General features: G+C 44.1%; 3 protein-coding genes and 1 long non-coding RNA gene across 5 annotated transcripts; 2 read left to right on the top strand and 2 right to left on the bottom strand.

Annotated features, from left to right (window-relative positions):
• Positions 1 to 32,040: 32,040 nt before the first annotated feature.
• LOC109732477 (uncharacterized) lies at positions 32,041 to 33,997 on the top strand. The gene is made up of 3 exons (XM_020291647.1): positions 32,041 to 32,638; positions 32,762 to 32,888; positions 33,181 to 33,997. Exons 1-3 carry the CDS (start codon positions 32,041 to 32,043, stop codon positions 33,995 to 33,997), a joined length of 1,542 nt encoding a protein of 513 aa, XP_020147236.1.
• Positions 33,998 to 36,250: 2,253 nt separating this feature from the next.
• Positions 36,251 to 37,661, bottom strand: LOC109732476 (uncharacterized). Its single transcript, XM_020291646.3, has 3 exons — positions 37,584 to 37,661; positions 37,345 to 37,491; positions 36,251 to 36,868 (listed from the first exon to the last, which is right to left on the bottom strand). The coding sequence occupies exons 1-3, from the start codon at positions 37,659 to 37,661 to the stop codon at positions 36,251 to 36,253; spliced, it is 843 nt and encodes a 280-aa protein (XP_020147235.3).
• Positions 37,662 to 60,278: 22,617 nt separating this feature from the next.
• Positions 60,279 to 65,068, top strand: LOC109732460 (uncharacterized). Of its 2 annotated transcripts, XR_006667290.2 has the most exons (4): positions 60,279 to 62,152; positions 62,232 to 62,300; positions 62,634 to 64,405; positions 64,664 to 65,068. It is a non-coding gene; the product is annotated as an uncharacterized lncRNA (long non-coding RNA). The 2 variants fall into 2 exon arrangements; XR_012189021.1 differs by having other exon boundaries at positions 62,634 to 65,068.
• A 639-nt stretch (positions 65,069 to 65,707) lies between these two features.
• On the bottom strand, positions 65,708 to 67,533 carry LOC109732459 (7-deoxyloganetin glucosyltransferase-like). The gene is made up of 2 exons (XM_020291637.2): positions 66,952 to 67,533; positions 65,708 to 66,731 (listed from the first exon to the last, which is right to left on the bottom strand). The coding sequence occupies exons 1-2, from the start codon at positions 67,475 to 67,477 to the stop codon at positions 65,794 to 65,796; spliced, it is 1,464 nt and encodes a 487-aa protein (XP_020147226.1). The 5' UTR covers positions 67,478 to 67,533; the 3' UTR covers positions 65,708 to 65,793.
• Positions 67,534 to 72,089: the final 4,556 nt, after the last annotated feature.

Here is a 72,089-nt window from a genome sequence, read left to right as displayed (position 1 = left end):
GGACATGATGAGGAGTCTCGACATGGTCAAGACATAAAGATCGATATATTGGAAGGCTAGTTTTGGACACTGGAATGGTTCCGAATGAGTTCGGGCATTTTTCGGAGTACCGGGAGGTTACCGGAACCGCCCGGGGAGTCAATGGGCCTTATTGGGCCTTAGTGGAAGAGAGGAGGAGGCGGCCAGGTGGAGGGCGCGCCCCGCAAGCCCAATCCAAATTGTGGTGGGGGGGCGCCCCCCTTTCCTTCTCCCTCTCTCCCTCTTCCTTCTTCTCCTACTCCTACTAGGAAAGGGGAAACCTACTCCTACTGGGAGTAGGACTCCCCCCCTTGGGCGCGCCCTATGAGGGTCGGCCCTCTCCTCCTCCCCTCCTTTATATACGGGGGAGGGGGGAACCCCATAGATACACAAGTTGACAGTTGTCTTAGCCGTGCGCGGCGCCCCCCTCCACAGATTACCACATCGGTCATATCGTTGTAGTGCTTAGGTGAAGCCCTGCGTCGGTAACTTCATCATCACTATCATCACGCCGTCGTGCTGACAAAACTCTCCCTCGGCCTCAACTGGATCAAGAGTATCACTACTAGAAAACAGACTTTTCCCCACGGCTAGAAACCCACAGGAAATGTCAAATCCCGTCAGGAAAATATTTCCTAGCGGTTACCCGACAGGAAAATCCCGTCAGGAATAGAACGACAGGGAAATCTTTAAATGACTGACGGGCAGCCCACAGGAAATACATCCCTGACGGTTATTCATGTCGGCCACCCTAAGAAAAAACTGGATTCCGTCAGATTTATAGGTCAAGTTTTTGTGACAGCTAACCTACAGGAAAAATAGGCATGCCGGAAACTAAATTATGTTGAGCATGTAATTTTCTTTTTGGATCATTGCTGAGCACGTAACTAACAAATCCATATCCTTTTTGTTCGCCCATATCAATGGTCCACGTATGATCCCAATAAACCCAAATCCACATTCTATGTTCATACACGCATTCAGAATGAGTATATACATAGCACATATCCAGGCATGATTCAACAACTGGTAGTTGACATCTAAAAAAATTTATTTGCTCAACAGCGGTAATATGAAAATTGTACATATAAATGTCACCACCACTCAAAATCAAAATACTCATCCATCACACTGCACAAAGCAATGTAATGAACTAATGATAACAAAATGCTCACGTTTCTAAGTCACCTTTGTTGATGATCTGGAGCATCACCTACATCTTCATAAGTCTCAAAGTCACTAGGCTACCACCAGTCCACCATGTTCTCACCATCATTGCTGCCTCCGGTGCTGCCATTGCCGATGTGGTCATCCATAGCACCATCCTCCAAACTAACAGGGGATGAATCAATGTTATTTCCCCTACAAAGTCATGTACACCATTAATGAGAATAATATTGAAAGGGCCAGGGGATGATGAGCAACATCCTTCACCATGAGAGCTGTTGTCCTCTAAACTCTTTCAAGGTTCATCTTTTTGGCATATCTATACAACATCTTAAAGCCCTGTGAAATATACATTTTTTATGTTTTAAAGTGGCTCCAGAACATAATTTGGTCCATGTGATGATAATTTAAATACCATAGCACTATTGAGCAAAACACTTAGCTAATCCAGAAGGACGAAAAAAAGGAATTTCATTTAGTATTTTCTTTGCAAATCTTAGATATGGTATGGCAGCAAAGTAATCATTTGATGTTATACTACATTTTAGTGCTTTATGAAATAATGGACAGGAGTAAATAATACTCACCGGTAGCTTCAAGTTCGACCTTGTGTCCATTAGGAGGCATTCTTAACGAGGTCTTGGCCCTCTTTGCTTTGATGAAACATGTGCAATCTCAAGATTCCAATCATAGATAGATGATTTTTCAGAACTAAAGATTTTTGAAAAACTAAAGTTTACTTGCAGCCAGTCGAATAACAGTTTACCAATAACCAAAGAAATTGCATAATCCCCTAATTTTAGATACATAGTAAATTCGGCTTCATCTAAACCAGCATGATAAGGTGAAGATTGTATTTCAAGGACGTAAAATAAAGTAAGGGGACTATGTAGACGTTGGGGCAAACAATGACTCCAGATTTGATGCCCAAGTGCCAATGACTAGCCAAGAGGATCTGAACTAAATCATGCCCTAGAAAAGATCCAGCATGCCATTACTTTATTGAGTAACTGAGGAATATGACCACCAGACTGGATACATGATGGAAGAAACACAAAAATTAGATAGATATGCATGTGCAATAGCCACCTCATGCTACTGACCTACGAGAACTTTAACTAAGAAGTCTGTGTTCGTCATAATCTTCGGTATCCATGGGCTTGCACTGAACAGAAACACACATACACACACGGAAAACAGAGCACAGACACATGCCAGCTCACCCTTCCAGCAGGCCGAATGCGAGTAGAGAGCCGAGCTTGTTGCCACATCCAAGAGATGGCACGTTCCAAGAGAAAAGGTACCTGCAACGGAATATGGGTTCAGGGGAAGACAACATGATTGGATTAGTGGTGCTGATGCATATGAGGATAGGCTGGGTCAACATTGGGGATGGGATGCTGAATAGTTTCAAAACACTCTACATTACCTCATCATAAATAAGTAATCCGCCAAATAAATAATGACAACAACAAATAATAAGGTAACGGCCAACACATCTTACTATTTGTGAGACAATTAGCACATTTAGACCAGCTTGACAAAGTGTGAAAGATACCTGAGACGGGTTTTTCCTTGCTCTTCACTGCATCTATAATATATGACTTCCTTCCTTCTGCCACAAAGATTTCTAGAGATGAGAAGCAGCACCTATAGGAGACTGGCACAAGTATGCAAATAATTACTTACATTTCTAACTAAAGATATGAGTAACTTGCTTCTAAAACTGAACACTTACTGCCAAAATGATTTTTCAAAAAAGGTGATATCCAGAAGTTGTACCCGTGGGCTGCAGCTTCAACAGTGGCTCCATGATATGGCAGATTCAAGCTACGAGAAATCAAGCATGAGAAAGTAATAAATATTTGACATATCTAATTTCAAGACATTATACTGCAACTCCCTAATAAAGTCATGATCAAAAAGTACATAAATACCACTGAGAAAAGGGCTAGGCCTCATCTTCACATGAGGTACATATTCTAAAAGAACATATGTAGCAATGATACAAGAACCATTTTCAGTTATCAATGGCATGAACGAACGTGAGCGCTAATAACACACCACAACAGTAGGTCCTAAAATTTCAAAATACGTGAGATAACAAAGCTCTTTCTAGCAAACTGAAATTGAATAAATCAACACACTGAAACAGATGCAAAGTTCCCCTTATTTTCCCACTCATAAGTCTAATCTTTTCACCAATAAGCCAGCAAAAGAAGAAAAACAGGATCCTGATCGATGTCCCAAGATCTAGAATCTACACAACTTCTTTTCTGGATGACCATGGTTCAATGTTGAGTCTTACCACAGCAAAACGGATTAGCTGGCTTGGATAAAACGGAGAGGAAGAGGCTGCTGCTGCTGTCACGTCAGAGAAGGCGGGGACGGTTTGCTGGATGTGCGACGGGAGACTTACCCAGATCTGGAGTAGGGAGCACGGGGTGCAGGCAACGCGTACAGGCGGCCGTGTTTGGGTGGGGTGGCCTAGGGAGGTGGGATGCTACAGCGGACGGAGCTGCAGGCAAGCGACGGTGGAGATCGGGGGAGATAGGCGGGCGGCGGTGTAAGTGCATCTAGTGCCCCTTAGTGATTTTGGTGTATTGAAGACTTATAGGTTAAGGGACTAATGTGTTTATGAGTGTACACACGTCTATAAGTCTATGAGGAGTTTGATATTTACAGATAAAGTCGACCCCTAAAAATGAAGTTCTTCGACTGAAGACTTTGGATTTCTGAAGACTTTCTGAAGACTTTGAAAGTGAAGAAATTGGTGTGATCTTGAAGACTTGGTATTCATTTGAGGAACATGAAGCGTGAAGACTTTTGTTTTCGTAGTTTCATTTTCTCTTTCTTGAGTCATAGGAAACACCGTACTGTTAAAGGGGGTCGAGGAAATACTAAGGAAAAATTTCCATGTGATGCTCAACTCAAAATCCTACACCTACCAATCCCTTCGAGTGAAGCCATTGGAAATCTCATATAGTTCAGTCATATTCTTCAGTGACAGAGACGAAGCTCTTCTAGTCTCTCAGGAATTTGTTCTGACTGAGGAGTTAGGAATTCGCCAGTGCGGATTGCCTACACAGTGAGGAACATGATAGCCCTGAGGAATTTGATACTCAAATTTCCGACCGTTGTTGTGCTATGCGCCAGCTGTCCCAAAATATCTACCCACCTAACGGTCATATCATTGAAGGGCATTTATGGCTTATCATGTCGAGCTGCTCCCTAGGCTATAAATATCCGCCCCCTACAACCACTAGTTGGTTGGCTGCTCCGAGAGAAACTGACACTTGTCATTTGAGAGCATCCCATCCTCCGAGGACTTTGAGCGAAAATCATCAAGTGAGGAAAACCCCAAACCCAAACACCTACAAACCCAAAGTGATTGAGCATCACTGAAGAGATTGATCCTGCGTGGATCCGACGCTTGTTACCTTTGAAGACTGTGCTTCTTCCAGACGGTTAGGCGTCATGGTCTAGAGCATCCAAGAGGAAATTGTGGATCGCCGAGTGACCGAGTTTGTGAAGGTTTGGAAGTCACCTGAAGACTTACCACGAGTGATTGGGCGAGGTCTGTGTGACCTTAGCTCAATGAGAATACGGTGAGGACTAGGTGTCCTGGACTGTGTGTTCAGGACTGGGTGTCCGGGACTGTGTGTCCTCAGGTTTAAATACCTAGCCGCTCCAACCAGATGTACAACTGAGACAGCAGTTGGAACTGGTCTACCAAATCATTGCCTTCACCGAGCTTACTGGTTCTATTTCCTCAACTCTTTCATTTCCTCATTACTGTGTTGTATGCTTCTTCATATCTGTGTTTGAAGACTTTGACTGAAGACTTTCTCAATTTCCTCGGTTCAATTTCCTCAATCTGTTTGTCTTCATCCTGTGTTATCCTGTGTTTACGCTTTCTGTACTCTGTGCTTGTTTTCATTTCATCATGATGACTATGCTTGTGTTCTGCTATGCATACTTTTGAGTACTTATTCCGCTGCAAGTAGTTCTTCGCTAAGGAATTTCCTCACCCACAAATTCCTCAGTGAAGAATTTATAAAAATCGCCTATTCAGCCCCCCTCTAGTCGATATAACGCACTTTCAATTGGTATCAGGCAAGGTACTCCCTTGTTCTGTGTGATTTTGGTTTAACCGCCTGGAGTTTTAGTTATGTCGATCGCAAGTATGAAGAAAGTGACATGCCCCATCTTTGACGGTCATGATTATCCCAAGTGGAAGGCCATGATGAGGAAGCGCCTCATGGCACTGAACAGCGAGCTATGGTCCGTCACTGAGATTGGTCTTACCGATCTATGCAAGATGGCGGACACTGATGATATTCGCAAGTACACTCGACTTGACATCATGGCGAAGGATATCATCTGTTCCTGCCTATCCAGAGATGAATTCAGGCACATTATGCATCTTTGCAATGCGAAGCTTATCTGGGACCGAATCTCTGACGTCTATGAAGGTCATCGAACTTGTCATGATCCCTGGGTTAAGGATTTCAAGGAATCACTCAAAACGATGACTTTCGAACCTGAACCATCATCTTCTGCATGATGTCTCATGGCAAAAGGTGCCAAGGTAACCGAATGTTCCTCATCCGAGTCTAGTGATGATGAATCTGATGATGATTTTGGACCTAGCTATACCAAGCTTGTTTGTATTGCCACTAAACAAGAAAAGGCCTTGGAAAAGGTTCAAAACATGCTAGATAAAAGTGATGATATGTTGGGTGAAGAAATGGATCGCACTAAAACCTTGACTGAAAATCTTCAGAGACTTCAGTCTAGATTTGACAACCTTCAAGGTCATCATAACACTCTCTTATCTGATCATGAGAAGGTTTCTTATGAATTTCTTCAAAGAAAGAAAGATCTTGAGAAGCTAACAGTGAGTTATGAAGATCTTCAGAAGGAGCGCGATTCATTACTTGCTCAACAAATCAGTGCTGCTCAGGAAGAATTTGTTCCTCCATGTTTGAAATGCATTGAACGTGAGTCTGCTAATTCTTCACCTGAATGTTCAACTGCTTCTAATGCTACAAATTCCTCAACTGTCTCTGCTATCATTAATTCCTCATCTGAGGACATTGCTAGTATCACTAACGATGCAGGACTGAAGGAATTGTACATGACAGGCATGTACAAAAGCCTCAAAGGGCATCAGACTCTTTGTGATGTGCTTAAAAAGCAGATCCTCAACAGGAACCCTAGGAAAGAGGGTATTGCCTTTGAGAGGAAACTCAATGCTGATGGTACATATTGGAAGCCTGAGCAGTACCCCAAAACCTCATGGGTTGCTGCAAAGGGACCTCCAGTTGATCCATCTAATTTATCTGGCTTTACATGTGAATCTTCTCATTCTTCTGATGAGTCATTTGACTCCAACTATAAACTGTTCAAAAATCAGAATGGTGAAGTATTTGCTAGATATGTTGGCACTAACTGCAGGAACGGTTCCCCTATGAAGAAAATCTGGGTTCCCAAAAGGTGCCTTGAAAGTCTTCAGGTGAATGTCCTCATGACAACACCTGTGAAGATTAGGAACCCCAGATCAAATTCTTCATCTGGACCAAATTCTTCATATGGATCCAAGTCCTCATACAGACCAAATTCCTCACATGGATCAAATTCCTCAAAAGTATCAAAGTCCTCATATGAACATTATCGTGCTAACAACTCTGTTTCGCAGGGAAGAGCCAAGGGCTATGAATATGAGCATTATTCTTCTAATCATTATGTTCATAAGTCCTTGAAGAATTTCTCTGCTTATTCATATGCTTACCCTAACTTCTCTTATGTGAAATGAAATGGATTGGCTTCTATGCCACCTTTTTCCTATGGAGCTCGCAGAGTGATGAACTCTTTGCCACCCCTTCAGATGTGGGTGGTGAAGAAAAAGAACTAATCTCTTCTGCAGGGTCAGGTCTCCAGACGTGCTCAAACGTCTGAAGAATTTGCTGGAGACCTGAAGAATGCCTGAAAGGACGCAGGCTAATCATGAAGAAATGAACTTTCATTTCTCACGTCCCCATACTGTTTTAACTGTTGCATTGCTTGATGAAATTGGTCTGATGAATTGTGATGTCATATTCTTCACTGATGAAGTATATGAAGTTCGTAAGCTGCACTAATTCATCTGCAGGATGATCAACCCAAAGCCACTGAGTGGGTCCTCGATAGTGGATGTACAAATCACATGACTGGTGACAAGAATCTATTGATTGATGCTCCCTTATCACCATCGCATCTGAAGCATATCATCTTCGCTGACAAAGGCAAAAGTCAGGTATTGGGTCTACGTAAGGTTGCGATCACAAAGGATCGACACATAGACAAAGTCATGCTTGTCAAGTCCTTAGGATACGACCTCATGTCTGTCTTAATGCTTTGTGATCTTGATATGGTAGTTGTCTTTGGCAAGTATCGTTGTGTTGTGGTTATGGAAGCTGACAATTCCAAAGTCTTCGAAGGCTTTAGGAGAGGAGACTTGTATATTGTTGATTTCTCTTCAGGACCGCAACCAGCCGTGTGCCTACTTGCAAAAACTTCAGAAGGTTGGCTATGGCATCGACGACTTGGTCATGCAGGCATGAGGAATTTGCACACGCTTGCAAAGAAGAAGCATGTCATTGGCATTGAAAATGTCAAATTCCTCAAGGATCACTTGTGTGGAGCTTGTGAAGCTGGAAAGATGACCAAGGTTAAGTATCCAGCAAAGACTATCATGACCACTACTCGACCATTCGAATTGCTTCACATGGACCTCTTTGGTCCTAACCATTACTCAGCTGTCACAAATGATGCATCTCTCTATGGGCATGTTATTTTTGATGACTCGTTACACATGGGTACACATTGTTACTTACAAACATGAAGTGCAGGAAGTCTTCAAACGATTTTCCTCGAGGGCTTCAACCAACTTTGGTGTGAAGATCAAGCACATCAGAAGTGACAATGGAACCGAGTTCAAGAATTCTGGTCTTGATGACTATCTTGATGAACTTGGTATTACTCATGAGTTATCTGCTCCTTATACTCCTCAGCAGAATGGCGTCGTGGAGCGCAAGAACAGAACTCTTGTTGAGATGGCTCGCACTATGCTTGCTGAGTACAAGACGCCTCGTCACTTCTGGATTGAGGCAATTTATACTGCGTGCCACATCATCAACAGGGTATATCTTCACAAATTCTTCAAGAAGACTGCCTATGAACTCCTCACTGACAAGAAACCCAATGTGAGTTATTTCAAAGTCTTCGGTGCTAAATGTTGATTAGAGATCCTCATCACAATGCTAAATTTGCACCGAAAGCACATGAAGGTTTTATGCTTGGTTATGGAAAGGACTCGCACACCTACAGAGTCTTCAACACCGTTCTTCACAAGGTTGTTGAAACTGTAGATGTGCGGTTCGATGACACTAATGGCTCGCAAAGAGAGCACCTACCCTCTATGATAGATGAACCAGCACCTGAGGAAACTATCAAGTTTAAGGCTACTGAGGATGTCATTCCTACTGAAGAATCTGCTGAAGAATTCATTCCAGAACGTGAAGAACGTCGAGCTAATGCACCTGAAGAAATTGCTGAAGAAAATGGTGCTGAAGAAAATGCTGATCAAATTCCTCGACGACAACCTACTCATCCTTGCGTTGCAAAAGAAGTGCAAGAGCCCACTAAGGTAGATGAAGCATTTCTGGAGCCTGAGTGGATTCAGGCCATGCAAGAAGAATTACATCAGTTCGAGCTCAACAACGTTTGGGAACTGGTCAATCGTCCAGATCCTCGCAAACACAATATCATTGGCACAAAGTGGATCTACCGCAACAAGCAAGATAAAAATGGCCTTGTGGTGAGGAATAAGGCACGGTTAGTAGCTCAAGGCTACAGACAGGTTGAAGGAATTGATTTTGATCAAACTTTTGCACCTGTTGCTAGACTTGAAGCTATTCGCATATTACTTGCTTATGCTAACCATCATGATATCACTTTATATTAAATGGATGTAAAAAGTGCATTCCTCAATGGTAAGCTTGAGGAAGAAGTATATGTTGCTCAACCCCCAGGTTTTGAAGATCCTAAGCATCCTGACAAATTCTTCAGACTAAATAAGGCCCTCTATGGCCTCAAGCAGGCCCCTCGGGCGTGGTATGATACTTTGAAGGAATTCCTCATGAAGAAAGGCTTCAAACCCGGTTCACTCGACCCTACTCTTTTCACTAAATCATATGATGATGAATTGTTTGTATGCCAAATATATGTTGATGATATCATTTTTGGCTGTACTGACCAACGTTATAGTGATAAATTTGCCTATATGATGAGTGGAGAATATCAAATGTCTATGATGGGAGAGTTGAAATTCTTCTTAGGTCTTCAAATTCGTCAACATCGCAATGGCATATTCATATCTCAGGAGAAATACCTCAAGGATGTACTGAGGAAATTCGGCATGCAAGATTGCAAAGGCGTCAAAATTCCGATGCCCACAAATGGCCATCTGTGCACTGATGAAAATGGTATTGACTTCGATCAAAAGGTATACCACTCCATGATTGGTTCTTTATTGTACTTATGTGCATCTAGGCCAGATATTGTGCTTAGTGTTTGCATGTGTGCCCGATTTCAAGCTACACCGAAGGAATCACACCATAAGGCTGTGAAACATATTCTTCGATATCTAGCTCACACACCAACACTAAAATTATGGTACCCCAAGGGCTCGGCTTTTGATCTCGTTGGATATTCTGACTCTGACTATACTGGTGATCGGGTGGATCGCAAGTCAACATCTGGTACATGTCATTTCCTTGGACGATCTTTGGTCTGTTGGTCCTCGAAGAAGCAGAGCTACGTATCACTGTCTACTGCTGAAGCTGAGTACATTGCTGCTGGTTTTTGCTGTGCTCAATTGCTGCGTATCACTGTCTACGGCGTCAACGTGAAGAATGTGCCTCTCTTCTGTGACAATGAGAGTGCCATCAAGATTGCTCACAACCCAGTTTAGCACTCGAAGACAAAGCACATTCAGATTCGTCATCATTTTTTCGTGATCATGTGTTGACGGACAACATTTCTATTGAGCATGTGAAGACTGAAGAACAGCTAGCCGATATCTTCACAAAGCCCTTGGATGAGAAGAGATTTAGCAAGTTGCGGTCTGAGCTAAATATCATAGAATCTTCGAATGTTCTTTGAAAAGGACACTCATCCTAACAGTTATGCAAAATTGATGACTTAGATGTGCAACACATGAAGAAACGTTTTTCCTCAATCAATGAAGAATAACACTCTAAGTGTGAAGAAATTAGTGAAGAATTTGATTCTCAGAACCCTACGACAATTGTACGCGGTGTCTGAAATCATCATTCTTATACGGTGGGTCACGCCACCACCAAAAGTTGAAAATCTTCAATTTGAGTTTTTCCTCAGTTTTGAAATTCCTCAGTTGTTCAAATTCTTCAACTTTGCAAAATCTTCACTATTTCCGTTGTTTTTATTCATTGGCTATATATATATATATGAGTTTATGTCCTCTACAGCATTCACTTATGGCTAATTCTTCAAGTTGGTTTTTCTGCTAAGTGAATGTCATCCGACCCTTCCCCCTCTATCCTATACTCAACCCAATATATTCACAAATTCTTCATGTGCGTTCTATTTGAAACTTGTTCAAAATCTTCAATGTGTCCTTGTCAGCTGAAGAATTTGCGAACGGAACTTTTTACTTATCTTATCCAAATTTTCGGCTTTGCCGCTCAAACCGTTCCGCTTCCCACAATATACTTATCTATTCACCCACGATCTAACACGATCTCCACTTCTCAGTACGTGGGTGACACATGTCATGCGAATGAGAAGGGTCAGGGGCACGTTCGTCCAAAATCTTCGGGCGAACCGTTTTTCACCGTGGCTATAAATACCCCCTCTCCCCTTCCTCACTTCTTTTTACTCCGCTCGACCTCTCTCCAGCTCGAGCTTCTCAAACCCTAGCGCCGCCGCTACATGATCGTCGCCGGTCAGGAAGAGCTTCACTGCCTCGACCTCGTCGCCGCCGTACTCGCGCCGGCCGCGGAAATCTTCACTCCGCCGCTGCCGTAGCCGTCTTCCTCCGCCAAGTTAGGGCGTGGAAGATCTGCACAGACGAGCTTCACTTCTCCACATCCCAGTTCGTCGTGTTCTTCGTTCAGGGTAATTAGAAGTTACTTTTACTGCCCTCTTTGATTCAAATGTTTACTACAAAATCTTCAAAGGTGTTTTTCTTCAAATCCTCACACACTAAACACCTCACATATCATCTGTTCTTGATTCGTTTCTCTAAGCATCATTTTTCTTCAAGATTCCTCAATTGTGTGGATCTTCGATCTATACAACTCTGGAACCTAAGACAAAGAACGCTTAGTGAAATTCTTCAAGACTCATCTGGTCAAATTCCTCGCAACTATACTCTGTTCACAGGTACTCATGTCCGCTGCTGAATCACTAGGTTCTCATCAACTTAACTCATTTGCAGTGTTCCTCGAAGAAAAGTTCCATACTTCTTCAAAGAGTTCAATTGTTTAAATTCCTCAACTGAAGAAAATGGTTGATGGAAAGAAGCCACAGAAAGGAGGAAAGAGGCCTGAGGTCAATACTGCCTTTGAAATCCCTTAGGACATTTATGCTGGGTACTGCACACCCCCTGAGGAAGATAAAAATCAGCGCAAGGTGCGCATTCAGAGGATAGAAAGGAGATGGGCGAAAGAGTGGAGGGAGTACCAGTATGTGACTCCAAAATACATGAAGAAATTCGATGTTACTCCTCCATGCTCAAGACCACCATTGGCACCTGGCCAAGAGGCAGATCCCACTAGCATCAAGCGCGGTGAGGATTTTCCTGAAGAATGGGGCAAGTGTCAGGCCAAGTTGGCCAAACAGGCAAAAGATGCAGTGAGGAAATTCAACGAAGACTCCACTGCTGCTGCTGTTGAGGCCTCTGTAAGGCCGAAGAAATCCATGGCAAAGAAGCCTGCACACAAGCCAAGTGCTTCTTCTTCAATGCCCTCACGGCCAATTTCCTCAGCTAAGCCCTCACGGCCAATTCCTCAAGCTGCTCCTGCTCCTCCAAAGTCCTCAGCTGCTTTGACAAAATCCTCAGCACCTGTGCATCTTGCCACGTGCTAAAGGACTATAGGCATCTCCATTGCCTCAGGAGCTTCAGCTAGTTCCTCAGCTTCACCTAATTCTTCAATAGGACCCTCTCTATTGAAGACAAAGACCACTACTGGACGAGGCTCTCGCCCAAGTCCTCACAAGAAGCAGGTCGCCTTCCAAGTGCCGTCTGAAGAAGACGAAGCTGATGATGAAGAACTTGCTGAGATCATCAGAGATAGGCAAGTCAGGGCCGCTAGAGCCAAGGGCACAGATGTGCCACTTCTTTTGGATCCAAAGTTGATCCTCGACTACATTGACCTCTGGCACAAGGACCCAAACACTCCTATGCCTGATTTCAAGTTAACACCTGGCCAAAGTCACATGCTGACCCATTTCATCCAAGAAGAAAAATGAAAATATGAGAAGGCCAGGCAGCTCAAGAAAGCACAGTACAGGAAGGAGAAGTTCCTGAAGAACAACGTTGTCTCTATGACAACTGATGAACTTGTAAAGATCCAGTCTGAAATCAAAGTCCTCAGCGATGATTTCAACGCTTACTATACTGATTGGAAAGGAGTCAAGGTCGGGTTTGTTAAACTGACTGAGAAGTTCACCACCAATGTTGCAACCCCATCGCAACAAGAAATTCCTCAGGCTGAAGCATCTACTCAGCCAACTGAAGAACATGCCAGCACCGCTGATGACAATCAGGCTGCTGAAGAAAATGTGAGTTCCAGGGCTGATGCCTGCATTCCAGCCGCTGAAGAAATTGCCAGGGCATCCACTAGTGGTGCGCCTGAAGAAAATGAAGAGGTCAGGGCAACTGCATCAGTTGTGCCTGAAGAAACTGAACCAAATTCCTCTGCTCCTCCTGCGCCTACCCCAACTCCGATCCTTCCATCTGCATCAGATGTGAAGAAGCCCAAGGTTGCAGAGCGTGCAGCTGTGAAGAAAAGGAAAGCATCAACTCCTTCAGATTCTTCAGCACCGAAGAAGATGAAGAAATTGACAAGTTCATTTGCTAATCCAGTTGATGTTGTTCCAGTTTCCTCCATGCCATCAAAGGAAATCATCCCTTTTGATGAAGAATATGAAATCCCTAGCGGATCTGATGAAGAAAATCCTTCTGCTGCTTCGTCAGAGCAGATGGATGAAGAAATTGAAGCGGATCAAATCCCTTCAACACCAGTAGTTTCCTCGCCTATGCCTCAGTTCACAGCTGAAGAGGCTGGCGTTGAAGAAATTGAAGATGAAGACGTGGACATTGGCTGTACCACACCTGTGATGAACGATGACTTTTGGGAAAGTCAGCACCCCAATTCTCCACTCTTCACTCCGCTGCAGCAAATTCCTCAGTCCCCAGTCACTACAGTTCAAATGGGATCTGATGAAGCTCATGAAGACATTCCAGCCGCTAGTGCTGAAGAAAATGAGAATGAAGAATTGAAGAACCAGGCTGCCACTGAAGAGGAACCAGAAATTCCTCAGCCTAAAGAACCTGAGATTGCGATTCCTAAGGTCATCATGCAACTGACTGACACTCCTCTGCCCAAGCCAAAGGATCCATTATCAAGGAAGCAAAAATTCAAGGCTGATGATTTCTTCGGCGAGCATGTATTCTTCACTGATTACAATCCTTATGACTCTGCTCGCATAAGGAAGAGGCGTTTCTGGACTGCCAGCCAGGAAAATTTCTATTCCTCAGTGTTGTTCGACAAAGACAAAGTCTTCGATCATGAGCACATTCCTCACGTGGATATGGAATCTCTGCCATGCTTCGTGCCAGTCCTTAGTGTTCTTTACGACGCTGGACTGTTAAATTTCTGCACTGACATCTGTGATTGGAATGAAGAGCTAATTCTTTAATTTTATGCAACACTACACATCACCGGCAACTCTGAAGATGTGAATTCATGGGTGCTGGACTGGATGTTTGAAAACACTCACTACAAAGCACCAACTACTGAATTGCTTCGTGATTTGCCTCTCAGTCCGCCCCTTGAAGGTGCTTGTTGCGTCTACAATGAACCTGAGCTTACCGATCACTACATGCAAGTGCTGATGAAGCCTTTGAAGCCAGGTCAGGCCCCACGAACAAAATTCCTTGTGAATGAATTGTTGTATGTGCCTCGGACTGTCTATCGCATTCTGACGAAGACATTGAGTCCTATCAAGGGCCACGACTCAAATGAAGAAGAAGTCGTTGGCATCATGAAGAATCTGCTTTTCAATATCATTCATGGCGTTCCCGTCAACTTCCATGATTTCTTCATGAGGACTCTGGCCAATGTGGCAATGTCACCATTTGAGTTGAAGCCTTATTCACCATGGATTATGAGATTCATCAGAATGAGGTCTTCACTCAACTACAAAGCTGATACACTGAACCATTGCAGCTACTTGCCCCCGATCGAAGTCCTCAAAAGGACATTTTTCTCAGCTGATGAAAAGGGCAAGGTTACTGCTGTAATTGATGAAGGCATTCGTCCATTGCATGGACAATTTCGCAAGGCTGCATCCTACTCCACCAATGATGACTCTGCCACCCATGACCCTGCCGCCAACGCACCCAAGAAAAATCCTCAAGGCACAACACCCAGGGTGATGACTGACCGTGAGCTTCTCCTCAGTCTTCATCAGAAGGTTGATCGCAATCATAAATGGGTCAAGCGTCAGTTTGGTTCAATTCTTCACAACATGACTGCTACCCACAATGCAGTGAAGAAAAACCACTACTACCTTCATGAAACCCTCAACCGCACCTGGGCTATTCTGTCTCAAGTCTATAGTGAAGAAGATCTAAAGAAAATGGGTCTCAAGGAAGATCTTGATTGGGCTGCACCCCCTCCGAAGAAGTACAAGAAGGTCAAGGTTCCTTCCTTGGTGGCCAGCTCCTATTCTTCATCACGTGACACTGATGAACATGAAGATTTGGATGACACTGCGGCAGGCCCTACACCAACAAACGACCCCAACAGCGCTGGCGCTCCTTCATCACCTTGATATTCTTCAGGGCGTTAGTCCTCATTTTCGACCCTTTTGGTCATTCGATGACAAAGGGGGAGAAATTTGAGTTAGTCTTCAAGCGGGTCTATCTTATATGGGCGTTTTTTTCTAAAGTTACAACTCTCGTTCTTCTGATGACTTTGCTGGATCGAGTTGTAAACTTAAACTCTATGGTGACCTGATACTTTTGTTGTGTTCTTCTGCATGCTTATTCCTCGTTAATGTTATTGCACGCATGCTGAATTACATCAGTCACCATATTTCATCATGCATTTCAAATTATTCATATATTATGTCAAATGCGTGTATGAATTACAAGATATAGGGGGAGATCTCCATGATTCAACTCTTCAAGTGTGCATTGCTTCAAAAGCAAATTCCTCACTATGCACATCTTCAGGGGGAGTTCTTCTATATCTTGCAATCAAATTCATCAATATCGGTATTTACACTTCATATGTTTATCCCCGTTGAAAACTTAACCTATATTGTCATCAATCATCAAAAAGGGGGAGATTGTAAGTGCATCTAGGGCCCCTTAGTGATTTTGGTGTATTGAAGACTTATAGGTTAAGGGACTAATGTGTTTATAAGTGTACACAGGTCTATAAGTCTATGAGGAGTTTGATATTTACAGATAAAGTCGACCCCTAAAATGAAGTTCTTCGACTGAAGACTTTGGATTTCTGAAGACTTTGAAAGTGAAGAAATTGGTGTGATCTTGTAGACTTGGTATTCATTTGAGGAACATGAAGCGTGAAGACTTTTGTTTTCGTAGTTTCATTTTCTCTTTCTTGAGTCATAGGAAACACCGTACTGTTAAAGGGGGTCGAGGAAATACTAAGGATAAATTTCCATGTGATGCTCAACTCAAAATCCTATACCTACCAATCCCTTCGAGTGAAGCCATTGGAAATCTCATACAGTTCAGTCATATTATTCAGTGACAGAGACGAAGCTCTTCTGGTCTCTGAGGAATTTGTTCTGACTGAGGAGTTAGGAATTCGCCAGTGCGGATTGCCTACACAGTAAGGAACATGATAGCCCTGAGGAATTTGATACTCAAATTTCCGACCGTTGCTGTGCTATGCGCCAGCTGTCCCAAAATATCTACCCACCTAACGGTCATATCATTGAAGGGCATTTATGTCTTATCATGTCGGGCTGCTCCCTAGGCTATAAATAGTCGCCCCCTACAACCACTAGCTGGTTGGCTGCTCCGAGAGAAACTGACACTTGTCATTTGAGAGCATCTCATCCTCCGAGGACTTTGAGCGAAAATCATCAAGTGAGGAAAAACCCCAAACCCAAACACCTACAAACCCAAAGTGATTGAGCATCACTGAAGAGATTGATCCTGCGTGGATCCGACGCTTGTTACCTTTGAAGACTGTGCTTCTTCCAGACGGTTAGGCGGCATGGTCTAGAGCATCCAAGAGAAAATTGTGGATCGCCGAGTGCCCGAGTTTGTGAAGGTTTGGAAGTCACCTGAAGACTTACCACGAGTGATTGGGCGAGGTCTCTGTGACCTTAGCTCAAGGAGAATACGGTGAGGACTAGGTGTCCTCGACTGTGTGTTCAGGACTGGGTGTCCGGGACTGTGTGTCCTCAGGTTTAAATACCTAGCCGCTCCAACCAGATGTACAACTGAGACAGCAGTTGGAACTGGTCTACCAAATCATTGTCTTCACCGAGCTTACTGGTTCTATTTCCTCAACTCTTTCATTTCCTTATTACTGTGTTGTATGCTTCTTCATATCTGTGTTTGAAGACTTTGACTGAAGACTTTCTCAATTTCCTCAGTTCAATTTCCTCAGTCTGTTTGTCTTCATCCTGTGTTATCCTGTGTTTACGCTTTCTGTACTCTGTGCTTGTTTTCATTTCATCATGATGACTATGCTTGTGTTATGCTATGCATACTTTTGAGTACTTATTCCGCTGCAAGTAGTTCTTCGCTAAGGAATTTCCTCACCCACAAATTCCTTAGTGAAGAATTTATAAAAATCGCCTATTCACCCCCCCTCTAGTCGATATAACGCACTTTCAGGCGGTGGTGGACGCAGGTTGACTCGGGCGGCGGTGGCGAAGGTCAGATACGGCCAGCGGTGGCGGAGGTGAGGGACAACCGGCAGTGGAGGTCGGAGGAGTAAAAGGCTAGCGGCACTTGAACGGATTACCTTGTAGGAGGGCGGGAGCCACTGCCGAGGAGTGCGGCAGCCATGGAGCAGATGGGGTGAGTGGGGAAAGGAGACGAAGTGGGGATGGGACGACTGTTCTAGAGCTTTTGTTTATCTCTCAGCTTTTTTCCTTCTAAAAAGAAGTTGGCGCGAGAAAGTTCCGCGTGAGGCGCCAGATGAAAAAATTCGCGCGGCCCACGATTTTTCACCGGAAGGCCCGTTTCCCAGTAGCTCAATGGGCTGGTGGCCCTGAAATAATTTCCCCGTGGGCTGAACCACACAAGAAAAGATATTTTCCTGTGAGGCATACATGCACCTACAGTAAAACACGTTATTTTCCTTAGGGTGATAGTTTGCCCGTCAGGAAAATACGTTTTCCCGTGAGGGGCTTCGGGCCTCACAGGATAATAAGACACTCACAGGAAAAGTACGGATTCTGGTAGTGTATGAGGGACATCACCGAGCTGAACGTGTGCAGATCGCGGAGGTGCCGTGCGTTCGGTACTTGATCGGTTGGATCGCGAAGATGTTCGACTACATCAACCGTGTTACTTAACGCTTCCTCTTTCGGTCTACGAGGGTACGTGGACAAACTCTCACGCTCATTGCTATGCATCACATAGATAGATCTTGCGTGATCGTACATAAAAAATTTGAAATACTGCATTCCCCAACATCAACTCCGTAATTTTCTACTGGTCCTTCATAAAATTTCCCTTCTGCACAAGGATACTATTGGCGTACCGGGATCGACTTGCTTAACTCTGTTTCAGGATTACTTTGAAGGGTTGACGGGAAGAACCGCCGACATTGAGAAGCAGCTTGCTGCTCTCTCTCTTGCTTCATTTTCATGTTCAGTAAATCACTATTTGATTCTATTTTTCTGACTGGTAAGACAGTTACGCGATCCAGATTTAGTTGTATCCTCCAAGTGGAGACTCCTCTGGGATTATTGGATCATTCCTAGCTATATATGCCCCTAAGAATGTTAATTTATCAAAAAAACAAAAGAAAAAAAGAATGTTAATTTGCAGAGAATGAACCAGGAGCTAAATGAGAATGAACCTAAAGAGTCCACTGTTGGGAAATATTTGAAGGTACAATCCTTCAATAAAATTGTTTGACTAATGCTCGGATGCTCGGAGCGGATGCTACCATGTGCAGGATGTTCCTCTGTGCACCGGACGACATTAGCATCCGCCCAGTGCCCAAGTTTCACTGGTTCATGCAGAAGTAGGATCCACGGTTTCTTCAGTACAACTCTTCCAGGCTTGCTGCCTACCACGGTCCGCCCCTTCATGCTCCTTCTGATTTTTGGAAAATCTGGGACGCGCGGAACAAGAAAGTTTTCCAAAGTCTAGATGTTGTGGCTTCAAACTCCTTGAGAACTATCTTAGATGATTTGATTGTTTGGTCTCATAGACTTAAATCTGAAACTTTAAAGGGCCACGCCGGTTTGTGGCGTGAGTTCCTACCATGTGCCAAACCCCGAGTTGTCACACGTACATATAGGAGGTGTTTGGGTTAGAGTGGTAATGTAAACGGTAAGGGAATTAAATCACGCTGGTAACGGGTACGTAATGGATAAATCTGTGTTCTGTTTGGTTGATGCCTGTAAAGGAATCGGGGTCGTCATCACCGGTGGCTGGAAGGAAGGAGAGCAGACAAGAACATGAAGGAGGACGGAGGACTGATGACAGGAGGAGGGAGGGAGCCTGCACCTTTCAGAAAACGGTCCGGCCGGCGACGAGGGCGAGCTGCAGCGGCGACCAGGGGCGGTGGCGATAGCTACCAGGAGACACAAGTCGTGCCCGCGGCTGGCGTGGCGCAGATCTAGTGGTGCTGCACCAGGAGGAGAGGATCGAGGGAAAGCGAAGGGGTGCTCGAAGAGGCGGCGACGCCGGACTCAAAGGGGTCGGGGTGGCGACGGCGCTGCTCGAGGAGTAGGGGGTCGTGGGAAGACGGAAGAGGAGGTGCGTGCGGTAACGCAACCGTTTATGGGGGTGTGTGGGTGTTATCGATCGAGAACTGGCCTGCAATCGTTTACGGAGGGAGCCCATTACAGCCTACAGATACCAAACAGGCGTAGCGTTTTGGGTTTACACCGTAAACAGGTAACGGGTATTTCTTTGCGAAACAAACACCTCCGTAGTGTAAATTCAATGAAAACCATATGCTAGCAAACTGAAATGATTTGGAAAATCATTATGAGTGCGATTGGTTCTGTGCTTGCTTGCATACTTTCTGCATTATCCTATTTGATATTATAAAAAAGGACGTCGCTAGGCATAGGACATGCAACGGGGGAGTGATCGGTCATCCCCGTATCGGGTTATCTCGTTTGTCGACCTTTGGATTGCTCTGGTCGTCTCTGTGGCTCGTGTTTGGCGCTAGCATGCCTTTGCTACGCCCGAGAGCATCGAGAGATGGAGAGAGTGAATCAATCCCTCACGGATATATCTTATTTTAAAAAAGAAGATTTGTTAGCATGTTTATATATACAAATCGAACTGATGTGATTTATGCCGACTAATTAAGTCCTCACCGCTTAACCAGTGGCTCAAAACTCAATAACCATACATATTTTGTTCTATTTTTAGACTGTATTGTACAACAAGGTTTGCTCGGCCTCAGTGAGGGAGGATCGATGATGGCGGCACGCCTTCGGCTCACTCCCGTGCTTATAGTCGTTGCTAGGTGCGGGGGCTCAAAACTTTTATTACTTCTCATGTTCTTTGTGCTGGCATGATATTGGACGAGGATTTACGGCACGCAAGTGCGGGGGCACTCAAGTCCTGGTGGCAGCCCTTTATTTTGGCCTCCGATTTTCAAAGTTCTATCTTTTAAAGGAAAAATCCAAAGTAAGTTCTGTTTTCGTATTAGCGATTTTAAATAATCCATTTTGAATATATATATTGATGATTTTTTTAAATGATAAGGTTCAAACATTAAAACTTAGTACGAGTGACCGGCAAAAATCAATTGTTTTGTGTCTACGACCGCTAAAAAAAGTTGGTTAAAATTTTATCTTTGAAACTTGTTGAAACCTTGCGCTTTTAGATGCAAAAACCGTAAGTTCCATCGTTGAAACTTAAAGCTTTTTGAGAGATTTTCTTTTTTTACTATGCCATCGGGATTCAACTACTCCGCTAATCACGAGGCAAATCGAGCGGACGACATGGCTTCACATGTGAGTGCCCACACACTTACTTGCCCCTGCGAATTTCCGGCATGATATTTGATGAATAATATATCAGAAATTTTCCGCATTTCTTAGGCATTTTATAGGTTTGTGCATAGAGATGTGAAACGTTGTTTGTCATATTATAAAAAGTTGTCCATCTATTGGAAAATAAGTTGAAGTTAGCCTTTTTAATATTGATTTTGTATCTGCATGATTAGTTTTGCTTTTGTTGTGCATGCAAGTTAGTCAGATGTTCTAGGGTGTAGCTAGTCTCGTGAAGTTTCATCGGAGACGTGCAGAGAAGGCGAGATGCCAGTCCGTCGTGCTATACGGCGAGTATTGCAAGATGCCAAAAACGAGGTGAGGCTGCGGTGCTATGTGAGGCGGCAGGATCGTGTGATACGCCGTGTGCGTGAGAGGTTGGAGTCAAGCCGCTGGCTAGCTAGCCGTCCTACATGCCTAGCTAGCTTAGAGCATCTCCAGTCGTTCGGTCCCCCAGAGCGCTAAAAAAGAGCGGTCTAGGGGTGAACCGGCGCTAGTTCGGCCCCTGGGGCTAGCTCCCAGTCACGCCCCCAGGCGCCGCCCCAGGACGCGGAAAATTCGAACTTGGTTGTTCCCACTCACAAAAGACGCCACAAGTCCGGTGATCGCAAGTCACAGTTCGGCGATCGGATATAGTCAGGCGTACAAAAAATAGAGCGGCAGAAGTTCGCGTGCGCAACGCATCACTCGGCAGGCTCTGCCCCAGGCGTCGGCGGAGTTGGCGTGCGCGGGCTTAGCGGTGTCGGAGCTGCTTCTGCGCTGCGCGGTGTCGGCGCGGCTTCGGTGCTGCTGGGCGTCGTGGAGGCGTCATCACGCGGGCTTGGGGGCGGCGTCGGCGGCGTTGCCGAGGAAGCCAGGTCGGTGTTTCTCTTCTTCGCGGCGACGTTGGTCCGGAGCAGGTCGAGCTTGACGGCGCTGCTCGACATCAACGCCGACCACCGCGCGTCGGTCTTCTCTTCACGAAGGACGGCCCGGGCCTGCGTGTCGGCGAGGCAGTGCTCGATGGACTCGTGCACTCGAGCGGTAGCCGCGTCGGCGTGTTTCCCCTTCTTGGCACCTTTGTTGCCGTCCGGCCGCCCTTCCGATGCGCCAGGAGTCGGTGTGTCCGGCTTGTAGGTCTCCTTGGCCTTGTCGAGGGTGTGCCGGACTTCCGCCCACTTCTGGCACTTGTCGATGCGCTTGTAAACGTGGAGTTACTTGAATTCGGCGTCGCTGTTGCTCTGCCGGTACAGGGCGAACATGCACAGCAACTGCGCGGAGGAACAAACAGTTGGCGGGTGTGCACGGCGAAGAGAGGCGGGAGACCGGCGTGGCATACCTGATCCTCGCCTGACCTGGCCGCCTGCTTCTTCTTCTTGCGCCCCTTCGCCGGAACAGGCGCCGGCTCCTCCTCGTCGTCGTCGTCCTCCTCCTGCTCGTCCTCACCGTAGACGTAGCCGAGCTCGCCGTCCATGCCGCCGCTGAGATCCACCGTCTCGTCCTGGGTGACGAACCCGGGAGACGCGGCGGCCGCGGCCGAACCTGCCGCGATGATGTCGTCCATGTCGGCCTCGGTCTCGTCGGTGTTGCCGAGGTATGAGAAGGGCAGCGTGCCACGGCGGAGTGGGGGCGTCGGGGAGGAGCGTAGGCGGGCGGCGAGTAGTTGTATGGAGGGTACTGCACGCCGGCGACGGCGGGCTAGGGCGTTCGCTGGGCCGGGTGTCCATGGGGGAAGGTGACGTTTGGGATGAACCCACCGTGCGCGTCCCCGTTGGCGTAGCCCGGCGAGGGCGATCCCCATGGCTGCGGCGACGGAGAGCCGACGCCTTGCTGGCCCCAGGGCGCGTACTGGGTGTGGCTGCCGGGTGGATTCATCATCCCCGCGTGAGTCACCTCGGCCTCGGCTTGGTCCGCCGATGAAGCAGCCGCAGCCGCGCGCGCCGCGTTGTCGCGGGCCTTCTTGGCGATGGCCCTGTTCCGCCGGTCGGCGGTGACAGCCTCCCGTCGCTGAACTTCCGCCCTCCACTCGGCGTTTGACATGCCCGGTGGCTTGGACGGCGGCGCCCTCGGCTTCCTCTGCTTCGGCTGGGCGACGGAGGCGGTCGCGGTTGCCGCCGCGCAGGGGACGACGTACTTCTTCGGTGGCTGGGAGGCGAGCGGGAGCGAGATTGGCGGGAGGAAAGGAGAAAATGGGAGGGAAGTGTGGGAAAAGCGGGAACAAACGGCGGGAATAGGCGCTGGACTCGCCGACAGGGCGGACCCATGCGCCCTTTTCTCTTGTACCGGCGCCCCAGGCGCCCCCAGGGCGCCGGGTTCTGCCTGGGTCCGCAGGCACCAGCTTCGGCCCGAGCCGGCGAAAAACGGGCTTCTGGGGGGCGACTGGGACGTTTTTTCGGCGCCGGCGCGGCAAAAACGCCTGGGGAGGGCCTGTTGGGGGTGCGGCTGGAGATGCTCTTAGCTTGCACCGTGCGTGACGACTGACGGCCATCCAGATCACGCGCGAGGCGGCTGTCGGACGGCGGGTGCGAGGGCGGTGGACATGGGCAGCTCGAGCTCGCCGATAACGGTGGCCAGCCAACCAACACGCGAGGTCGTCAGCCGATCGCCTCCCCCACCGTCATCAGCCGATCGCCTCCCCCACCGTCATCAGCCGCCTCGTCTGCCTACGGCGTCGCCGCCATGAGGCCCTGCCTCCTCTGCTCGCACCATTGCCTCCTTCGATCTACAGAGATGAGAGAGAGGAAGGACTATGTGGCTGCATGTGGGACGCGTGGGGGTGCCAGGGCAGCCTCATATTGCCGCTGATTTGAGACGGGTTTGAGGTACGCCGGTCAGTTCTGGCATTTAGGGAGAAAGTAGGGTCCGATTGAATCAGCTTTTTTAACCGGACATTGATCACGCGGACGTTCCGAACGTTTAGGAACGAAATAGGGGATCCAGCTGAAGATGTTCTTATAAACTGGTTGTGGGCTTGTGGCCTCCTCCGGTAAGCGAGTGAGCCTCAACGGCCTATGGCAGCCCTAACACGTGGGCAGGCCAAAGTTTTAGAGCAGCTTTCAGCCACCTACCACTTTGCCAACTGTGGACGAAAAAATAAACGGAAGAAATCACTAATTTTTTGGCTTGGCAGCTCCAGGCTCCAATCCAAACAGCCTCTAGATCTTTTGGGACGGATTAGTGAGGTGATGGTGTCGCCATGCACAGACAAGCGCACTCCTCCTAGCTCGATCGCTCTCCCCGCGCCGTGGCCGGAGTAGTTTGCCCGGACGAGCATCATATTGCAATCCACCCGCCGCCCGATGCATAGCTTCCTTGGGCATGTGACGAGGCGCCGTGCCTGCCCCACCCCATTCTTCACAAGCAAGCGGCGGCGACCTGCGGCTGATTCGCTCCCGAGGGCGGGCGGACCGCGGAGACAGGCTGTGTGGCCGGCTCGTGCCCCCCACATGTAAGATTATTTGGAAGCGTTAAACCCTTTGCTCGGGCCGCACTTATATTTATATGGGCAATGCCGTGGCTTATAAGAAGAAAACGATCAATAGATCGATTACAGAAGGTCTCGATTACTGAAGGTCGGTAAAGAGTTGGAACAGAAGAAGAGATAGAGAAGAGATACAAGTTTAAACAGGGAGAAGTTCTCTCACTTCACAATTCTATGTTTACAATTATTCGAACACTCCCCCTCAATCTAAACCTACGGAACTCCAAGGTTGAGATTGAACTTGAACTCATCCAGCCTTCTCATAGTTAGCGGTTTTGTAAAGCCATCAGCCAGTTGATCACCAGTGGGTATAAACTTGATATCAAGCAGTTTGCGAGCTACTCTTTCTCTGACGAAATGGAAATCAACCTCAATATTTTTAGTGCGTGTATGAAAAACAAGATTAGCTGAAAGATAGGTTGCACCAATATTATCACACCATAATCTTGCAGCTTGTGGAGTCTTAATACTGAGCTCATAAAGCAAAGTTTGAATCCACATGACTTCAGCAGTGGCATTTGCTAGAGCCTTATACTGTGCTTCAGTACTTGACCTTGAAACTGTCGCCTGTTTGCTTACACTCCATGATATAAGATTTGTTCCCAGAAAAACAGGCAAATCCACCTGTAGATCTCCTATCATCGGGACACCCTGCCCAATCTGCATCCGAGTAAGCAGTCACAAGCATAGACGAAGACTTGACAATTCTAAGTCCAGGTCCCTCTGAGAACTTTAGATACCTCACAATTCTTTTAACTGCAGTCCAATGAGTAGTAATAGGTGCATGCAAATATTGACATACTTTGTTTACAGAGTAAGAAATATCAGGACGTGTAAGAGTCAAATATTGTAATGCACCCACAACACTTCTGTAGTTTGTTGCATCCTCAGGTCCAAGTGCTTCTCCACTATCAACTGTGAGTTTCTCTGAAGTTGAGATTGGTGTACTTACAGGTTTGCAGTTTTCCAGCCCTACTCTCCTGAGTATGTCACGAGCATATTTCTCCTGTGAAAGAAGTATACCATCTTTTATCTGTTTGACCTCTATGCCAAGGAAATAATGAAGATCACCTAGATCCTTAAGAGCAAACTCCATCTTTAAATCCTTAAGCAAACAAGTGGTAGCATCTGAACTTGAACTAGCAACAATAATGTCATCAACATATACTAGAACATAGATAATGACATTTCCTTTTTGATAAAAAAACAATGAGGTATCTGCCTTAGATGGTGTAAACCCAAGTTGTTGTAACTGAGCGCTCAATCTTGAGTACCAGGCTCTTGGGGCCTGTTTCAAACCATATAAAGCCTTATCTAACTTGCAAACAAAATGAGGTGAGCTTTTGTTCTCATAACCTGGTGGTTGCCACATAAAAACCTCTTCTTCCAGAACACCATGAAGAAACGCGTTCTGAACATCTAGCTGGCTTAATCTCCAACCCTTGGAAACCGCAACAGATAGCACAAGTCGGATAGTAGCTGCTTTAACAACAGGACTAAAAGTATCATCATAATCAATACCAAATCTCTGCTTGAAACCTTTTGCAACTAACCTTGCCTTATATCTGTCTATGCTTCCATCAGATTTTCTCTTAATTTTGTATACCCAGTTGCAACCTATGACATTTATGCCCTTTGTTGGTGGTACTAGACGCCAAGTTTTGTTTTTCATAAGTGCTTCATATTCAACATCCATGGCCTTTTTCCATTCCTTACTAGCAAGTGCATCATGCAAATGAGTTGGTTCACCCATACTACTGAGAAAGGCACGTTTAATTTTATCATACCTTATAGTGTCGTCGGTGTATTCCTTCTTCTTAACAATACCGGACCGAGATCTCGTCTGTCGAAGTGGAATACCTGGCGCATCAGAATCCTCAGCAGAATTCGCAACCATAGAAGATCCGGTCGGATCCGCTATACCAGACCGATCTGGATCCGCTGCACCAGATCGCTCCAGATCCGAGGCGGCAGGGGATCTCCCTCGCGATCAGCGCTCCAGTGGAACCGCTCCGCGTGTCGCCCTTGCTGGTTGTCTCCTCAGACGCGTGGGGCGAGACGTTGGTGCTGGGGCCCGCGCCTGTCGCCTGGTCGGCCACCAGCCCATCAGCCGCGCGCGTGGCGCTCGGGGAGCCGCACTGGCCCGTGCTGGCTCGGCTAGAAGGGCCCACGCTGCCTGGGCTGTCGGCGGCTGGCGCATGCGACACAGAGGGAATCGCCTGGGATCGCGCGCCTGACAGTCTGACGCAAGAATTTTCCTCAGATCCTGTTATGTTGCTGCCCAAATCCACCTGGGATCCCGTGACAACTTTGGCTGCATCCCTTTGCATGAAATCACGCCCTGAAGCTGCACTTTTATCATCAAAATCATGTTTTTTTAGGATTAGTCACATGATCAACACTATTTAACTCACCCCCGTGATCTGGACTAGACATATACTCCGGAAGAAGTGCAATTTCTGCACGAAGTAGAGATCCGGCATTTGGATGAAGTTTTTGAAAAGGAAATATTGTTTCATCAAATATAACATCACGAGAAATATAGATTCGTCCAGTAGAAATTTCAAGACACTTGTATCCTTTGTGAAGGTTACTATAACCGAGAAACACACATTGAGTAGAACGAAACTCAAGTTTGTGATGATTATATGGACGAAGATTATGGTAACAAGCACACCCCAAAATTCTCAAAGAATTATAGTCTGGTTTTTGATGAAACAATTTTTCCAAGGGAGTAATATGTCCAATCACTTTGCTGGGAAGACGGTTTATAAGATAAGTGGCAGCAATAAAGGCTTCATCCCAATATTTTAAGGGCATGGATGCATGAGCTAGAAGGGATAGACCTACTTTGACAATGTGGCGATGTTTACGCTCGACGGAGCCATTCAGCTGATGAGCATGAGGGCAAGAGACATGATGACTAATACCAATGTCACGAAAGAAAGAGTTGAGTTTCTCATACTCTCCTCCCCAGTCACTTTGGACTGCAATAATCTTTATGTTAAACTGATGCTCAACAAGTTTCTGAAATGCTTGGAAGATAGAAAGAACTTCAGATTTAAACTTAAGCAAATATATCCAAGTGACCTTGCTAAAGTCATCAATAAAACTAACATAATATTTTTTTTCTTCCAAAAGAATCTATTGCATGACCCCATGCATCACTAAAAATAAGTTCCAATGGAGCACGAGACACACTATTTGACTAAGGATAAGGGAGTTGGTGACTCTTTGCACACTGACAAGCATCACAAACAGACTCAATATTTTGACTAGATGACAATGGAAGATTGCCTTTATTCACTACTTGCTTGACTATGACCGAAGAAGGATGTCCTAATCTTTGATGCCATCTTGCCAAGGAGGGCTTGATGACGGAATAGACTTGATGACGACGCTTTCTACTAAGTGCTCCGGATGTGATGGGATACAAGCCTCCAATGCATCTACCGTGGTGAATGAGCTCCCTCGTTGCCCGATCCTTGATGAAAAAATATGTTGGATGAGTTTCAAAAAAGACATTATTATCGGCAGATAAACGAGACATAGATGCAAGGTTTTTGTCGGCTTGTGGAACATAAAGGACATCTTTTAGAACAAGATCACGTTTAAGAGCAGGGGAATTAATAGATGCTTGACCAATGTGACAAATATCCATACCTCCACCGCTTGCGGTGTGAATTTGATCGTTGCCGAAGTATCTCTCCCTCATGGAGAGTTTTTCAAGCTCGTTGGTGACATGATCAGTGGCCCCCGAGTCGGCGTACCAGACCGTGCCATCTCCTCCTTGCTCTCTGATTGCAGCGGCGACATGAGGAGCATCAGGAACAAGGTCTTCATCGTAACGATGCCAACAGTCCATGACCTCATGGCCCGGTTTCTTGCACAATTGGCACCAAAGACGGTTGCTTGAGGAAGGACCAGAAGAGGTGTGATTGTTGTTGAAGCCACCCCCTCCAGAACGGGCAGGAGCGTTTGTGTTGGTGTAGCTGCTCCTGCCTGGTCGTGCACCTGAGCCGTTGCCGCGGCCGTGCCCACCGCCGCCGCGGTTCCTCCCCTGGTGATCGCGCCCACGGCCAGTACCGCGGCCATGCGAGGCGGCATTAGCTGAAGAATGGCGCACATTCATCCCATGGAGGAGATTGAGCCGTGCGTCAAAGCTGAGAAGCTGGGTGTACAGCTCCTGTACAGACACGGGTTCAACCCGTGCAGCAAGAGCCGACACGACCGGGTTGTAGTCGAGGTCGAGGCCAGCCAGAACTTGAGAGACGATCTTGCCTCTGGACATGGGGGCTCCGGTGCAGGCGATCTCATCCATGAGCATCTTGATCTTGGCTAAGTATTGTGCCATAGACATGTTTCCCTTCTTGAGGTTTGTGAGTTCCATCCGCGTGTTGATCGCTTGCGCTTCGGTCTGAGCAGCAAACATGGCTTCGATCGCCGCCCAAACCTCCGCCGGTGTCTGCAAAGTAACCACCTGTGCAAGAATCTCGCGAGACAGAGAACCCATTAGAAAGCCCTGAACCTACTGCTGCTGTGCATACCAGAGAACACGGGCAAAGTTGGCGATCTGCTCCTCCTTCCCATCCTTGGTGATGGTGAGGGTTTCCGGTAGCGCCTGGCTCGACGGATCAAGGTGGTGGCCCATCTATGCGCCCTTAATTTGGGGCAGCACGATGGCCTTCCACATGATGTAGTTGTTCCTCATCAGCTTCTCTTGGGGGGGGGGGGGGTGATCCGAGGGACGTCGCAAAGGATGGGGTGGACGAGGAGGAAGGGGCGAAGGTGGAGTGGGATGCAAGGGACGTGGCGAGGGCACTCATGGTGCTGGAGGTGGTGGAAGTGGTAGTCATGGCGATAGGTTGAAGAACGGCTTGGCTAGATGCGATCTCCTTTCGATCTTTAGGAAGAAGTCGCTCTGATTACCATATAAGATTATTGGGAAGCGTTAAACCCTTTGTTCGGGCCGCACTTATATTTGTATGGCCAATGCCGTGGCTTACAAGAAGAAACCGATCAATAGATCGATTAGAGAAGGTCTCGATTAAACAGAAGAAGAAGAAGAGATAGAGAAGAGATACAAGTTTAAACAGGAAGGAGTTCTCTCTCTATACAATTCTATCTCTACAATTATTCCAACACCACACTCCTCGCGCTGCCCGCGCAAACGTGTTCACGGCACCGCGCTAGGCTCGTCCGTAGCTGCGTGGGACGGCGACTCGATCGCTCGACTGGCCGGCCGCGCGTTTGCCCATGCCGCGATGATGAACGATGACGGCCTCGTCCACAACCACGGCGATCACCACGCGCGCGCCGCCTACGACGTGGCCCCGCCGAGCGACACGACCGGATCGTCTTCTGTCACCAACCCAATCCACTACGTGTCCGCCTATCCGGTTGATTATGCCCCCGCTCTTTCGCCGAGACACGACTTGCTAGAGCGGGGCTCCACGTACCAGGCTGCGTGGGTGCCTTGAACGGGTTGTGACGGCGGCGACGGGTGGCACCGGCGGATTGGGGCATGGACGGGCACACGCGACCGCGACGTACCTTGCCATGGTCGGTCACTCTCATGACATGAGCTTGACCGTGTCGGCCCGAGCAAACCCAGGCACACACGCTGAATTGCCGAGTAGCACGTACGAACTGGATCTCTCGGCACGGATCCAGGACGTGACGGTGTCGCCATGCGCAAACCAGCCGCGCACGTGGGGCGCGCGTGACGCCCGTTGACACCACACTCCCCTTTGGTCGAGCTCGGTTCCACCCACACTACACTGCACGAAGCGGCTGCGACCCGCCGCTGATTCGGTCGCCAGCGAGCCGGCGGCACGTGCCCTCGCGCCGCCCGCGCAAATGCAGACGGGGCGCAAACGCCTCCATGCACCGCCGCTGCGTGCGTGCGTGGGACGGTGGCTCGACTCTACTGGCTGCCCGTCCGCACCGCGATGACCGTCACTCCCTATACGAGCTGGCAGGTCACCGCGACCACCGCGCGCTGGCTACAACGTCGGCCCACACGAAGACACGATGTCACGATCGGATCATCTCTCATGTCACCAGCCAAATTGACCGAGTTAATTGCAAGGCACTACCACACTTCGGCACGTTGTGACGAATCAGTACCACTAGTCTTTTTTTTTTGCCATGCAGTGCCAACTCTAAGCCTAAGTGTTGCAAAACGGTCTCACAGCCGTATAAGCTCGTATTGACCACGTATCTGACCGACCGGGCCCACTTATCAGGTGCCACGGTGGCCTACCCGCGCGCACCCGCTCGGTCACTCGATCCAGCCCGGGTCGGTCGCACCAAGTAGCTGGGTCGGGTCGAATCGGACCGGACGAACCCTAGTTTCCCTCTCCCCTCTCCCTCGTCTCCCTCTCCCCTCTCAGGCGATGGCGGCGGCGACTCCCGGCGGCGCCGACGCCGCGGGCTGGTACGGAGACCTTCCTGGCCTCGGCCCCGATGACCACTTAGGTCTGGACGACGTCGACGGCTCCAGTTCATACTACTCCAGCGCAAATGAGGATTGGGAGGAGGAGGCCGCACTTTCCATGGAGGACAGGCTGAAGCTGGCAGAGATATGGGTGGCCCACCCTAGTAGTAGCCATCAGTGGACCAGTGGAGTTGCTGGCGGCGTGTTGTAAGTCGTTCTCTTCTCTGCTTCTTTCTGTATATTGCAAAACAGGGGGCTAGGGTTAGTGTTGCTCATGACAGTCTAAATTTGTGCTGTCAATTGTAGTTTAGATGATGCTGTTTGGGATGTTCGGATTCATTTCGATGCACAACACAATCTGGATAGGAAGATATGCAGCTCAGATGTGACATTTCTGAACTTATATGCACTCATGCACACACAAGGTTGTTCCTTCTCTGATGAACTGTACCACATGAAAAATTTAGGCAGAGGAGAGGAAAGAGAGCAAGGGTTAGAGTTAATTGACACAAACATCAAACTGCAGCAACTTAAGAAGGAATATGAGCATAGTTTAGTTCTGAATTTGCTAGTGAGGACAACATCACCTTTTGTATGTCAGATAGAAGAAGATTTAGTGAGACCAAACTACAGCAATGTCTGTCAGAGTAGAGAAGAAAATTTAGCAACTATATTGTATAGACCACCTGTTGTGTATGATCTCAGTGAGCCTACAGTTCTTGCTGTTGATCAACAAGGTGTTGTTTTTCATAGTCAGTGCACACAAGAGAGCAGAAATTTCAGTAAGGAGAAGCTCAAAGCTGTAATGGAGGAAGAGGCAGTGCTAGAGGAGGGACATAATAACAGTGATGACTCTGAAGCTGCTGCATATGACAGTGATAACAATCCTTTCTACATGGAGAAGTACAGGATAATTGAAGACACAGAGATAATTGAGGGGAATAAACTAGCAGAGCAAGAAGTTGAAGATGAAGATTCAGATGAAGATTCAGATGATGATTCAGAAGAGGAACAATTACATTATGAGGGTGACACTGAGGTTGAGGACTTGTTTGAGATGGAGGAGGAGGAGGAGGAGGAGGAGCAGGAGAAGGATGATGAGGTCAATGTTTTTGCAACAGAAGAGGCACCAATGCAAAAACCTGCAAAGAAGAGGAAGAAACTGGTAGTTAGGAGAGGCCCTACTACTAGGACACATTCAAGTGTATTGGAGGAGGTGCAACCTGATTTCATTCCTTCATCAGATGAAGAAGATGATGGGTTGCTGTTTGAGGATGAAGATGATGGACATGAGCCACTGTCATTTGTTCTACCTAAAGGGAGGAAGAGTAGGGCTAAGAAAAGGAAACGAAGGATCTGGCACAATGACAAACTTGAGCAACCACATCAGTAGTTATGTCTGTACATGTGCTTCAAGAATCAACAGCAATTCAGAGATGCTTTGTTGAGCTTGCACATCACACAGGCCAGAGACTTCAGATATCACAGAAATTCAGACCAAAGGATCATTGCCTGTTGTAAGCAAGAGCACTGCCAGTTTTGCATAGTTGCTGCAGTTATCAAAGGGGAGAAGACTTTTGCTATTAAGAAAATAAGGCTGGAGCACACTTGCCCTAGCAGCACTGAGACATCTAGGATTAGTGCCAAGTGGCTTGCAAAGACCTATGAGTCATTGTTCAGGTATGATCCAACCATCAGCATACACACTCTGATTGACAACTGCAATGAGAAGTATGGTGTTGATGTGCCAAGGCACATGGCCTATAGGGCCAAAAACCTAGCTGTGGAAGCTGTTCTAGGAGAGCACAAGAAGCAGTATCCCAGGCTAAGGGATTATGCTCATACCATCATGGATACAAACCCTGGTAGTAGAGTTTTAGTTGCAACAGTTACTCCAAGACCAACTACAAAAATACCACATCCAGGACCAAGGTTTTATGCTATGTTCTTCTGCATAGATGGAGCAAGGGAGGGATTTCTCAATGCATGCAGAGCATTCATTGGTTAGTAATGCTTTATAATTCTTTCTCAATTGATGTAGTGGTTCTTTATAGTTATTTATACTTAAATATATAGTTTAGTAATGCTTTGTAGAAGTTTAAATTGTTCTCTGGTTGCAACAACAGGTGTTGATGGATGCTTTATTAAGCTCACCACTGGTGCTCAAATCCTAGCTGCCACTGGAAGAGATGGGAATAATAATATTTTCCCACTTGCATTTGTTGTTGTTGGACAAGAGGACACAACTAACTGGTGTTGGTTTCTACACCAATTGAAGATATGTCTAGGAGGAGAAGTTGGAAATTTGGGCCTTATACTATCATGTCTGATAGACAGAAGGTATCCATGCATCTTTCTGTTATGTTCTTGCTTTTATGTTCTTCTGCATTAGCATGTTATGTTCTAGATGTAGTAGTACAGCAGCTAAGTCTAGCATGCTATGTGAACAGGGGCTACTAAATGCAATAAACCAAGTTTTTCCAAACTGTCATCAAAGATTTTGCCTTAGACACCGCTATGCAAATTTCCAGAATGCTGGGTTTAGGGGGAAAGATCTTAAGAAATGCATGGATAATGCCAGCTATGCTTATAACCAGCAGAAGTTTAACATTGCCATGAATGACTTGAAAAATGAGAGTGAGGAAGATTGGAAGTGGCTAAGTGGAATACCTAAGCACACATGGGCTAGGCATGCTTTTGCCACTAACTGCAAGAAAGACTTGGTTGTTAACAACCTGTCTGAGGTGTTCAACAAGTACATCCTAGATTTTAGGAAAAAACCTATTAGGACCATGATTGATGGTATTAAGGACAAGCAGATGGTGAGGTGGCATAGAAACAGAGAGAAAGGAAAGGCATCTCTGTGGGAGATCACACCACATTATGATGAGAAGCTTGAGGAGGAAAAGGAAAGGGACAGATTCTGCAAACCTATTCAAGCTGGTGTAAATCTTTGGCAAGTGACCAGTGGGCAGCAAACACATGCTGTAAACTTGGAAGCTTATACATGTGGCTGCAGAAAGTGGGACCTGGGTGGCACACCATGCAACCATGCAATATCAGCAATTAACAAGGCAAAAAGATTTCCAGAGGACTATGTCTGCAGTTTCTTCAAAAAACCTTTTTACCTTGCTGCATATGAACCAATGATATATCCAGTTCCTGGTGAACATGATTGGACAAGGACAAGTGGACCAGACATAGAGCCACCCAAATTTCATGTGAAGAAGGGGAGAAGGAAAGAGAAGAGAATAAAGGGCAGATTTGAGGTTCCAAAACCAAAGGACAGTTCAAGAATGGCCACTATAACATGCAGCAACTGTGGGCTCCAAGGCCATAGGTACACCAACTGCAAGCAATAGTTGAGACCAGAGTTGGCTTTGAGGAAAAACAAGCATGTGGTAAACCCTTGTGAATTTTACTTGCTAATTGGTCTTCTTTCCTTCTATGTTTTTTGTGCTAAACCTTTGTGACTAACAAGCATGTTTCCTTGTAAATGTTTGCAAGGCACCTGCAAGATCAAGGAATGAAGATACTCCATCAGGATCACAACAGCCACCAGCAAGGTCTGCTTCTGCAACAACTGCTTCTGCAAGAACTGCTTCTGCAAGAACTGCCTCTGCAAGATCTGCTAGTGCAAGATCTGCTACTGCAAGATCTGCTACTGCAAGATCTACTTCAAGATATGCTAGAGTGTCAGCTAGTGCAAGTGCAAGATTTGCAAGGCCTTTCACTGCCCCAAGATTTGCTGCAGGAGCTTCATCTTTTGGTCCTTCTACTTCTGGTGCACCTTCAAGTGTCCCAGGGAATTATACTCGCTTGATGTCATTCTTTACTGCCAGTGGTAACACTTGAGTGAGAGAATGTTGCTACTTGAGTGAGAGAAGATGTGAACTAAGTTATTTGTGCTACCAAACTGATGGATGTCCTAATGGATTACTAAGTTGAGTCTGATGTGAACTAAGTTATTCATGCTACAAACCATGTATTTTCTGGTCATTTGTGGACCTATGATGGTCCTGTGAACATATTAGGCCTGCAATCTGAAATATTTGGCCATTTGGCACTTGTGAACAACTCAAGGCTTTTTGTGTTGTTCATTTGGCATTTGTGAAACAACTCAATGCTCATTTGGCACTTGTGTCAAGATATTTGTTCATTTGGCTTTTGTGAAACAACTCAATGCACATGTGTCAAGAAACCATGCACAAACTGGATGATAATGCCACAATGGTCACATACTTGATTACACCAAATCTTTTTTACAAAGACACCTGACACATTACTAGGATCAACAACAGTAGTGGCACTAACTTGCAACACCTGACACTAACTTAACAACAGTAGGATCAACAACACAGGTAGGATCTAACCTGACACTAAATTGCAACACCTGACACTAACTTGCATCTTCAGTACTAAACAGGCTTACCGCAGCAGCATCTTGGCTGACACTAAACCTACCACAAAGACAAGAAAAAGAAAGACAACATTGTGATATTTGTCCTTCAGTGCATCTATCTCTGCATTTTTCTCCTTGAGCTGTTCTTCCAAAGCCACCACCTCTCTTCCTCTTTGAGCTTCAGGCAGAGCCACAACTGCACTGTCATCTTCAAAAACAACAACACTTGATTCACCTCTCAACCTACGCACTTCATCTCGCAAATCTCCAATCAAATCACTCAAAAACTTTGGCAAAGGATCATCATGCCATTCAAGGAAGCCACAACCACCATGCTGTACCAACAGAAATGAGGGTTTGAGAAGGGAGAAGATCTAATGAACAGAAAAGTAGAACAAAAATGAAACTTACCATGGTATCCACGCAGGCGTAGTACCTCCTGCTTGGGTTCTGACGGCTCCATGAGATCCATCTCGGCGCCTTCCTACGCGGCCTGCACTAGCAGAGCTTCTCCGACTCATACGCCATCGGGCTCTCACGGTAGGGCACCGGCGACCTCGATTCGTCCCCTCTCCTTCCAGAGGCTCGGCGGAAGCTGGGAGCCTAAGAACGACCCGAAGACCACGACATTGACATTGACTTGGACGCCGCCGCCGCCTGCGATATAGCCTCCGCCGTCGCCTAACCCTAGTTTTTCCCCCAAATGCACAAACTATTTCCTGTTCACCCCCGCGCATTGCTTTAATAACCAAGGCCACCACTCAGGGCAATCCCTGTTGACGACGGCCACGTCAGCGTTTTTTTGCTCTAATGTTTGATTTGGCCAGGGATTCGTTAGTTTATAGGTAGAACTTGAGACATCTAACTTGAGCATTAGCTAAATATTTCATCCGAGGTTCAAGAGGAGATATAACCTGAGCATTAGCTAAATAACATAGCATACTGGAGTTCAACATAACCATAGATTCTTACAGCCATATTACTAGATTCTTACAACAGTACCTAAAGACCATAGCATAGTGGAGTTCAACATTGTTCACAACTACTACATCCATACATTACACTTAACTAAATCACCCTTCACAAAAGATTAGCAAAGTATTATGATAGGTATGCTCTGCTTCATCTACCCAGATCATCTTCTTCTACCTCATTCCTTCAAGATGTCATGGATCAACTTCAACTTCTCTTTGCTCTTCTCCAGTGACTTCAACTAAACAGCAAGCTGGAGCTTTACCTCATCCCTGCGTTTTATCAAATTCTTATGTCCCCTCTTGAGATCATACATGTGAAGGTTCAGCAGCACATTCTCTTCTGTGACTTTTTCCAAAGACTTGGTGAGCTCATCAACCTGAATCTTTAAATTGTTGTTGCCTTCAGCTAGCTTTTCCTTCTCTTTCAAATGATTCATCTTCATGTTCCTAATGACAGTGCCTTGAGCTTCTATCAGGTTCATCAGCACTTTGTACTTCTCTTTCATCTTGAAGTTGTCTACCTCTTTCTTCTCCATCTCATTCTTCATGGCAGCCACAACTGATGCACTGGCTCTCTCATCTCTCTTCTCCTTAGCTTGCAGAGAGCTGAAATCCAACACCCTGTCCTCCTGGACACTGAGAAGTTGATGGACATCTTCAACTAGTTTGTCATAGTTGGCATCCAGATTCCTTTTCTCTTCTTTAAGGTGGTGGATAGTAAGTGAACTTTCCAGGTTATCCTTCCTCCTAGCAGTCCTGCTGTCTTCAAACATTTCCCAAAGCTTCAACAATGCATTTTGCATTGTGGGAGGCCACTCTGGGTCAACCCAAGCAAGGAAACCACAATTTACAGCTTCCTGCAATATAGCAAACACTTATATTGTTACTCTCTGAAGAATTACCATTATGAAAGGGCTTTTTAAAAAAATGAACTAACAACTGCAGAACTACAACCTATACATGTGGCCAACTAAACAATGCTACTTCAACTGCAACCTATACTACCTCAATTAAAAATTAGCAACTACACTGCCTCAATCAACTAACAATTTGCTTCATCATCAGTACTAGTGAACATAGCCAACTAAGTTGCTGCCCATATACATATTACAGTGAACATAAGCATCAAAACCATAATCATCAGAACTACTAATAAATAACCAAACCATAAATATATTACAGTGAACATAGCCAACTAAGCTATTGCAGTGAGCATCAGTACTAGAAGCATCAAAACTACTAAGTGGTAAACAATGTGCTTCATCATCAGTACTAGTAACTATATTACAGTGAACATAGAGAGAGAGAGAGAGAGAGAGAGCATCAATCTTACAGGCTGAGCACAAACTAGAAACCTCCTGCCCGTCTCAAATGATTCAAAAGCAACACGGCGCTCAGTTGGCAGCTGATGCTCCACGCAGAGCCCCTCTGGTGCCTTCTCCAAGCCATTGTAGTCTTGGTCTTCAATGCTAGCAGGAATCTAATGGGAGCAAATCCTCAAATCAGAAAACCAGATCATCAAATCCCCAAATCCCCAAATCACCTAACCCTAACCCTAGCTCTACCACTGGCCTGATAATGCATCCCGTCGTCGGAGGAGGAGAACTGCAGGCCGGACAAGTCGTCGCTGCTCTCATCCTCGAAGACCATGGCGCGGCAGCGGTGGCGGACGCGGCGGTCTGCGCGGCGAGCGGCGGCGGCGGCTGGAGAGACGAGGGCGATGAGACGAGGAGAGGGACAGAGTGCGGCTTGCTCCGGTTGGGTTCGACCGGACCTGGCTACATGGAGCGACCGAGACGGGTGCGAGAGTTACCGAGTGGGTGCGCGCGGGTAAGCCACTGTGGCAGCAGACACGTAGGGCCGGTAGGTCAGATACGTGGTCAATACGCGCTTATACAGCTGTCAGACCGTTTTGCAACATTTAGGCTTAGAGTTGGCACTGCATGGCCAAAAAAAGTGACTAATGGTACTGATTCGTTACGACGTGCCACGTGCCGAAATGTGGTAGTGCCTTGCAACTAACTCAAGTTGACCACTGCGTGCTACGCCGTAGACAGAGGACACCAGTCGCTTCTAGCGGGACGCCACGTGCGGGACTTGAAGGGGTAGCGACGTACGTGCTACTCGCAATTCCGCATGTGTGCCTGGGTCTGCCCGCTCGGACCGATACGTGCCTGGGTTTGATATTCCGCATGTGTGCCCAGGCACACATGTGTCAAATATTCCTAATTTCAAAAACTTCCAAGAATAATGATATTTTTTATATCTATATCTATACCTACTATTAAAGGGAGGTGATATTCTTGGTTTCGTCCCGTTTCAATTAATTTCAGGTACGCTATTTGGTTTCGTTACTGGCCACCCGTTTTGGCCCAACGGAGGAAGCCCACCTGACGGCGCACAGTGGCCCAGGTCCAGAGAGCTGGCAAAAAAAAGCTGATGGGAGGGTTCCATCTCATAACGTGCCAACCGGTCATGCACAGTTTGTCTAACTGACCCAGCTAGAGATATGAGATGATTTTTTCCCGTTGCACGAGCCTTTTGCTAGTTCTTTTTGAAGCTTTTAACTTTTTGAAAGTTTGGGCATTTTTAAACATTCAAATAATTAAAACTTCACATTTTGAAAACCTTCATGTTTTTGAATTTCAAAATTTCAAAACTTCGTAGACCAATCTGTGGTTGGATTGTTAGGAGGACACCGGTCTTCCCAGCCCATCACAGTTTATGTCCTAGACTTGACACTGGTGGTCGCATTTTCTGGATTTAATTTTGCATCCACTGGAGGAGACGTTACGGTCGACAACGAAGGCGTCTGTGGCGACTCCGTCAATCGTAAGATGATATGCCGGCTCAGTCTCTTGGAGCTGTTCACAGGTGTATGATGTGCGTGCGTGTGTCCATAGGGGTGAGTGAATGTGCATATGTGTGCGCATCTGCATCTATACTGTGTTACAAACTTTAGAAATAACTTACAACAGTAAGGGGGGAAATCGGCCCTAACTTTTGGAATATTAAACATTTCTAATTTCAAAAACTTTAAAATATTGATATTTTGTTTTATTAAAGCTTTTAACTCTTTGAAAGTTTAGAAATTTTTAGACATTCAAATAATTAAAACTTCACATTTTAAATCTTTCAAGTTTTGGATTTTCTTCCAAATAGAGCTTCATAGCTTGCTCAAACGTTTGGAGAGAGTGAGCTCAGGATCTGGCAAGGCGATTGTGGAGGAGGCTCTCAGGAGCAAAGAAAAGAAGAGCGGCGCCACACAAAAGGTGTCTGCTTGATGGATGGTTATCAGTATCTTGGGTTATCCTTATGGCCTAGCTTTTCTTCGTTGATTTGGTGGTGCCCGCGGTCTTCGGCTAAGTTACTGTCGTTATTGGGTGTCTTTGCGATGTATTAGTGGTCATTAGATGTTCGGTTTGGTTGTCAGGTTGCATGCTTTGAGAGTAGTCTAAGTGTGGTTGGTCTGTATAGGTTTTCGCCCGGTTTTCCGTTAATTAACTGGGAAATTCTCTTCTGCTTAATTAATCGATGATGCAAATCTTTTGCCTCCGTTTCAAAAAAAAGTTTGGATTTTCAAAATTTCAAACTTATCAAATTCTAATTTCAACAAAGAGAGAAATTTTGAGGAGTGGCATACAGTATGAAAAAACCAAACACAACAAGTTTCGATGGCCCACCACCCACCACCTTTTGGCTATAGGTGCAACCTCTCATGCTGCTACATGTTGTGGAGAGCTCTGGCACCAGTAATTAATTTTACTTTCATAAATATATTATGTAGATATTGTTTGGAGACATAGAACTCATTTCATAGGGTAGTCCAATCACATAACAACAATTGTGCTCTGTTTTAGGCACTCAAACATTTTGGTGGGACTAGATTTCAGATGTATAACCTTCTAAATAGTCCACAATACACAGAAGCAATAGACACAACAAGGATCTCGAAAATCTATGTCCACTTCATAGACCACACCGAACAGTAAATATGGAGAATGGTACTAATTCAAAACAGAATGGTGCTTTTGCACTCTTGTGAAGAGTGAAAAGTGCAAATGTAGTGAAAATCACACAACAAGTACATCCAATATACAATCCACAAATGTGCACCATAATTACCAATTGTACACAAAATTCTAAAAGCACCCTAGGGTAAATGCCAACCTGGATGTACATTAAGATCCAGTTCGCAATACGCCTATGTAGCTAGGTAGCAAACCGAGTGGGAGGGCGGTTGTTCTTGAGCGGTTCATCATTGGCACCAATATAATTCATAGAATAAATACCAACACCAGAAACCAATAGTGTGCACATTTAGGTATAAGATGATCCTATCAAAGGCAACTAGTTTTTTTTGGTTGCTTTGTATTTCATAACCATGTAAAAAGTAGACACATCTAATAAACATATTATTGAACCCATTGCAATATGTACAACCCATTTACCACGAAAAAAATGGATTAAGCACTATGTTGATGATCCAGTGATCGTCTCGTATACACCCCATGCACTCTTCATGTTTCCATTTGTTTATATCTAATAGTAACTAGCAATAACTTGCAAGATATTTCCGATGCAGTAAATTTAGATATCCCTACCAAGTTATTTAAATATGCACACACATACATATATACAACATATTCAAATATCACAAATTAATTCAAGACTGTAATTTACCATTTTTTTCTAGCATTTAGGTGGATTTCATTTTAATTATTTTTAAGTTATAATGCACCGAAAGAAACTAATGTAAATTTCTAACACCTTACATTAAATTTCCTATGGTAATGATTTTACAAAAAATATTTGTTAAAGGTACAAATGTTTAGTATAAATAATAATATTAGTTCCACTTCAATGAACAATGCAATTACACAAAGTAAAATTTAACCCAATCGTTAAAGTCGGATATTGCTGAGTTGAGAGCATACGCTGATCAATGTATTCGTATTACTGAATTGGTAAATTTAGAGAAAACTTCTCAGATTTTCGTTATGTAAGTTGGAGGAAACAACTCTATTAATTACAGTGTTAGGAGTAAATTGTTATGCATTAATTCATGTTGCTAAATGTTTACTGTGTCTTCATAACTTTTAATAATAATTCAATTTCGTAAACATTTTTGTGTAGTTTGTTACATATCATAGAGTTGTCAAAAAGTATCTATAAATATAAGTACAGTTGATACACTATGTCATGCATAAATACTAAATATGTCAAATTACACTTATTCAAAATATAATGGTGAATTTTTGCTTCATTTAATAGATAAACAAAAAATACATCAAATATAGAATAATTGGCTACCCGTGAAGAAATATCTATTAAGGCGTTCAATGCGACACATTTTGCAACACACTTCTGTGTAGGTAGACATCGAACTGAGAAAAATGAAGTCGTGTATATGGGAGCCTTTTGTTATCTTGCCATGGAGTGAGAAGACTCAAAGACAGGAAGAAAAAAGAATGACCACCTCGAGGCTAGGGAAATAGAGGCCAATGGTCAATGTCCACATGTTAACAATGTACTATGAAGAAACCTTTTTTTCGACGTCAAATTAAAACAGTGTTTGTGTTTGAACAAAAGTATGAGGAACGATTTTCTTAGCAATGATGTAATATGAATTTAATTTTATGTTTAATATAAATATATTCTTTGGGTGTTATATTTGATCTGTTGTGCATTGTACTCACGGAAGAGGAAACATACATAGTTAAAAATTGATATTATGAAAGAGAGTGCACATAGAAAAGGTAACTTGAAAACAAAAATCATTATTGTAGAAGAACAACCAATTCCTTCTCTAAGGGTATTTAAAGTGAAAACACCAATTCACAACTTTACTCCTTTCATCGTATTTATCAATATCTTTCCCATGTAGCACTAACGGACACTCTAGTGTGCTTGTCGGCAAGGTGTCTTTATCATTTTCTTTTTGCCATTTGATCCAACCATTTTAAATGCCCTCAGAACCCTTATGTTTTACTCCCTCCGTCACATAATATAAGAACGTTGTTGACACTAGTGTAGTGTAAAAAATACTCTTATATTATGGGACGGAGGGAGTATCTAGCAATGCAGCTCTGCGGAGGGCAACATTTACCATCATACCTCTTTCTTACCGACCGTTACAACTCCACATCCAAAAATAATAGTCCACTAGGAAATATGCCCGTGCGGTGCAACGGGAAAAGCAAATCCCTGCATGCTACAAGTGACCCATTCATATTGTCACTCTGTCCGCTATCATTGCCGATGGTTCTCAAGGCGCTGATCTTGGTCATAATACTTTTAACACGTCGCTTTCGCAAGCCTCTCTCTCCACCAACTTAGTGCATGCACCATCCCACACTCTTGCCCTCTAGTCCAAGACCCGTTCGTGTCGTCGCTCCTCCTGGGCAGTAACGACCTCTCGCTACACATGGTCATAATTACTTGTAATAATGGCGGACATCACCATCATCTCATATGCATCTCGTGCATGTGTCATCCCCTGAAAAAAATGAATTATAAAGAGTAATAGGGAACATATTAATATCGTGAAGATATCAATTACATCCAAGTTCTGCATCAACAAAATGTCAAAATATAGTTGTCTATATGCAACCCTATGATTGAAATATTCAAATGATTTTGAAACTCAAACAGTTTGACCGCTGATCATATCAACTAAAGGATCTTCACAGAAAGACAATTATCTATCAAAACTAAATCTGAAAGGGAAAATCTCTGAAAAGAAAATACCTTAAATAGGACAACACAGACAGGATTACGAAATAAAATAATAAGCTCCATCAGATAATATACCTGATCAAATCACCTGACAATGGTGCCGCTCTAGGTCGTCTGCCCCTCTTATCTCCTTCTCCCTCTGCTTTATCTTCATAGGCATGGTGCCGGCGCCGTCCACCTCGCCGCGAAAGGCAATGCGCACATAGCATCCGTCAGTGGCGACCTCAGTGGCGAGATCAGACATCAGCTATGCGATGTGCCCAAGTGATTTGAACGTCAGGTCCATGATGTCATCCTTACTGTCTTGCTCCTCCTCCACCCCTCATCTCCCTTCCTCTACGTCCTCCACCTCCCCCTTCCCGCCGCGGTGCTCTCCCTCTCCTGCTCCGTGCCATCGACTTAGCCATGATCCACTGCCAGTCACCTTGCCCTCGCCTCCCATCAATGCCAGGCTGTCCTGCTCGTAGATCTCGACGACCGCCTCCTCTTTCTAGGACCACCTTTGGGCTGACGGCGATGACAAGGGCCTACTTATTTCCTCGACTACTCCCATGATGCGCGCGCTACCGCGGCGAAGGACACCCCGGGGAGGTTGACTCCAGGTGAGGTGTGGTAAGACCGACGAGACGGCAGAGGTCGGGCCGCTGCCGATGGGCGGCGGTAAGGCGGGAAAGCAGTCCACCCCGACAGTCGCCGTTGTCGGAGCCAATGATTTGGGGGGCCAACAGTGATTGGACGATCACGACACCACTTGTCCATGCTGGTTGGATTTCTTGCGATACATGATATATATGTAAACAAACAGCAATCTGGAGGCATCGACCTGATTTGGAGACGACGTTTTATTTCCTTAGCATTAGTTTTTGGATTTCTTTTGTGTGCCCAAGTACAGGTAGATACCTTGTAATAAAAAAAATCATAGACATAGATTACATGTGTGTAGATCTATTTTTAAATTTCAACCCTCAAATTTTTGAGGTTTACACAAAATTAACGGATATAAACAGATGACTTATGGAGAACTATGAAATCTTCCGTCCTTTAATATTAGGTATAGAATAGATATAGATATAGAATAGATTATCGCAGAGGGATTGAAGCATAACTTAAATATCGTGGACTTTTTCGTATAATCTTGTTGAGCAAGGGGTACATGCCAGGATCAGAAGTCAGTGATGTCATTTCAAATCTGTGATGTCAAATACATGTATTTTCACCAATTTTATAAAAAAAATTACATGATTTCTACTTGTGTACAAAGGATTTGCCAAAAACCTGTGTGGTCAATTGACCACACTGCTCTCAACGTGGCTTCACCACTGATACAATAGCCTGAAAAAATAAATTTTGCTAACATGAAACATATAGTTTATCATGACTCCATGAGTATTATTTTTTTGCGGGGGAGCATTTTAAAATTTGTAGAAACTATATGTATTAAGTGTAACTCTGACATTTTAATATATCATTCTGTAAACAAATACTCCTAGGTATCATATTATTAATATTACAGTATGTTGATAAGGTTCGTCGGTGAAACTCATATTATTGGTCTTCCATGACTGCTATCCAATACAGTATATGTGAGGTTTGATACAATAGTATATTTGTTACAATCACCCCTGATGAAGTTCGACGCCATAAATTTGTCGGCCAGATTATACTGTAAAAAACTCATAAGAACGGGGGCAAATGGCGTGGCAACAAACAGTGGTGCCATCGGACGATGTCAGCCGTTTAATCGGCACTCGCGCGGAAGAATCCTGAGCGTCCATCCATTCTTCGCACCCATTATGGTTCTAGTTCTTCCCAGGTGTCGAATTGTTCAGAATTGAATAAGTTCAGAGAATCAGGATCCTGACATAATGCCTCTGAACTTGTGCTTCGGCTTAACTCCTGGACGAAGTGGTTCCACCCAGGTGAGTGCCGATCACCGGCGGTGGCCTTCACCTCCAGGAAGCATGCCCTACTCCTTGATGGTGAGCAGCAAGCGACACATCGAATTGGGTACCACCACCAAGGTCCAAGATGAGCACGTCCTTCCCCCCGGTGATTTAATGTTCACCTTCTTGTCAAGGCAGCACCACTACGTCTTCTTGCTGATCACCTGTTCAATCGTGTTACAGGCTTGCGGATGAGGCGCCATCGATGATTGATCTCGTCGCGCGACGCCTAGGGCTAAAGTCAGAAAACCAGATGAACGGTGCAGTGGTGCATCCCGAGATCCCGCAGCGGCGACTCGTCCGGACGTATCTCCTCGGTGGCGCCGCCCGCGAGCGTCACCAGCCGGAACGGCATCGTCCCGACTGTCCCGTCGTAGCCGGCGGCAAGCGCCGACGGGCAGTACCGGAACAGCGCCGTCACCGGACGCCCGGCGCCGAAGCTCTTGCAGGTTATCCGCCCGTCTGGGAACCGCACCCGCAGGGTGCAAGCCTCCTCGCCCGCCGCCGGCTCGTCGTGGTCCACCGGTGCCACATGGATGTCGGCGGCGGCGCACGCGTCGTGCATCGTTACCGCCCTGAAGAACGCCGTCAGATCGTCCACCGCCATCGGTCCAGAGGCCTGTTGCCGGCTGGCGGCGACGGCGCCCGAGTCGTGCATCGTTACGGCCCCGAAAGACGACGTTAGCTCGTCCACCTCCATTGCTGCTTGCTTATTTTTTTCCTTAATTAGATGCTTCCTTCTGGTTTTGATCACGAATCCAGGAGAGATCCATGGTGCGTCCGAGGATTCTCTGCTTTTAACACGGAAAGATCGAAGAGGTAGTCGAATTCGGGCTCCGAAAGTGGATCGAGTGACCTGATGAGGGCCTCGTGCTGGGACTGACGCTAGACGGTCCATGAATACCTAAGATAATCATCCCCGCTAACTTATTTATCTACCAAATAAGCATACCATCTCATGTAACAATTATGAACGGAATAAGCCCACCACAACATTCAACAATGCATGAGTTTTTTTTCATTTCAATTATTGTACTTATATTCAATAAATATTTTTACAACTATATCAAATATAATATGTCATATGTATTTTTAATTTTGATTACCCAATTATTGTCATCAACCAAATCGGGCTGAAACGCGCAGGGTATCATCTAATTCCCTCCATGATGGTAACTGCGATAGAATCATTTTTTAATTTACATTTTTCTGTTTTATTTTCTTGAGTTTTTATGGTTCTTTTTAATTTCCTTTTCTTTTTCATTTTTGTTTTCTTCCTGTTTATTTTTCTTATTCAAAATTTGCAGAAATTTCGAAAAAGTCCTTATTATACAAATTGGTTCATGAACTCAAATAATGTTCGTATTTTTGAAAAACGTTTGGAAATTTTAAAAAAGATTGGTTTTTTAAATTTTTTTGTTTTCAAAAATATTTGAATTTTAAAAAAATCTTTGTGTTCTTCCAAAAATCCGAAAATTTCAAAAATTGTTCCCATTTTCCATTATTTTTCACAAATTCAATAAATGTTTGAAAGTTTACAAAAATCCTAGTTTCGTTTTTTGTTCATAGTGTCAAAGAAGTGTTCACATTTTTCAAAAAAGTTCAGGATTGCAAAAGTTGTTCACTTTCTCAAAATTATTCACAATTTTGAAAACATATATTTAGATTTGCCGCTCCAGTTAGTTCTCAAAGATTCGGACTGCCAATCAGTCGCTAATGCTGGTTGGCTCGAGTGGTGGCAACACACGTTCAAGAACACGAGGTCGAGAGCATTGGTGTTTGGGATCTTTTACGTCAAATGGGTTGGACGAGTTGGCTGCCTCTTTGTGCTTGAACTGATACATGACGCAAAATGCTTCATATAGGAGGTCCATTATAGCATTGCGCGTTCATGATGTTGTTCTTGTCGTACAAGCCCGTGGGCATGATCTTTTTATGGAACAACGAATCTCGCCTCAGGCCAGTCACATTGAGGTTAAGCACTCCCAACAGCATGACGGGTTCAATCAAGTTGGCGACATTGCCGTCCTCACATACTTTATCAACAGTGAAAAACGAAAAAAGTGCAACATGTTAATTATCCTCATGTGTCTCTCGCTCCTCGTAACAAACCTAACTGCCTCTACTTCGCTTAATGAAAAAACCAAACTAATGCTACTATTCATGAGTTGTGTGCTTAGTGTGATGCAATCCACATATTTTCTTAAGTTTGGGCTCAATCACCATATATATACCCTCTCATATTTTGCCATGGTCGTTTGCACTATCCATTTATCCTTCTGTTACTTACATGGGAATCATCGTGCATTTTTTTACCTCCCAACACCAAACACCAAAGTATACATGGGAATCATTATCTTTAGCTAGTTAAGATGCACACATCTAACACCAAAGTATACACACAAAAAACATGCCAACAAAGAGCAAAGTCATATAAGACCAAAGTTATGATCAGGCGAGGAAAAAGAAAGAAAAAACCAAAGCGGTCAGATCCGGGATCAGCAAACTACAACAATGACCATATCCATACCAACCATCTCATGACACAACATGAACAACAAGGTCTTTCAAACAGCAACGCCTTTAGGAAGGGATCGGCGCTCAAGCGCCGCAGTCACCCGATCCAACCACATCCAAGGTTAGAATCTGGAGTTTCACCCTGAAGGACCACAAGAACTTGTCTGTATGGTTCTGGATGTGAGGAAACATGAGAGAACACTGCGCCTAGATGCTTTCCTTTCTTTTCATTGCAGCTGCTGCGGCTTCGGCTTCCGGAACAGGTGAGTGACAGCGTGCTGGTGTGCGGCGGTCATCACTATGCCGCCAGCATATGCTAAGCGCCTCGTCATGTTTCTATTTCCATGGTACACCCCGTTTTTCCTTAATTAAAACTTTGGGCGTATTTCTTTGCTACGAAAACAAACACTATAAACATTTTATACTAGATGAACAATCTTTTAACAACACAATGAATGTTGTGTATGATTTTTTTTTTTGAAAACTTAACCTAGATTCTCAGTAGAATGAGCGCTAGTAGCTCCCTATTTTCAAATAAGAGTCCTTTTTAGCAAATCTAATAAGAGCCCTATCACCGATTCCTCTTTAATCAACTAGAGATAATTCACAATAAAAAAGTTTAATTTGAAACAAACTCATTGAGTCGCTAATCAACTTGGGCGACTCGTGTTCATTCAGTTGGTGGGCCTGTACGCATGCTCATCTCCGTGGACAGTTTCTAGCCAACTAGATCTCACCTCGGCTACGGGAAAGCTAAGCAGGTCCAACACCAACCACATGAAAGGTCCAGTTGCTCACACACTTTATCAACTGCCAAAAAGGAAGAAAAACAGTGCAGGAGGTACCCTCATGTCAATCGCTCTTCAAAACAAACCTAACTAATGCACTACTCCTCACGAGTTGCGTGCCCTAGTGTCATGCTTGCCACATGGTCTTGTTTTCTTCTTAAGTTCCTACAGTATTGGGCTCACTATATATACCTTCTCACATTTTGGCCTTGTTGTTTACATTATCCCTTTAGCCCGCTCTTCACTCACTTGAGAATCAGAATGTGACGCTTATATCTATAAAACACTATCTTTAGCTAGGTATCATTTCTATAGATTTGTTTGTTGTAATTGTACCACTTGAGACATTAGTGGAAACTGACTGGCTTTTATATCCAATCTTGGTTCGTCTAGATTTGATGGGTTCAAACCTTCAAGAAAATATGACATCAACTCGTTTAGCTTGTCTATTCAGAGACCTCTTGGAATGTCGTAATCCGACAATACGCAGGTAGCGGAACAAATAGCAGCCGCCTGCCCTAGAGGCACATTTGTGTATGGAGCGCCACCCACCCTTGATGAGCTCCAAATATTTCTCCTGTCACCAAGGGCGGCCTCTCCTGAAAATGTGCTCGATACCCTAAACATGTGGTACAAGTTGCTTGCTTTATTGACGAAAGCAAGAAACCATAGGTTCTAATTTCTTAAAATCGTCTTGGCAGTGTCCGGAACCATTGTGTGGAGGCATGCACTTTCCTCTTTACCACTCACTTTCTCTTGAGGTACAAGCCACCATGACTCGCGTCCCATAGAAGGGGGGCACTTGTCCGACGTCGGGAGCTTCATCTTAGTCATATATGACCCTATACTCACCCTCGGGCCAGGTAGCGACCGAAGAAGACATGAAAACTATGATTATAATCAAGGTCGATGGCATCCTGTTGAAAATTAAAATAATAATGCATAAAAGATTAGCCACATTATCCGATTGGACATGTGTGTATGCTACAAATTACTAGGATGGACTGTACTTTCCACGTGAGATTTTACGGAATTTTAGATTAAGCCTTACATGGCCATGCTCCGTCTTGGTGTGTACTAATAACATTGATCCCACGATTGTATCCAAGAAGAAAAAGAAGAACAATAAATCAAGAACATGTGAATCTTTATGCAGGTAAGATTTTCATGAGCAAGTTATAAGTTATAGCAGCAGGATTAAACTCCATACTTATGAGTTGTATATTGTAGAATCAGAAGACTAACCATGCAACAATAGAACATCGAAGAAAGTCATCGCTGGCCAACCATGCTAACTCATAGGTAAATCTGTTTTGATTTTTTGACTCGATAAATTTCCTAATGTTGATCCCTCACTCACTAGTGTGTATGATCTTCAATTCACACGCCAGACATGTATGTCGTGATTTATTCTCCCCACGTCCTTGGAGCATGGTAATGGCAAATGAACAAATCATCTTTAGATATATGTATCTTATATATTTCTGGAAATGTCGTCTCCATTTGTATCATCATATTTGTTTGTTGTCGGGCAATTGTGAGCTCCTCAATGCACGTCCACAGAGCCGACTATGAAGCACCAAATTCAGTAATTCAACATATAAGTTGGATTATACATCATGAAAGTTTGTAAATCAAATTAATCTGGACTTGGCAATCAGGCTAGGGGCCTGAAAAAGGTTACGGCACACTAACATGTCAGGAGTTTCATTTCTGAAATTAAGAATTTGTACTACTCCCTCCGTTCCAAAATAAGTGACTCAACTTTGTACCAAGTGTTACTTGGTACAAAGTTGAGTCACTTATTTTGAGACGGAGGGAGTACTTACCAACTGTATTCGATCTTGCAAGTGCATTTAGCAATTAGCAGAGTCCACGCACCAGTTGCAGCTTTGCCAGACCGAGAGAATGCATGAAGTTGACTACAATATACTGCTTAGGACTGTAGCTTGACCTTAATTACTAGTACTGAAAAAGTTGTTAACTTAATCTAGTGTACCCATAAATGTAACTTAACCATGGCTCCCTGCAATATTTCTGAAAACTTAATCAATTGTTTTGTAGTGGTATAACCATTGGGTATCATGAGTTAAGTTTTAACGAACATCTTATGTTGCTTCTGTGTGCCTCCAAGGACCATTCTAAGTTTCTAACTATGAAACAATGGATGTGTGAGCTATGCTTTAAATCTCACACATCACCCTTAATTAATTCGAAGTGTAAGAGGAACTAGTCATGTGTCACACACCTCAGAATAATCCTAACTAACCAGTGGTGCTCATGAGTTGTGTGCCCTGGTGTCGTACTTGCTGCATGCTTCTGTTTTTTTTTTTAAGTTTCTCTGATGTTTGGCTCAATATATACCCTCTCATATTTTGCCATCGATGTATGCACACTCCGCTTGGCTCTCCAGCTGCTTACCCAAAATCGGATTGCAACTTAATTTTATGAACCAAGCACCATCTATTAAGCTAGACGTCATATCTACAACATTTTGCCATGGTACAAGTTGGTGAGATATTAGAGGAAACTAACCGGATCGTATACTCCGTTCGATCGTGATTTCTAGCTTTGACGTGCTTCAAAATCTTTCCGGCATAATGAATACAGTAGTTGGCTAGAGTCAATGTCTGAAATTTAGACCTGTTGGATAAAAGGTAGACATGTACGTGTTGACAAAGTCCAGCGAGGTCCAATTGCCATTAACTGTCATGCATGAGTTTATTTTGTTTGAAGCTCTGCCATGTACACAAACTGAAACGTTGCTCAGTTGGAACATTTCAAGTCTCCATACATAGCAGAGTGCACTGAAAGACCATAACACATCCACAACTCAACTACATCACACAACTCAACTTCATCGTCTAGTGTTCTTCTGCCAAGACTATTTCGTTTGGTAGCAACAACATCATCATCTTGTTAATTTGTTTGCTGTGTTGATTAATTTCTCAAGAGTACCTGGTACTCCCATTGCGGGGTTTCGCTTGAATCAATCAAACTCATACTTTACACATGGCACACCCATTCTTTTGGACAATGGCATTGCCGTAACAAAAATATTCAGAGATTCAAGGGTTTGTAAATAGTAAAAAAAAATGAATTTACGGAACCACCTCATTGATTTTAAACTGCTATTCAGAGTATACAAGGTGCTGTCGTAATTTGATAATTTCTACCCCATAGAAATGTTACATGAATACAGAAGTTAGAAATGTATTAACTAAGACAATAACATGAAAAAGATGTGAACAAGCTGGCCAAACCAGTTCAGAGCGTTAGCTAAAGGTTCTAGTTCAAGCAAACGGAAGAGAACTAACAAGAAACAAAGGAACCCAGGCCTGGTAGAATATACATGCCCAAGGCCAACTCTGGATTTACTGGAACAATGACAGTAAAGTGGTCTCCTTTTATTACTCCTGCAGTCATAAGATGCTCATATGTATGTTAACTATGAAACTGCAAACAGGGCACAATATAGTGCAAATGATGGGCACAATATCAATTGGCTGCATCCATAACCAACACTGCTTGTATGAAAATAAACATATTACGTACCAAAGCTTGTTATCATCAAGCAAATCACTGCAAGATGTTGCTTTGCTGTGCCAGACTGTAACCAGATTAAATAAGAGTACGCTGAAGGCTGAACAACTTGAGCAACTCAGATAGTTGGTGGACACAGGGATGGTGGGAAACCAGCATATAGATGACCAGCTGAGATCGCTTTGCTAAGCCCAGCGAACAACTCGACCTGCAATGTCTTCAAGTCCACCGAGAAGTATCCAAACTTAAGATCCTCTTGTGAAGGCGTGGTGTACAACGCGTCTAAAAGCAAGTATCCCCCAGCTACACCAACCAGAATTGCACGCTTTACCGGCATCGGGATGTCCTTCTCCAAATGCCATTGATTATTTCTTAGAACAGAATACGTGAGCCAGAGTGGGTCATTTTCAGTGTCCTGATCATACCATTTAGTGAGCATGCCAAGCTTTCCCTCCGATGCCTCGAGAATGACAGATCGGCCCATCCCTCGATGGTCAGTGTAGTGTTGCTTCCAATCATAGAGATTGACTTTTCTATGCCCGGGTCTAGTGTAGCCCATTATCCCACCGTCCAGTCCTTTTCCCGGTCTACTACTCTGACTGTTCAGTCCGACAAGAGAGAAGGAAAAGAATGTGGCAGTACCCTGGCAGCAAGAGAGAAAAGTGTAGAACTCGAGAGATCCCGTGATACAAGAGAGAACACCTTCCTTGGATAAATTGAAGAGAGAGGAGACCCTGCTTTTCTTTTGAGAGTGAGGTGATAGACTATGTCACATAGAGTTTTTAGGGAAAAAGACACTTGTGTTTGTGAGAGACAAAAAAAATTATGAATAACTCAACATACTTACTTCCTTTGAAAAGACAAAGAGTTATTTGACTAAAAAAATGATTTCACTCAGAAACTAAATCATAGATATATTGTGAAAATAAATCAAGTGCCCATTTTTTCGCTCAAGAGTTAATTGCCCATCTTTCTTGACAAGAAAATTTAAGGCACTTCAAATGTGCGCAGAAGACAGTAAAATACAAGAATGCTTGATTACGTTGCCTGCCATGAAATAAGTAGACAGTAAAATTAGTTGCAGCAGTATTTAAATTATACAATGAGGACTTTTCTCTGGACCGCCACGGTGCCATCCCCAGGAGTATTTCAATATATCCACTATGTATACCACAATCTTGCTTCTGAAGTTGATGGTTCGTATGTGCGGGAGGCGATGATTTCTCAACCTTCGCCTACCTATATAAGCTTCCCGATCTGTCGATCTATTATAGTTAATGCGCAATATGGTGAAATCGGCTAAAAGATATCACATTAGTTAGAAAATATTTGCCTTTGATTCGGTGGATCTATATATATTAAAACTATGATTTTGTGGCCATTCAATATGCGTTAAATATATGACACTTGTTAGAAGAAAATATTTGCCCTCGATTCGGTGGATCTATATATATTAAAACTATGATTCTGTGGCCATTCAATATGCATAAAATATATTACACTAATTAGAAGATACAAGCCCTCGATTGGTGGATCCATTAAGACTATGAATCTGTGGCCATTCAATCTGAGTAATGTATATGGAAAAGTGGGGCCCACCAATTAATTAGGAAATACTAGCCCTTGATTATGTGGATCTGTGAAAACTATGAATCTGCAACATGTATGAAATGGTGGGCCCCACTTCACGTGACTTGGGAACAAATGGTCATATGTGCCGGTCAAACAAATCACATAACAATCACTTCTCCTATGAACCAATACGTGGTTGGATTGGTAGAGGGGCTGTGGTATTCCCAGACCACCAGGGTTCAAGTCCTGGTGCTCATATTTATCATGGATTTATTTCTGGATTTCCGGCACTTACATCTGTACTGTGTTAAAAAAAAAACAATCACTTCTCCTCATGCCTTATCTTATCTTCTCTTTCCTTTATTATTGCTCTGCGAAGCTAGGGTTTAGTTCACCTCCACCCCTGCTGCCGGATTGCTCCCGTCTCTGGTTAACACTCGTCGGAATCGCTAATTATTTTCCGGTGAACTTACATGAAGTGGTTTGAGAAAAAAGATAAATAGACTAGAAAATCTTAGAAAAATTAGGAACATCTGTCCTTTAGTTTTATACTTCAAAATACTACAACTGTTAGATCCACTTTACAGCTCAAGAAATTACCACAAATACCATCCTCTCAAAATTACCCATCATTGCCATTATGTAGAACTTATGCCCTAAATAATTTTCCACACGGCTAGCTAAACAAAATCGCCCGTCTAGGTCAAAAGAAAAAAAGATCACCCGTCCAGGTTAAAAAAAGGAATCACCACCTAGCGTGTCCATGTCAAAAGGAAAAGGAATCATCCGTCCAAGTTATGAAAACAATTATTAATGCTAAGACGAAAAAATAACCGTGCCACCGTCATGTATTATGATTTGTATGCCGGTCTTGGTGACAAGGTTCATGCATACATCTATCAGCTGCATACGTACATGTGTTGCGTTGTCTTTCCAGGCGGCCGGGCCTGGAGCGAATCAATGACTATCGTGGCTAGGTTTACATATAAGCATATAAGTGTTCTTTTTTGAAAGGTATATAAGCATATAAGAGTTGACGGGTTAACTAGAAAATAGATAAATAGACAAGAAAATCTCATAAAAAATAGAAACATTAGTCCTTTAATTTTATACCTAAAAAACCCACAACCGTTAGATCACTTTATAGCTAAAGAAATTACCACCAATGCCACCCTCTGTAAATAACCAACCTTTGCCGTTACGTAAAACTTATGCCCTAAATAGTTATCCACACGCCTAGCTAAACAAAATCACGTGTCCAGGTAAAAAAAAAAGAATCACCTGTCCAGGTTACAGAAAAAGGAATCCTCACGTCTATATATCTAGCTATAAAAGAAAGAACGTGTCCACGTCAAAAAAAAAAAAGAATCACCCGTCAAGGACGAAAAAAGAATCATCCATCATCAGAGGAAAAATATCGTACCGCCGCCATTGTATTACAATTTCTATGCCGGCCCTATTGACAAGGTTCATGCATTCATCTATCCGCTGCATACGTACATGTGTTACACTGTCTTTCCGGCCGGCCAGGCCTGGAGCAAATTAATGAGTATCGTGGTTAGGTTTACATATAAGCATATAAGACTTGACGGGTTAACTAGAAAAATGATAAATAGAAAGAAAAGCTGACAAAAATTATTTAGTTATATAGTTTAAAAAACCACGATCGTTAGATCCACTTCACAGCTGAAGAAATTACCACCAATACCATCTTCTCTAAATTGCCCATCATTGCCATTACGTAAAGCTGATGCCCCCAAAAAATTTCCACACGTCTAGCTAAATAAAATCATGTGTCCAGGTCAGTAGGAAATAATAATCATCCATCCAAGTTCAAAAAAGGGAATCATCACGTCTAGCTAAAAGAAATAACGTGTTCATGTCAAAAGAAAAAAGAATCACCCGTCTAAGATGAAGAAAGAATCATCTATCATCCGTCTTGACCGGTGCTCAACCTGCATCAAGAGTTAGTTGTTTGACCATAGGCCCTTACCGTCTCCCGGGGTTACCTCGGCTATTAAGACTAAATATTCGGACAAAAGCATTTTTCAGAGTTTGCAAATTACGGCGACATTTTTTAAATCGCCAGAATTGGAGTGACAATTTATCCAATTACCCTGGTTCTCTCGTTTTAAGGGTATCCTTCCTGCCCGTTGTTTTGTGCTTCCCTTGTGTAGCTGGTATTCCCAGAAACTTTGAGTGTGTGTGTGTGTTTCTAGTAATCTTGTCCGTTCGATGGTTTTATTAATTCAAAGATGAACTCGCGTCTCGAACCTTTGTTCTAAAACATTAGTAAGATTATTGCCTGAACTGAGCATGAGTAAAATCTCGTCTAGCGATAGCTGGTGAACTGAGCGTATCCCATGATCACAAAAATTATGTACATAATTATTACACAAAGGTTTGAGAAACGTGGTTATGGCTGCATAAAGCTAGCGCTATGAAAAGAGAATAAATCAACGAATGAAATCACGTACGTGCAGACGCCAAATTCTGGAATCAATTGTTAGATAGGGTGTGAATAATGGAACATATAAACAAATAAACAACGCTAGAGTAGCCGCCGTTCTGGACGATCTGCGTCGTGCGGTGAATCCGCCTTGCTCGTTTGGCCTTGCTGGCGTATTTTCACGGTGCTGTCAAAAATCCATCCGGTCGTTTCACTAGACACTGCTATTTCGTGTTACAGCGATGACGGGTGGGCCTCTTTTGCCTGCGGGCCAGTGCGTCCTGTGTGTGTGGGTGTCTCTTGAGTGAAAAAAGAATTGACCGCAGCGCCATGTGGTGGGGGTTCCCGCAGGCGGGTGGGTGGATTCACGCCCGCCTACTCGTACCGTCGTCGCTTCCACCCAGCTATGACTCTTTCTCTTCAAGAAACCTTGGGCCCGTTGGTCGGTCTATTGGGTATGTGCACTTGCGAGGTGAGGTGAGATCCGTTTTGCCTGCCCCTCTCTCTCTTCTTTTACTCTCGTCACCCCCAATCCCTTCCCCTCCTTGAGCCCTGCGTCCCCCTCCAGCCGCTCTCAGTGTTCCCATCCACGGCGAGCGGGACGACGTGCGAGAACATCAGCGGTGGCGAGCGTGGAGGTTGAGAGCCGGCGAGCAGGGGCCGGGTCAAGGCGGGTGCTGGTGGACGATGGGGTCTGGGCCTCGTGGATTGGGGAGATGGCGGCCAACCAAGTTTCTTCGATTGATCTGGACAAGGCCACGGCAGCGCACGCAAGGGGCGGAGGCGACCGACCCTCTGGAGCCGCGAACGTCGACAGGTAGGTAGGAGCCGTGCCCCTCCTCTCCCCTTCGCTTGTCCCCTCCTCCCCTTCCCTTCTCACTCCCCCCTTCCCTTCTCACTCCCCCTCTCCGATGATCCAATCTAGGCTGCACATCTGCGTCCTCACGTATTTCTCTCTCAGTTTTTACTGCTTGATTCTTTGGTCTTCTGATAATCTTTACATGATTGCATACTTGAGTGTGCCATGTGCAGCAGCAAGGTGATACATGCCTCTGCCCCTTTCTCTCTCATAATAACCAATATTCCTAATATTTTTGTGTGATGATTCTTATGTGAGATGGATCTTTCTAATATTTCTGCCTGATGAAAGTTGCAATCAGTTGCATATTTTCTTGGCACCTTATTATGTGATATCTGTTTGGGGACCTTTCTAATATGTGCTAGCTTTCTGCTGATTCTAGGGAGGAACTCCAGCCACAATGGTGGTCCACGGCGCCATGGCCGTCCTCCTCGGCAGGAGGAGTGTGTGCCGCGGAGACGGTCGGATCTGTCCAGCCCCCGCGCTGCTGTTCGTCCACCCTAGAGGTCTGTTCCCGCGTCCTCGCCTCCATACTCTGAATTTCTATGCTCGCGTCCTCAGTCTCCGTTCTGCTCTTTTTGAAGTACTAATGCTCATATTTTACAATTTGGTTCCACAGCTTTCAGTTACGGGATCTTGATGAAAATGTTTCAGCTAATGCATTTTGTCTGTGTGAACTATATTGAATCTGCAAAGCCTCTTTTGTGTTCAGAGAAATTCACACTCTGCATTAGTTGCAAAAGGTACTGATTTTGATCATAACAATTATAGTTGCCGTTCAAGCAGTAGCGGATCTGGCAACCTCACGGTCATCTAATTCAGAATTCACCTCCTATCCTCAAAGCTTAGCTTAGTAAATATTATTTATTTTTTGGTTTAAATTATTTTCCTCATATGACACAAAATGCTTGAAGCCTTCTTTTAGCTCACACTTGTATACTAACTGAACTTATCTGGCTGTAAAAAGAGTTCAGAGCGAAGCACGCCAACATCTTCGCTGCACTGAACGGGCTCTACATCCTCCGGTTGGCCTATTTTATCTCATTTTCTTGTTTCCCTGTATGAAATACTGCTATGCTACATTTGATATACTTTTGTAACTAGACATTTCATCCATTTTACATTTTGGAAATACTTCTATTGCTTAGTTTCTAATTGTCCTCTCAGATCTCTAGCATCATGTTCTAGGATTGCAGTCTGCCCTCTTTTAAAAAAAGCATGTTATATTTAACAACCTGCTGCTATGGTCTACTGAGATGCTGCCTTGTGTGCCTGCTTGTTGGCTTGTTGTCGTGCGTGTGCGTTCGTGCTGCTTGCTCCTGCTGGCTGCGTGTGCATCGGTGTGTGCATACTGAATAGAGCACTTAGTTGGTGTTAAGCTAAAGATAACTTGTGAATAAATAAACAATCGTCTCTATTTTGACACTTGAGAAGGCACGATGAGTATGCAGGGTCCTCCATTCTAATGGATTTTTTTTAATCCCAAGAGCCGACAATATTCTAAATTTTACTGTGCTAATATAGCACAAACGTTAGTGACAGTCTCACAGAATGAAACTGGTCGGAGTTCTGGTACAATTGAAAACTAGATAACCTTGAAAATGGTCATCTTGAGTTTAGCTAGAAAACCAAGTTTCTGATTTACGCGAACATACTAGAAATAACATTAATGTGTTAGGCGTCAGATAAGCCAAAGTTGATGTATGATAATGATGATAATCAATAATGCTTAGCTGTAATTTCAGAAGAAGAAAAGAGCATTCATTAGTTTCTAAAATTCTTTGGGTGTTATCTTCTGTTACAAGTCCAGAAAAAGAAGCTCGGAAAGGGAATTGTTTAAGGGTGGATAGAAGGCATGGATTATTTTGGCAAGTAGAGAAACAGTTGATGTAACACTTTGAAGGTCCATTTCCATATAAAAAGGCCACGGAATGCATAAAACATGAACATTTGTAATCATGCTCAGAGACGCTAGGCTACAAATATTGCTATCCATGGATTAGTAACGTTAATCATTGTATGGTCCAAAGTGATTCCAGCTTAGAGGAATTGGATTTTTATGATCTTTCATAATAAATGTTGTACTTACAGAACTTGATTGATAATAGGACCTGCATTTTAAATGGATGTGAGTTACATTCAGAACTCCATTATCATGTTGCATCCCATTGGTAATTTTGGGGAAAATGTATCCTGGTTACTACGCTGATCACTCAGGCATGCTCGCACCGGCAGTCTTGAGTGGCGAGACAAACGATGGAGTCATGGGAAGGTAAGAGGAATCTGCCAGTATCCTTGTGTGTGTGTCCTTGTTGATGCCACTTCCTCCCTGACCTCAGTTTTTTTGTTGTGCATCATGTTCTTTCCTTGAGAGAGCTTATTTATTGCTTCAATTTTATTGGTTTGTGCTTAGATAATTCCTCTAGCTGTGTAGTTTTTCACAATCATACGACCTTTAGAATGCTAAAATCTTCACACCCACTAGTAGAAAAAGGGTCTTTACTCCCGGTTCATAAGGGCCTTTAGTCCCGGTTCAAGCCTCCCCCTTTAGTCCCGGTTCTTACACGAACCGGGACTAAAGGCCGTCCACATGGCCGCAGCCTGGAGCTCCACCTTTAGTCCCGGTTGGTGTTTTAATTTTTTTTTTTTGATTTTCAAATTTCTGAATTATTTTAACCTCTAATCTCTAATCACCCCTCATCACTGCTCAATTTAACCTCTAATCTCTAATCACCCCTCATCATCTAACTTCCCGGACGGTCACCCATCCTCTCACTACTCCAGCCTGAGCACGCTTAACTTCCGGGTTCTATTCTCCCTCGTTTCCAAGTCTGCACTTGTTGTTTTTCTGACAATAGTAAGATGTCAATCCTATTAACCCTCAGGAATTTAGCTTGAGCATGAAGTCACACATTTCACTGTTTGAGTTTGAAACTATTGTTCTAAAAAACAATAATTATTTAGTAACATTAATATTTCTTGAATAAGTAGTTTGACCACAGTTTGACCAGATTTGACCAAAATTCAAAAAAAATGAAATAATTATTTAGTAACACTAATATTTCTTGAATAATTAGTTTGACCATTGTTTGACCACAGTTTGACGACAGTTTGACCAGATTTGACCAAAATTCAAAAAAACTAAAATAATTATTTAGTAACACTAATATTCTTGAATAATTATTTAGTAACACTAATACTTCTTGAATAAGTAGTTTGACCATAGTTTGACCAGATTTAACAAAAATTCAAAAAAAAGAAATTTGAGCATAACTTTTTTTCCTTTTAGAATTTGAGGATTCTAAAAAATTTCAAATAGGCCGTAGGCGGTCAAAATCGGATGCGGATTTTCGTGCTGAACATTTTGATATATTATACGTTTTCTTCTGACATCGTATGCAAAAGTTATAGCCGTTTTACATTTTCCCTACACTTTTTGCAAAACATGTCCAAATTTAAGTTTTTAAATTTTCCTAACTAGTACATGTAGTAACATAACTACATCTGGAAGGATTTTAATTTTTGAAGTTTTTATCATTTTCTTTTGCTTTTTACAAAACCGAAAAGGCGATCCACATGGGGGGGGGGGGGGTAGAGTTTGAAAATGAGCCCTTTAGTCCCGGTTTGAGACACGAACCGGGACTAAAGGGCATGGCACCCTTTAGTCCCGGTTCGTGTCTCGCCCTTTAGTCCCGGTTCGTGTCTCAAACCGGGACTAAAGCACCCTTTAGTCCCGTTCGTGTCTCAAACCGGGACTAAAGGTCTAATCTTTAGTCCCGGTTTGAGACACGGACCGGGACTAAAGGGTGCCATGCCCTTTAGTCCAGGTTCGTGTCTCAAACCGGGACTAAAGGGCTCAGGTGAACCGAGACTAATGCCTTAGCCGCACGAACCGGGACCAATGCTCACATTAGTCCCGGTTCGTGACTGAACCGGGACTAATGTTAATATTGCCCTGTGACCAAAGCCCTGTTTTCTACTAGTGACCTTTGCTTCTGTAGTTTCGCCGAACTGAACTTCTCTAAATAACACCAACCAGAGTTTATTCTTAGATGTTTTTTTGTAATTTAAAATTGCTCAGATTTATTAATCCACCATTTCAATGCTGTTTATAGAGGCAAAATGATTGTATTTATATGACTGGTTAATAGAAAATCTAGACAGTTATGTCAGACCTTTATCTTGACATTTGCCTTTCATAAATCTACTAAACCTTTTTTTTACTTGATCTTCTGTGCAGCTATGGTTATTGGGCCTCAATAATCTGAATTCCTAAGTAATTATAACAACAAAAGTTTTATTTTCTTAGGTATACCATTGTTGTTTTGCTGAATGAATAACAAGGTAGTCCAGTAGAATTGTAACTTGTGAGCCCTGCAAATAGTCCCTACAGAGTAGGTTTATAGAAGGTTTGTTGAAAGATTTATTGTGGGTTGTGTTACTTGCCAAACAAGTGTTATGCTCAAGTCAGACCCTTTGGTGGCTTCCCTTGTTAAATGATGTGCAAAGAATTTTATTGCTTAGTGTAATTAATAAGTGCTTGGATTATTTTGCAGTGAAAATGTTTGTGATTTTCCCTCTTCCTTCTCTTGTTAGATCATATCACCTTAACTATACAAAGTAATTTGTGAAGATATATGTTCCTTAATTTGATTGCAGCGACCATAATAAAATAATTGTAGAAACCTGTAGTGTATTGGTCTCTTTTCTCCTAATTGTCTATATATTCTACATCTGGTAGATCAAGGATCTCTCGTCATTTGATTTTCTTAGGGTTGCTTCGTGCTATTTCTCTACACCTAGGTTGGGGAATTTTGTTTCTAATGCTCCTGAAAACTAAGAATTTGGTACAAAATGAAACCATTCTGCATTTGGATCTGCGCTATAGATAATTGGTTTATTGAAATTCCTCTAGGTCATTAACAGTGGTGGTATTTGTCCTTATCGGAACCATTGTTTTGATTTCATGGCCTCTTGTATCTATGTGTCCCTCTTGTATGTATTTTTATTTTCTAATCTGCGTTTAAGAAAAGAACTGTATTTGTTTTTTTATAAAATCAGGTCAAATTACTCCACTTTGAATTAAAGTTCCAACCATACATACTTATTTTGTCTGCAGAAGATAGATATTTATTACCACCATAGATGCATGTGAATACGCCTTAAGATCTCAACAGAAGTAAGGTTAAATGATTACCTATCTTGTGATCTTCTGTTATGAGAACAGCGGTATCTCTGTCCACTGTGCACGTTTCTCCCAAACTATTGAGTTAGTTTATTCAAATGACAGAGCGCACAGGTTCCTTCGGGTATCTAAATAGATTTGGGAAGCTTTTGTTCTGAAAAAGTCTGCCTGATTAAACAAACTCTAGAGGCTAATGGATTCAAACACGGAAATAAACAGACAATTTCACAGACCGTACATCGCAGGCCAATCGAAACAGAGAGAGCCAGAGAGAGAGAGGGAGGGACAGAGGGAGAGAGGTTTATTCACACACTGTCAATCCAATTTTTTTGTAATTATTGTTATGTGCATATATTTTATTTCTTCTTTGGTTTAGGGAACATAGAAATGCAGGAGCTATTAGCCATGCTCATGTTAATTTCTGTTATGAACATGACAGTTGAATTCGATAGGGTTAAATTTGTTCCCCCAAGGTGGTGCGGGTTTCGGGGTTTCAAGGGCGTGAAATGGCATGGAAGACAGAGATGGCAGCAGCCTGCATCCTCGAGTAATGCTTGCTAAAGGGGTGTCATATTTCATTTCCTCAAATTCAGATCCCCTCATCTTATTCCCCATGTTATTTTCAGATTGGAGTTGCCTCTTGGGGAGTAGCAGGTTGCTGAAATGACGACCAGGGTGGATGCCCAAAGTTACAGGTTTTGATTCTTTATGTTTCTTTTTTGAATTTATTTTTCTATTGCTACAGTCTGATCATAACCAGATTATGTAATGACCACTTATAGTTCTAAAAAATTCCCATGAATTTACTTCAATCCAAAGAGAGGCCTTAATTTCGTAGTACGATTATAAACCGACAATAGTTACGGATCAAATAAAAGTGTTGCTTGAAAGAGAATTGCATGAGATGTTCTTGTTCTTGGCTCTAATCCAGTGGTATGGCTGTGATCAACAGTAATCTTTTTGCTTATTAGACTGGCAATATGCATTAGATATATAGTTTAGTTAACTTCTTATCTGCCACACTGCAGAAATATCTACCTGGGAGGAGGCGCCGAAATTTAGAGGCACACGGGAGATGCTAGAGGATGATAAGAAAGATGAGGAGAAAGCTTAGGTTTAGTTCTTTAATAATTTTTGTTCTTTTTTTAGAGTTCCTGAGAATTAGTTGCAGACAATGTTGTGATGCTCCAATAGTATAGTGCAATATCCTACGATGACAACTATAAATGTCACACTCTATTTGTTAGGATATTCTATTCATGCTATATTCATTGTTAGTTTTGTCTTCATCCTACTATTTATGGATATTTCCTTTATCGCCTCCACTGGACATGAGTAACCCGTGGCATTTTCCATGCTTTTCTTCTATATAGTGGAGGTTTCTTTCATCAGAGCAAACTGGTTCCACAGAGGTTTCATTAGAGCTAACTTTGTGTTTTATCATCTTGGAACCGTTACTATTTGCTTAGAGGAAAGACGAAGCAACATCTACTTTTAATTGGAATAATTATGCAAGAAGACATTCAATTTACTATATCACATAATCATTTTTTCTGTGTTAAGTAATAAGTATAAACCACAACTTGTGCAGAAAACACAAACTTTAACAAAGGGTACCGAGCAATTAAGGGTGCCCCATCAGGCATTTTTTCACTTAAGATGGAACAGAATAACTGTCATGGTGTTCTGTTCATATTTGAACTTTACTAAAGATATGTTACAATTCATGCCTGCGGTTCAATATCTACTACCTGAAATCCGCTTTCTACCTTGGTTATCGAGTACACATATAAAGTGTGCTTTTAATGCTATATTAAATTCATGCCTGTAGTCCAATATCAATTGCCTGAATTCTGCTTTCTACCCATGGTTATTAAGTACATACACATGCTTTATTGTTTATTAGATTCTGGACTGTAGGTCTGCTACTTAATGATGCACCCCCTGCTGATAAGAAAATTTATTCGGTCTGATAAGATAATATACTGAACAGATGAATGGCAGGATCAGTAAGCTTTCTTCTTGATTATGGTTTCTTCTGCATTCTCAATGTTTCATATATCTACCTGGGAATTTTGTTTTGTTAGTTTTTATAGTATCATTGGTAGAGAGGATGTCTTTCCGAATATAGTTTTAAATTCTGGATATTTTTTCATACAAGAATTCCAAATATAGTAATGGTCCTTGCTGGGAACAATGCTGTCATATAAGGGGAAACTTTAGAAGTTCAACGACCATAATTTAAATCATATGCAGCTTGTTTTCTTCCTTGTTGTTTTATTGCATTAAAGATATTTAGAATTTTGACTGTCTAAAAATGCAGAGCATATATTGTGCGGCTTTAGCTCCCCATTCTGTTTTTCTCCCAGAGAATGGTTTATGTCTAAATTGGTGCCATTTGCAGGCTTTATTTTGCACGAGTTTGTTCTGGATGTAGTTTTCTAGGCGTATTGATCATCTCCCATGCTTTAACCGAACGAGTTAGTCGTATATGTCTAATAATCGTTTTCACACACATCTGGTCAATAGAATTAAGCGAACCATCTTTGTATTCTATAGTGATTTTGGGAGGAGCCACATGTGGAGAAGTTGGCCGCAAGGATCAACACTTGCAATGACCTTAAAAATACATATGAAGTTTTCAATTTAGTAATTTACACCACATGACTGTCATTCACTTGCAGGCCTGATGTGGTGTGATCTTGTTGATTCATATGGCAGATTGTTACGGGATCAGAGGACTTAGCTGAAAGCAGGCTTGAGACTGCTGAAAAAGTGTTGGTGTGATTCAGTGATCCCAGTAATTCTTCTGATATCAGTGTTATTCGAGGCTCTTAATTTCAGACATATTCCAGTAATTAACTATTGACTATAGAATATTTTATTATTGACTAGGATGCCTGGTTGGGTATAACCGAATATAGAATGAGCTTGTGTACAAGCCGCTCGTGGCATAGAGGCTTGAGAAATACGATGGATTGCATTTAGTTTCTCTTTACTGTAATTTTTTGTGTTGCCTTCAAGAAGCTTAAGAGATGAGCTTTGTATTTTGTTGCAGATATGGCACTTGTGTGTACCATGGCTTCATTGCATATTGACTTTAACAAATATATGAAAGAGAGCTGTTTCTAACCTGCTACGCAACAAGGATTGCAACGCTTTGCGGTCTCCTAGGCTGTTGAGGGGAATGGAGGAAACTGAAGGCGCTAACAACTCCTGTTTGAAGGTCATCACGGACTATATCCTGGAAACTGAAAATTTGTTGGAAAAGATCTATTATGATGCTATAGAAGTTCCAGATAAGGATCTTCTCCCCTTCTGCGTTGGGTCTGAAAGCAAGGGCATGTACTATAAAATGTATGAAATATATTATTTTCTCTTCTACGTTTGTTGAATGAATTGCTACGAAGTTTATGTTGACATATTTGTTTGTTCTTTTCTTTTTAAGAATCAGTTATTTTTGTAAGCACCACTGAGCCTACCTTGCAGACCATCTTGGTGTTTTTAGCAACAACAGTGAACATGTTTGTCCTCTTTTTCAACTTCTTTTCAACAATCAATAGCACAAATAGATATGCTTTTACCTATATAACCTCTGTTGTTGTTCCTCATCGATCTATTAATGATGCCACCCTTATCTATAATTATCTGTTTTTACTACTTTCTCTATTTCAAACATCAAGTACTCACCAACAACAACAAATATGCTAAGCAAGGAAGAGGCATGCCCTACCTGGCCGCGTCCACCTTCCACTCAAGGAATATAGCATTATCATTCAAGGAGAAACAGTAATCATGAATAGAGACAGTAACCAGCAGTAAGTACTCATTATTTCAATCTGTCACTGAGTTTTCCTATCACCACTCTTACAATACTTGGCTTGCTGCCGGCCTTTGCGCCATTGGCGCAACGGGTCATCTAGTGTTACAAATAATGAAGGTATTTCCATCCCGCAAAAAAAGAAGCTTTTTCCACCATTAAAAAAAATTGTATTTCCAATGTAACTAACGACTCAAACTATGACTGAAATCTGAAAATGAATGACATTGGTTACATCTTAATAAACTGTTCATAATCTCCAAATCGTCTATTTATTATTTATTTTTGAAAAAAATGACAACACTGGCTTCTGCATCGTTACGATGCACACAACCAACAACCGTTTATTATTTACCAGTTTGCTTGTGTCAAGCCAGCAGCACCTCCTGGATAAGCCTATCAACATTGCGCATGGACCTTCCGTCATGCTGCGCTGAGGCAACGGCGCTCTCCTGGAGCTTTAGCGCACGTCGTCGCATCTCTTGCCCCTTCTCCCCCTCCATGGCCTCCCGCAGAATGGCCTTGACCTCGGTTCTCGTCACCTCTTCCCCAATCTCCATCCCGATGCCCCACTCCGTGCACTTGTACCGGCAATTGGTCTGCTGCTCCGTGAAGAAGGGCCAGCAAACCATCGGCACACCGCCGCAGATGCCTTCCAACGACGAGTTCCACCCGGAGTGTGTGAGAAACACCCCTACGGCCTCGTGCTCCAGCACCTTCTCCTGCGGGCACCATGTTGAGAGCATGCTTCGCCCCTCCGTCGCCGCGGAGACCTCCAGCGGAAGTACGGCGTTGTCGTGGCCCTTGACAAGGTCAGGCCGTACGTTCCACAAGAAGGTGTAGCCGCTATTGGCCAGCCCCCAGGCGAATTCCAACAAATGCTCATTTGACATCACCGTGATGCTCCCAAAATTGACATACACCACTGAGCGCGGCGGCTGGTCGTCGAGCCACCGGAGAGGTGCGTCCTGTTCCTTCCAAAGATTGGAGCGGATGCCAAGGAGAGGGCTGTCCTCCGGCACGTTGTTGCGAACTGTCAGATGGAGCGGTCCCACCGTGTAGATGGGCGGTAGGAACTTAGACATGGCATCGAGCAGGGGCGCGTCGAGCTCGTCAAAGGTGTTGATGATCACCGCCGACGCCTGCGACATGGCGGTCGTCTCATGGATGAAGAAGTTGAACATGATGTCATCAGCGTCCGTGGTGCGCACGAAGCTCGGGAGGTCACGCAACCGCAGGTCCTTGGGCATCGACGGTATCCAGTTTATGATCGTGTCCAAGTATCCATTGGTCAACTGCGCCTCTTCTACACCAACAAGAAGTTAATTACAGTAAGTATGTTTCAACTAATTTAAGTTCTTCTGATGCAATAAACCGAGGAATGCAGAACAACATACTACACCAAAAACATGTTCAACCCAGGAGAGAGACCACACAACATGTTGTTGCTAGTTGAAGAAAGCTCTTTTCTTTTTATGGAAATGTGACAGTAGGAGACTTTTTACGGTAGAGACATGCGTGCATACCTTTGAGAGGGAAGAGGCCACGGTCGACGAGACCCTTGTAGTAGCAGTAGCCCATGAAACCACAGGCGCTGGGGGCCCAGAACGTGGCGCAGCGGAGGCCGAGCTCGCGCGCGGCAACAAGGGCGAAACACATGGTGCCATCGGCCACCACGCAGGTCACAGGCGGCAGCGCGCCGCCGGAGGTCCCGGCCTCCTCGTTGAGCTTGATGATGAGCTCCTTGAGCCTGGGGAGGCAGGTGGTCATGGTAGAGTAGGACAGTGCAGCGGTGTCCTGCGTGGCCTCGCGGTCGGACGGCGGAAGGCCGTCGGCGATGGCATCGAACCGGAACGCGGGCAGGCCACGTAGCTTGTCGGCAGACTGGGAGCGCAGAAGGCGGCGGTGGTTGAACTCGTTGTTGACGAAGGTGACGTGGAAGCCCCTGGTGTGGAGCAGCTTGGCCAGCTTCAGCATCGGCGTGATGTGGCCCTGCGCCGGGTAGGGGATCATCACGGCGTGCGGCCGCTCTACTGCCGCCAACGACCCCATCCCCACGCCTTGCTCTCAAAATGCCTCACCTGCTCGCTGCTTCACTTGGCTCTCTCGTTCACAAGTCGCAACGTTGTGGGTGTGGTTGTGCCCGTCTGCTCCCGACATGTTGGTATATATATAGTATAAAAACCACACGGTATGGGTGACAACTAGCTTTGAAATGAAATAAAATTGTGAGAATCAAATAAAAACAAGTCACAACGTGCCCACCAGCAGCTGAAGATGCTAATTTGATCTTGGAAGGATTAATTAATTGGCTACTTGTGTCGGTTCTCTAGTTTATACTTGTTGTGGAGCATGAATCATGTGGACCGAGATCACAATAGTTTGACTTGAAGAATGTTGTGTGATCTGGAAGCACATTACGCTGCAAGCATCACATTCTACTCTTTTTTCATTCTTTTCGAAAAGTGATTCTTTATATATTGGCTTAAGATAGTTCTCTTTAGTTATTATTGTAATTGTGGAGCATGCAACACGAGGCCTCTGCGCACACGCTAAGGACGCGACGTGTTCCCTTTTCAGCAAGCTCACAGGTTTGCATGCCTGTATGTGAGGTGTCATTCAGAGAAATGAAACTGGCGCAGAAAAAGAACAAAAGTGAAAACAAAAAGGAAATGGGAAGATAAAGTCAACGTAAAACCTGCACCAAGGAACAGAAAAAAAAAAGCTTCACATGCGCGTGTGCAAAAATATATTGAAGACCCGTAAAAGAAAATAAAAATGGGGAAAATGTGCATCAAGGAACGGAAAACATAAAAAAGCAGAAGGGAAAATCCAAAAAATCTATGCGTAAAATATGATGGTTATTGAGTCGATTCAGACTAAAAATTAGCAAAACCTTAAAATATAACTAGCAGAGAGACATACTACCTGTATAAACTAATATAAGACGTTTTAGATCACTTATCTAAACGTTTTAGTGATCTAGACGATTTAGTGATATAAAAAGTCTTATATGTATTAGTTTACAAATAAAGTACGTCTTTGGGTAGCTACATTTAGGGTTGAAAATCAAACCTTCCGAGGCCAGGGAAACTAGATCCTGTCCACCGAGCTATCGGAAGCACTGGCCAAGCTCGAGCACTTCCATATGGTCTAGTATGTCGCACCCGCACCCTCCCACCGGCGCCTTCACCAAGGGCATGGATGGCTGTAGGCCTCCTCCGTCTCAGCGTCTAGGTTGGATCTAAATGGGATACCGCTAGACTGTTTCTCTCTCTAGTTCTTGCATTGTATTTTTCCGTGTTGGTTCCATTGAGTGTTGTATTACAGCTAGATAGGTCGTGGATGCCTTGGAGTTGTAGTCTACTTCGTCACTGGATCGATGGATCACCCCGAAGAAAATTCTCATGGCTGGTAGGTATAACCTATCTGCAGGAGTCAGCGAGCTTCACCGCCATCTTCTTTCTCTTCTGCTGGGTTGATTGTCTGTGAGAACATCGTTACCTATACCCAGAAATCATGATTTGGAATCGGATCGGAGCTCTCATGGTAGGATTGTAAATCGTAGAATCTTAACTATCAGAATCGTTAAAGCGTAGATACTACTAACCAAAACTGTGGAATCGGAGTGGTTAGTTTCGATTGTAATAGAATCGATATTCTATCAACCTTGCATGTAGCTTCATAGTGTTCCTGGGCATGCTTGTGCACAACGAAAAAATGTTGTGTAGCACGTTCCCCTATAGGAAGCCCTGTCAATGCATCATTAGGCGCTTGTCGATCCTACATGGAGAGTTACCGTGCAAGAGTTCTCTGGCTTTCAGCATACTACGATGTGACATGTGAGCTAAGCTTCAAACCTCACACAACGCCCTTAACTACTTTGAAGTGGAAGAGGAACTAGTCATATCTCCCGCACCTCAAAATAGACCTAACTAATGCTGGTGTTCATGAGTAATATACCCTAGCATCATACTTGACGCATGCCATGTTTCCTTGTTTCTCTTCGATGTTGGGCTCAATATATACCCTCTCATATTTCACCATCAATGTTTAAACAATCTGTTTAGCTCTCCGACCGCTTGCTCAAAATCAGAATGGAACTTAATTTTATCAACCAAGATTCATCTATTAAGCCAGATATCATATATCTACATCTTTTTGTTGGCACGGCACCAGTTGAGATATTAGAGGAAACTGGCCAGCTGATATACTCCGTTCGAGAGCACCACACTATGCTCGACAAGTTAGATGGGAGGTAGTCTCATTCAAATGCTGCTCAGTTGGACGGTTTCAAGATAAATTCGTCTTCCCCAGGAGCTGAGCTGTCGTCAGAATGAAGCTGACCATGGTATCCATAGTACAACAGTAGCCTGCTAAGTGGTTTCTCCGAAACTCGGTCCGCATTCATTGGCTCTGCACGGGGCAGCCTACAGCATTCTGGGCAGCACCCATGCGACCGCTCGATATTCGAATGAATTCTGCTCCCGGAAGCTCCATTTGACATGCGTTAGCGGCTTAGGTGAGCGATTGATCTTTAATTGTACTGGGTTCAGCACCAACACCGAGTGCATCTGATCATCTGTACTAGCATGTTTGCTGAAAATACGCAGCAGTCCTGTTGTTTCCCTAAAAAAATACTGTACTAGCAACCAGACTATAAATATTCGCCTGCTCTAGCTTATTCATTAGTTGATTTATTAGTGTTTGTACACAGATTATTTTCCTTCCCTCTGCTAGTGCTTTTATTTGGCAGCAACTTCATGTTGTTTCTACTTTGTTTGTTGTGCTGCTCTCTTCGCACCAGCACTATTACTTGTCATTGCTGAGTTGCACCGGATCAAAGGAAACACATACTTTAAGTAGGGGACGCCCATTTTTTTGACATTGACATTGCAGTAACAAAAATATTCACATATTAACAGGTTTGTAATTAGCCAGAGGATTTAAACCACGTAAAAAATAAACTGATATAGTTACGATGTTGCCTCTAAAACTGCTACTCAGAGCAAAAAACAAGGGGCTGTTGAAACTTCATAATTTCTACTCATACAAATGCTATATATAAAAAATCATACAAACTAAAAATGTATTGACGAACACAATAAAGAGAAAAGGACGTGAGCATGCTGATATCAGCCTTTAGCAAGGAACCTAATTCAAGAAAACAGTAACTAGTAATAAATCAACTGAGAACCAGTAGAATATACATGTCCTTGGCAAGGCCAACTCCGGTTTACTAGAACAATGACAGAAAAGTTGTATCCGTTTATTAGTCAATCCAGCCTTAATTCAATGTACTCATGGAAAAAACTTAATCTAGTGTCAATTTTTAACAGATGTCTTATGTTTCTTGTAGATGCTTCCAAGGGCCGCAGAAGGCATGAAATGGACGTGTGAGCTACGCGTCAAACCTCACGATTTGAAGAGGTACTAGTCATATCTCCCGCACCTGAAAATAAACCTAACTAACATTACTACTCATGAGTTGTGTACCATGGTGCCATACTTGCCGCATGCTATGTTTTCTTGTTTAGTTTTTTTTATGTTGGTCTCAATATATACCCTCTCATATTTCGCCATCACTATTTGCACACTCCGTTTAGCTCTCTGTCTGCTTACTCAAAATCAAAATGCAACTTATTTTTATCAACCAATCATCTATTAAGCTAGATGTCATATGTACAACCTTTTGTTGTCCTGGCACCGATTGAGATATGAGAGGAGACACCGATTGATATATTAGAGGAGACTGACCAGCTCATGTACTCCATTCGAGAGCACCACAGTTTGCTCGAGTCAGATGTGAAGAGGTCTAATTGAAATGCTGCTCAGTTGGGCCGTTTCATGATAAGTTCATCTACTCCAAGAAAGAATCTGCCGCCATAACAAACCGGAGTTTCCTTGCGACTTCAGCTCCAGCAAACTCCATTTGACGTGCATTAGTGTCATAGGGCAGTCATTGTACTGGGTTCAGCACTTACGTGTGCATCTGACCATTACTACTACTGACAGCCAGACTGAATCTTCGCCTGCTCTAGCTTATTCATTACCTGACTTAGAGCAACTCCAACGGGGCGACCCAAACGAACGCGCGCTTTGTCCGTTTTTTGTCCGTTTGGTCGGCCAGGCGAACGTGCGCGTCCGCATTTTAAAATGGGTCGGCTTGACCGTCTAACGGGGAGGCCGACCCAAATGTGCCGCCGTGAAAAAAAAATAAGTTGCACGAAATAAACATAAATAAACATAAAGTGGCCGGTCAAACGCCGGCCAAAGTCCACCTAAATCTAATAAACATTAAATAAAACATTAATAAAAGTCTGCGCCCGCCTGCTGCCGCCTGGCACGCTGCCCTAGACGTCGTCGGCCTTGCTGTTGCCCTTGCCGTCGACGCCGCCGTCGTCGGTGAGGTCGATGAAGACCGGAGCAGGGCCAGCCCACCCGAACGCAGCCTGGTACGCTGCCAGGGCAGCCTCCTCCGGCGTCTGCTGGGGCGGCGGCATTGCGGCAAGCCGCACGCGCTCCTCCTCCTCCTCGAGCCGGAGTGCCTCCGCGTCGCGTTGGAGCATGGCGTCGTAGCGCATCTGCTCCTCGCCGTTGGCCTGCTCCTGGCGGAGCCAGTGCTCCTTCCATTGCTCGAGGTGGGTCGCCTCCTCCTCCGGCG

Source organism: Aegilops tauschii, chromosome 7, assembly GCF_002575655.3.
Source record: "Aegilops tauschii subsp. strangulata cultivar AL8/78 chromosome 7, Aet v6.0, whole genome shotgun sequence".
NCBI classification, from domain to species: Eukaryota; Viridiplantae; Streptophyta; class Magnoliopsida; order Poales; family Poaceae; genus Aegilops; species Aegilops tauschii.
The sequence above is the reverse complement of the archived record's forward strand: the minus strand, read 5'-3'. Positions and strand labels throughout refer to the sequence as shown.

Bases quoted from the DNA above. Each gene is read 5' to 3' on its own strand.
- LOC109732477 (XM_020291647.1), top strand. From the start codon at position 32,041: ATGTGCTTCAAGAATCAACAGCAATTCAGAGATGCTTTGTTGAGCTTG. The intron at 32,639-32,761 runs GTTAGTAATGCT...TTGCAACAACAG, and splicing joins TGCATGCAGAGCATTCATTG to GTGTTGATGGATGCTTTATT. The intron at 32,889-33,180 runs GTGTTGGTTTCT...TGCTGGGTTTAG, and splicing joins CAAGAGGACACAACTAACTG to GGGGAAAGATCTTAAGAAAT.
- LOC109732459 (XM_020291637.2), bottom strand. From the start codon at position 67,477: ATGGGGTCGTTGGCGGCAGTAGAGCGGCCGCACGCCGTGATGATCCCC. The intron at 66,732-66,951 runs GTATGCACGCAT...TTGTTGGTGTAG, and splicing joins TGGCCTCTTCCCTCTCAAAG to AAGAGGCGCAGTTGACCAAT.
- LOC109732476 (XM_020291646.3), bottom strand. From the start codon at position 37,661: ATGGTCTTCGAGGATGAGAGCAGCGACGACTTGTCCGGCCTGCAGTTC. The intron at 37,492-37,583 runs GCCAGTGGTAGA...TGCTCCCATTAG, and splicing joins ACGACGGGATGCATTATCAG to ATTCCTGCTAGCATTGAAGA. The intron at 36,869-37,344 runs GTAAGATTGATG...GCTATATTGCAG, and splicing joins TTCTAGTTTGTGCTCAGCCT to GAAGCTGTAAATTGTGGTTT.